Consider the following 72,089-nt stretch of genomic DNA (forward strand, 5'->3'; position numbering starts at 1 on the left):
TTTCATTTCACTTATTTAACTAAGTCATGTTTTGTTTTTAGAAAGTAGCGGCAACTTCATGTATGTTTTTACTGTATGAAAGTGTTTTATAAGCTGAATAAAAATAACTACAAAAATGATTTTGAGTTGCAGCCCTAGACTTTGTCGTACTGTTTCATACAAGATGTTAATGCTGCAATGTAGCAAGCAGTGGACATGCTTTCTGGCAGTTAAAATGAGATGACGTGTCCAGTGGTCTTGCACCGCGGTCTACAGTGCACACATGCCCATGTCGGCATGGTTTCGAATTCGGCCCATGCTCTGCTGACATGCCCTCTCGCCCATCTCCTTATTTCCTGTCTGTTTCCTGTCTGTCTTCACTGTATCTGTCCAATAAAATGAGAAATATATATATTTATACGAGTGGGACTGCCCCACTCAGAAAAATTACTTAAAAGAAAACGTGTTGACCTCTAATACATTTCAAATTCTCCAGACTGACATTCAGCACCTCAGCCAGTCATTGCATGTCTGACATCAAGTTGCTATGTGATGCGCCTCCCTGCATTTCCTTATTCCTTAGGAGTAGTGAGGTCTGGTAAGTGGCTGGAAGATCACCTTTTTCCTCCTTTTTGAAGCCTTTGTTTAGGCAGGGGGCTGAGATCAGTGTTCTTCAGCAGAGCCATACTTTATAGACCTCCAATTCATTAAATACATGTCAATTCACACAATTGAATGACTTAAACCAAAGGCAGATTTAACTAGTTAGTACAAAGTTGTCCCATGCCAGCAGTGACTACTAAATCAAGCTAATATCAAACATTGTTGTGTGCTCAAATAAAAGGTGACAAAAAAGCTTGGCAAATAAATTGAGCCTGGAGTGTGTTTTCAGTATCTTTTTTTCTGTGTCAAAGTTTGCATGTGAATCCTGCTCTTGACGTCTCTGTCTGCCCTGCCATGCATGCCTCAGTTATCTGCTACTATTCACCAGCACCCCCACCCACATGCCTATTTCTGGATCCGAAGCTGGAACTGTTAGAGATAAAGAAGTCAACCAACTAGCACACGGCAGCTTCTCTCTGGGTAGGACCAACCGGACCGTCTCATCCACACAACTCCGTTCACTCATGGACAGGACAACCTAATTGTACCTACTGGGCTTTCTGCAAGCTTTCCTTGATCTACCAGGTAGGTAAGTCTGAACATAATGGGAGAGGAGAGGACAGTTGACCTAGTAGTGTATTATGTTACTTGGGAGGATCTGTAACTATCTGACCAGTTGTGTCTGAGCTTGTCTTGTGGCCTATAGTGACTTTTCTTACATTTCTCTCATCTAGAGGCCAGAAACACTTTGTTGACTGCTTGTCAGCGCCGCCTCTTCCTCCTGTTTGAGAAGGCCTGTTGACTCCCGGTCGTCATTCGTTATGGGTTCAATGAAGTCTCCGCCAGCCACCTCTACTGTAGACCAGCCTGTACTAGAGGCCAAAGTAGATCACCTGGCTCGCACACTGGAGCAGATCTTCTCTCGAAGAAATGATTGTTGCCCCATCTGCTCCACCTGCAGTCTGCACTCCAACCAGCAGGGGGCCACAGAGAGACAACTGGCAAGCCAGTCCAGGCTTCTAGAGAAGTTGGAAAAGGAGGTTGCAAAGATGCAGAGGACCCTAGAGGGACTGTCCAAAGGTCCAGTACTAAGTAGCTTGCTCTGAAACAATCAGGGCCGCTTCCCAGATCCAGATAAGCCTACTTCCTGCCTGTCTGTCTAGGGGCTACTTAAAGGGGTAGTTTACCCACATACCATACCTGCGGTCGATTCTCTCCTCAATTCTTTCTCAAAAAGTGTTGGACAACATCGAAGGTTCCTGCCCTTTGACCTTCTCCTCCATAGAGTTTTGAGAAGGATGCAAGGGGTAAAGGAGAGACAGAGGCTGCGTTCGTAAATTCGCTCTGGAAATCTGATCAGCACTCATGGAATGCCTCTTGTCGAATCAAATTACTTGGTCCCTTTATTTTAGATTAGATTAGATTCAACTTTATTGTCATCGCAGAGTACAAGTACAATACAACGAAATGCAGTTTAGCATCCAACCAGAAGTGCAAATAGTGATATAAGAACATGATATAAATAGAATAAGATGTGGTGATAGGTAACTATGTAATATACAGTATGTGCAGAGGTAGTATTGTAAACATCAGTATAGTTAGAGGTATATACAGTTATGAGCTATGTACAGTTAGGTAGTTTATATATAGTATCTAATGTGCAGAGTATAAAAAAGCTATGCCAGGAGGCAATGTGCAATATACAGTAGTACAAAGGTAGTAATGTAAACATCAGTAGTGCAAAGGTAGAGTGATCACATTAGACAGGGATGAACAGCTGTGTTAGTGTAGTGTGTAGTCCATAGTATCAAGACTATGGGTTATGACATTGAACCCAGTGTGCGCTCCGGCGCTCTCAGAGCGAATCTACTAACGCAGCCAGAGACAGAACACTTAAGAACAGAATTGTGTGAATCGCAACACTTCAATAAGGTTCAGCCATAATTCAGTATTCAATGACTGATATGAGAACGGTGAACTGACTGAACTACCTGAGTAGAGGTTTTTGATGTGTTTGGAACAAGGGCAATGATTGTGAAGTGGACAAATATCAATGATTTTGTCCATAGTGGCTTGACTTTGAATTTGATATCAAGATAAAGAGACTGGAGAAGGAGAACGTTTTCAATATCTGTTGAGGGTAATTCTGTTTTGTCTGGTCACTGTGTAGGTTTGGATGGAAGGGGGCCTTATACACTACAGTCAGCTGCCCCAACCATGGAGACACCAGCCAGTATAACATCTGGCCTTTCCAGGACCCAGCTCCTCACTGGGAAGGTAGGGCAGTGGATTGGAGGGAATCCCCAGGAGATCAGAGGTCCATCAATGGCCAGGTCCCACAGACCAAGTGAGGTAGTGGTAGCGGTAGTGGTCCCATCAACGTCGGCCATTCAAAAGACAACGACCATAACAACCGCAGGGACTGAAAACAAGCCAGCTACGGTAACCGTTCCATTAATACCGGGGCCCCCATCGAAATCTGGAAAAGTGCCCTTTAATTTTGTATTCATCCTTGTGACATAAAGGTTAACATACAGTATATAACACGTTATCTGTTCTATTGACATAATGTATATTCATGTCTAAAGATCTTGGCTTCTGTTATTGGTTGGTCATGACACTGCAGTGACTACTACCTTTTAAGCTCTGTGTGAATGGCTGGATTGGGCCAATTTCGATCTTGCGGAACTCTTGCGGAAGCTAATTGATTGATTGATTGATTGATTGAAAACCTTTATTGTCCCCATTGGGGAAATTTTGTTGTCAAACAGCTCAGTTAGGGCAGAAAACATTCAGTACAGAAAACAGAAAAAACATTCAATAAAAAACATAAAACAGTGCAGGCTCAATAAGTAAAAAGTTCCAAAAGTTCCATCTCCAGGTCTCCCCCACCCTGCAGGGCCTGGTTGTAGAGTCGGAGTGCAGCTGGAATAAAGGACTGTCCAAATCTTTTTGTACTTTGACGGGGGAGAACAAATCTGTGGCTGAACTTGCTCCTCATCCCTGCCAGCTCGCAGTACATCGGGTGGGAGGGATTGGCCAGCATGGCCGCCAGTTTTTTCCCCATCCTCTGTTCTGCCACCACCTCTAGGCTGTCCAGCCCGGTCCCCACCACAGAGCTGGCCTTCTTCACCAGTTTGTTTAGCTTCGCAGCATCCCTGGCACAGATGTTTCCACCCCAGCAGGCCACGGCGAAGAACAGAACGCTGGCAACCACCGACTGGTAAAACATTTGCAGCAGCTTGTTGCAGACACCGAAAGACCTCAGCCTTCTCAGGAAAAACAGTCTGCTCTGCCCTTTCCTGAGAAGAGCCTCGGTGTTGTCAGTCCAGTCCAGTTTGTTATTAATTTGTACTCCCAGGTACCTGTAGGAGTCCACCCTCTCGACTTCCACCCCCTTGATGGTGATGGGGGCTGGGGTCCTTCTCTTCCTCCTAAAATCCACCACCAACTCCTTTGTTTTGCTGGTGTTAAGCAAAAGGTAGTTGGTGTCGCACCACTGCACGAAGCTCTCTAATGCCAGCATTTGAATGTTTAGTATTTTCCTAGTGGTCTGGTATGAAAGTGAGGGTGACATGTCTCTGTCTGGTGCTGTATTCTCTCTCATCCTCAGGATGAGACCTCAAATCAGGTGGAGACAAACAGACACCATGTCACAAAACAACACACTCTTACCACTCTTAAAACTCAGTTACATTAACAGCTGCATCTCACACACTGTGAGATTTCTTATTCTTTAGGTCTCTGGTTGAATTTAAGTGACCTATGTCTTTGAATTCAATTGCCATTTTTTGCTTGTTTGTCTCAAGACATTTCGATCCTCTCGGTATGGTGGAATAAAGACCAGTCATTCAAGACTGCTCTCACAGTTACCAGTATAAGGCACATTTGTTATCGCTAACACCCATGTTAGCTCTTTGGAGAGATGTTTTAAAAATGAACCTCTGAAATCAAATATAGGAAATCAAATTGAAGATAACAGGCAAATGAAGCACCTCGGTGCAGGGCAGGGGAGAGACCGCAGCGAAGGGACCGCTCCACACAAGCTCTCTGGGTTGGCTGTCCCCATGGTAACCATGCAGGGGTCCTCCCTCAGACAGTTGCACAGCTGTCCAGACTCCTTGCAGAGGTAACAAGGCTGCACACTAAGGTTGGGGATCAATTCCATTCACAAAATATCCACAATATAGCCACTCCCCCTCACTCTCCCCCTTTTAAATCCCAACTCAAAACCTACCTGTTCTCCCATACATGCATACAACCTTCCCTACCCCTAACCATCTCCCCTAACCTTGCCACCCCCTCGGTCCGTGTAAATATTGTCAGTTCGATATTCCTTTTGAAAACGAAAACGGATTGACTTATCAGCTCGATATTCCTTTTGAAAACGAAGACGGCGTGAGTATAACAGCAGTTGATTTTCTATTTCCAGAACATAAACAAGAACAGAGATGATCACGTGTATGTTTTGTCATTTCGATTTTCCTTTCGAAAACGAAAACGGATTGACTTGTCAGTGACGTAGGTGGGCGTTGACAAGGAGGGGGTTTGTTCGAGGTGTTAACGTTACTTTGGGTGTTTTGGTGTGGATTAATTTAGCTTTATTTCTGCTATGTAAACTACTTCCTTATGAATAAATACGTTAGATTATACGCTATAGTGTTATATGTATTCATAATAGAGGTGTTAACGTTACTTTGGGTGTTTTGGTGTGGATTAATTTAGCTTTATTTCTGCTATGTAAACTACTTCCTTATGAATAAATACGTTAGATTATACGCTATAGTGTTATATGTATTCATAATAGAGGTGTTAACGTTACTTTGGGTGTTTTGGTGTGGATTAATTTAGCTTTATTTCTGCTATGTAAACTACTTCCTTATGAATAAATACGTTAGATTATACGCTATAGTGTTATATGTATTCATAATAGAGGTGTTAACGTTACTTTGGGTGTTTTGGTGTGGATTAATTTAGCTTTATTTCTGCTATGTAAACTACTTCCTTATGAATAAATACGTTAGATTATACGCTATAGTGTTATATGTATTCATAATAGAGGTGTTAACGTTACTTTGGGTGTTTTGGTGTGGATTAATTTAGCTTTAACAAGCACCATGGCTTGGACGCAATGATTAACAATGATAGCTAGAAACCGTATTAACCTTATGTAGGCTCAATATGCCAAGTCAATAACAATAATAATAATAATAATAATAATAATAATAATAATAATAATGCCAAGTCAATAACATTCCAGCTGAACCTTCTAATGTCTTAACGTCTGCCTCTGTGTGGTCTATATTTTCAGACAACCACCAATCTCTCCTCACTACACTGTCTGAGGCCCCATCTATCATAGGGGTTAGACTCCTAACCCTGTCTGCAAGTGGACTCTGAAGGTCCTGTGTAAAGGTGAGACATGGAGAAAGGCATGGACACACACAGGCAAACACACACACACACACACACTCTCACATGATTGCATACACAATGTTTACATTTGTAAAGCACTAATGTCTATTCCATGAAGATAAGAGTCTGAGGAGGGAATCATCATCAATGCTTCTCTCCTCTGCTTGTCTGACAGCTCCCAATAGCAGGTCATGTGGTGCAGAGGCAGGGCCTGTGAACCACCACACCTTCAGCTGGATTCAGGTGAAGAACAGTCACAAGCAGAGCTGTAGATCATCAGCAGCAGCCAAGGGAGAGCCTTCTTCTTCCTCCATCTCTCGCAGAGCAGAGCAGAATGGCTACTCTTATTCTCAATAAGTCTAACGCCTTTGAAAGTAATCATGAAGTTCACATCCCACAGGGCAAACCATGTAATATTAAGAATTTCCATCGAGCTGTACTTCTCCATGTTATTGTTACTCATAAGGCCAAGCCCTGGGTATGACTGGTAAATACATGTGGCCAACACATCTCACACCAGATTACTTTTATTTGACTATTACTCACCACAAAAGCATTCATACATCGTTTTTCATTTGAACTCAGCATTTACTTGAATATATTTTGTTTGCAATCTTATTTATCCTATCCTTCTATCCTCCTATCCTCCCATCCTCCCATCCTCCTATCCTCCCATCCTCCCATCCTCCTATCCTCCTATCCTCCCATCCTCCTATCCTCCCATCCTCCTATCCTCCTATCCTCCTATCCTCCAACATTCCATTCTGACTTTAATCTCAGAAATTCTGACTTTTTATCTCAGAAATTCTGACTTTAATCTCAGAAATTCAGATTTTTAATCTCAGAAATTCAGACTTTTTAACTCAGAAATTCTGACTTTTTAACTCAGAAATTCTGACTTTTTTCTCAGAAATTCTGACTTTAATCTCAGAAATTCTGACTTTAAACTCAGAATATAACCCCCCCCCCCCCTTTCGGAAAAAAATAAATAACTCGTGTTGGTGGCCCTAATACTCTTCCGTATTTTAGACTGTGGTTAGGCTGGAAAATTGTCAATCTCATCTGGCAACCCTGCATTAACCTGCCGTCCCCTTCCAACCTTCCCATCTGGCAACCCTGCTCACTCCCACTCATTTACATTACATTTTACATTACCAAACACAGTCCGGTAGGTGGCGGTAATGCGCCTCAAGTTGGTCGCAAACCGCCATTCAAATTGAAAAGAAGAAGATGATTGGACATTAGTGTCAGTCACGCGGGCGCTCTCGAAGATAACGGCCGCTACCAAACTACTCCTGTGTCTTTACAACGATCAGCTGCAACTACGGTAACTAAAACTCTTTGACTGCCAGCCATGTTCAGAGCGGAGAGCTCCATACTGCCAGACTTTTGGGGCATTTTCGCTGAACTTTGAAGACCCACCAAATATTGACTACATAAACATTGAACATATCTACCAAGACTTTAGACTCTCTTCTTTCATCAGAAAAAGAAAGTTTGTTTCTAGCCTCTTTGAGTGTTGTAAGGCGATCAACTTCTCCAGAATCGATTTAATTGAGTCGTCACTTACAAGCGAGTTCGTTTAATCTCAACGAGACGTCCTTGATATCACTTCTTAAGATGATATGATCCAATCAAATATTAGGCACCACTACTGAACTGTTCATTAAGATAATATTTATTCAAGCACATCAGCAAGCAATAATAGTTCATTTCCATGGAAAAGTGGTCTCATCTAGTTTCACCTCTGCAGGCCCGTCTCAGCTAGCCGTCAACAAGTTAACTGCAGGAGCTCCACCAAACCAGAGTCCCTCTGCCCTCCGTACATAGTCCTTTATACATTTGATTTAACATTTGGGGCTGGGTGGTGCCTCCCCCCCCCCTATCTAGTAGTTTTCCAATTGTCCGTACAAAATCCGTTGCAGCTGCTCGTTAGCATGGCCTTCAACTTCTCTCTGTGTGGGTGCGCGAGAGTGTACTGTGTGTTATCAGCAGTGTGTCCTGCTGGCCTCCCGTTGTCATGGTGATATCCGTACTTGTATGAGCAGAGCATTGTGTCAGTGTCCTTATCAGAATGTCTTGTTATCAGAATGTCTTGTGAAAACACAACTATTGAAGTTACACAGTAATATTAGGATTTGATTTACAAGTTAGAAGAATAGACTTATCATTAATCATTAGTTATGAAAGTACAGAAAAATCGAATATTATAACAGCAGGTGTAAAATGGTTGTTAGCACATAGGTAAAAATAAGTAATTTACAGGCAATTTGAATCATAAAACGTTCTTTTAGTCAGGAGCTTGTATTTCTTCTTGTCGCTCAAAAACAGAACCTCTCTTTTGGCTTTGCGTGACCTTCCTATTGTTCTCAACTGACCGCATTCACATATTATTTAAATGAGCACATAGTACATGATTTATCACTTCTAGTTATTTTAATACAAATTCCCAACAAATCCCCCCTTTGGTCATTAAACAAAATTATGACCATTACAGAGAATTTGTAGCCAGAAATGGTGAGATGGGTCGTAGACCGCAAATGCCTTTATTTACACCATTCCTTCACAAACCTCCATAATTACAACAGATCTTCAACTCCTGTATCATGATCCATGATCTCCTCACCCTCCAACAGTGACTGCTGCTGTTCAGCAATAAGCATTTGTAATTGTCTCTGTGTACCAACATCAACCTTGGTTAGGGCCGCAGTAATCAGTCGCTGGGTCAGGCCTCTAATGCAAGGGATAGCCAAACAGGATCAAACAGGATCAACAATGTGGCAGAGATGAGGAGGGCAGTGAGCATAGACATAGCCAGATTTTTTCATTTAACAAAACAGTCACCAATAACAGTGCTAACTCAAGCGTTTGCATACACCTCTTGTAAACATCCTCATCACCATCTACCAAATTTCTCATTATCAGCGGCCAAGTGTCTCGCACCGACCCACGAGTGGGACCATGTGCCTCAGCACCCATAACATTCATTAGACCTGCACGGGCCACTATTCTTCCGTCATGCGCTCTCCACAACCCGTAGCCCTTTTCAGAGGACCAGCTTTGCGTCACCCCCCTTGTTACCCACACTGACCTTTCTTGGGGGGAGGCGGCCCCCTGTATGTCATCTATAGTCTGTACAGAGCATTTAGGTTTGTCTAGCTGGATTGAGACCAGCTGATGTTCTCTGGGGACATATCAATGGACTGCGCTTACATACCGCCTTTATCCAAAGCGCTTCAATGGCTTCTCATTCACCAACACACACATTCACACACCAATGGTGGCAAGCTGCCATACAAGGCGCCGGCCCTGGGAGCAATTCGGGGTTCAGTGTCTTGCCCAAAGACACTCTGACATGTGGCCTGCCGGAGCTCGAACCGCCGATCTGCCAACCTTGCGATCATTAGAGGGCGGCTCTACCTCCTGCATCACAGCCACCCCCTCCTGATTTAGCGGCTGCATCTGCAGCATAATTTCCTTTTTCTTCGTCTGTGTCGGCTTTTGAGTGTCCCTTCAGCGGTGCCTCTAATCTAAAAGCAGATATCTATGGGGTGAGCCCCCACCTTTCCAAACATGTCTGCTACAGGTTTACTGAAATTGCCTGGCAGTCACGCATTCTAAGGAAGCAAAACAAATTGCAAGGCATTTGGACAAGAAACTGTAAAGTGATGATTAGGCCCAATGGATCTCCTGAAACCTCCAAAGGGATTATGGTGAGAGAACAAATAATGACTGTGAAATACCTGAACAGACAATTGACTCAAATCTGAGTGGAAATACTTGAACAGACAATGACTGTAAAAATGGGAATGGACAAGGATTATTCATTTCCACTAAACGATATAAATGATGATGAGTTTGGAGAAATGGGATCACTGGACTGTGTGAATTATAATCCAGCTGCACCTAAAAACTATGAAGAGTTGAACTTTGAAAACTTTTGACTTTACAGAGGACAACATGTATGACATTGAGAACAACATCGACCACCTCTACAACAATAATAACATCGAACCACTTCTACAACAATAATAACCGTCTGCAACTGTGACACACTACACAGAGGAACACTTCAAAAGTAATATAATATTGGATGGTATTTTATCAACAATACACTTCAACAGTAGAAGTCTTTATAGAAACTTTAAGAAAACTAAGGACTATTTGAGACAGTTCACCAAGTTCAGCATCATTGCTGTATCGGAGACATGGCTCAGTAAAGAAAAAGAAGCCGATGTGGAACATGAGGACTATGAACTATTTACCTCCAACAGAACAAGCAAGAAAGGAGTAGGAGTTGCCTTGTATGTAAATAATGACTTTGACTGTAAAATAGTAAAAAAAAATATGTCAATAACAATAGAAAACATTATGGATTGTGTCACAGTAGAAATAAAATATGGAGAAATCGAAGACCATAATAATAAGTTGTGTATATAGAACTCCAGGATCCTGTCTTGACACATTCAAAGATATGATGGTTGATATGTATGATAAACTAAATGACAGAAAGACGGTCTTTGTATGAGGGGACTTAAATATAGATTTGTTGAACCCAAATGAACACACAAAAAAATGTTACAGACATCATGGACACAATGAACAGTATATGTATATTTCCTACAATCTTAAAACTGACTAGAATAACAAGTAACAGTGCTACTTTAATAGATAACATTTTTACCAATGAAATTGGGAGTAAAATAGTAAGTAGAATGCTATTACCGTAAATAAACAGAGCTGCCTATCAAGACCCAACTAACAAATTATTCATAAATCCCTATGATCTCAAATTTAAAGAATTGGTGGACTTCAAAATGGCACAAGTAATTCTACAAAGTAAAAAAAATAAATATATAAGATGCTTCCAGACTTTATCCAGAGACTGTTCCAAGTTAGACAGACTAATTACGAACTCAGAGGAATATGTATATTTATGAAAACAAAGATTAAAACAAATGCAAAACAAAGATGTATAACAGTTAAAGGAGCCTACCCATGGAACACCGCCGAAAAGGAAATGAAAATGTGCAGCACACCAAAAGGACTAAAAAAATCACAAAAATAAGATGATTAACAAGTATAAAAACAGAGGCATAAACACAGCCCTTGTTTGGTATCCTTGAACCCCCCCCCGCCAACATGCGCAAGTAAAGTCCTGTTCACAAATGTTTCCCTGTCTTGACCATGCACTCATGAACATATTGCAGAAGTGCGTAGCATTAAGGCGTCCCACGTCGCCCCCCTTTCCCGTCCTGTGAAGGCAGTCGTAGGCTTTTTCTAAGTGTAAAGGGTGATGTCCCTCATATATCATGGGGCCTTTAGTTCTATTCATACCGGGGCAGCATGTTCTCCCCCTCGTCCCATCTCTACTGGAGAATTTGAACAATCATCAGGCTTGTAGGGGGAGGGAAACAGTGTACTCTCTCTAGGTGGTTTCAAGCAGACTAAACATGTCACATTAGAAATGGTGGATATTGTGTAGTTAACCCAGTTAATTTAATAATTAATTAATTAATTGTATAAATAATTGTGGCTATAACCCAGTTGTACCAAACATTTTAATTTGATTTGATTTGCTTCTCCATTTATCTCGAACATTTCAACCACAAAAACACACAAATCTTCAACAACAAAAAACAACAAAAACAAACCCCCAAAAATAAATAAAAAATACAAATAAAATAAGATATAAATTGAAATAAAATATATCTTCCTCGACATGGAAGCAACAGTCGGCAATTGCCCTGTTCGATAAAAGACAGAAAGAAACAAAACCCACCTGGTCCTGCCCCTTCCCCACAATATCATACCATTACGCAATAGATTATCTATCAATATCTATAATAATATGGCTATCCACTATAGCTAACCAGGAACCAAATATCCACAAAAATACCAGTTCACATCATTCTCAAGCTCCTCCAACCTATATCCCTCCAAACCACTCAATAGTATTACTTGTTTTCATTGTTACATCAAGGCCATTCAAAATGGACACCCCACAAACTGAGATGCACCTGCCCCTGAGCGCTGCACGGACAACAGGCTGTTCTACATTCAATTTCCCTCCTAGACTACAACCCCCATCTCTGCTCATGAACAAAACCATTTTTTTAAGTTGCCAGGGACCTTATGTTGTGTTACTTTAAACATGAATCGTGCAGCTCTGAATTTACCCAAATCTCAACATTTCAGAGTTTGACTTTTTATTTTATTTTATAATTGGCATGAAGTACAATTCTTATAGCTCTTTTTTGCAATGTGCATATCTTTTATAGGTTGGTTTCATATGTATTTCCCCAAACTTCAACACAATATGACAGATAGGGTACAATGAGTATACAATATAGAGTGTATAGTGATTTCTGATTTAAGATGTATTTAATTTTACCCAGAACTCCCAAACTTTTCGCAATCTTTGTGCACAGATATTTTCACTTTGTTTCCAGCAGAGTTTGTGGTCTATTTAAGACACCCAAAAACTTGATTTCATATACTCTATTGATTTAGACATTTTCAATTTCCAGATGGAGTTCTGTATTTATATTGCAATTTCCAAATAGCATGAATTTGGTTTTATTCAGATTTAATGATAGCTTGTTTGTCTCAACCCAGCATTTTAATTTGTACAATTCCTTCTTTGCCACCTTTAAAAGCTGCTGCAGATCTTCCCCATAACATAACATATTTCTGTCATCTGCCAAGACAACCTATTCGACCCCTGTGGGACACCACAGGTAATATTTAAGCACCTTGATTTGTTCTGGCCTATTTGAACAAATTGCTGTCTATTACTAATATAGCTTTTAAGCCATTCAAGTGCGACCCCTCTGACACCATACCTGTCAAATTTTTTTTTTCTTTTTTTTTTTTTAAGTAGAATCTCATGATCTATTGTGTCGAATGCTTTTTTAAGGTCAATGAATATGCCCAATGCATATTTCTTTCTCTCTGTACAAGTTGTTATTTGCTTCTACTAGCTCCATTAATGCCATGGCAGTAGATCTAGCTGTTCTAAAACCATACTGACTATCCATTAGTAGTTGATGTTTTTCAATGAAATTGGCCAGTCTTTCATCATATAGTTTCTCTAACCCTAACCCTAATTCTAACTGTTATAATAAGGATACCGGTCTGTAATTGGTGAAGAGGTGTTTATCTGTTGAAGGTTTGTTCATACATTTGTTTACCATATCAGTATATCAGTAAAATATTTTTATTTTTTCCTATAGTTCCCATCGATATTGAGTCAGTGATTCTCTCTCCACAGTCCTCCTCAGCAAATCTCTTTCCAGTGCCGTTTATTTCTTTAACTAGTTTTGGCCCCATATCAACAACATATATATACTTATATATACTGTATATATATATATATATGTTTTTTTTTTTTTTCTTAAATCCATCCACCACCTAATTTATAAGGCTAATTTTCCCGTCATTGTCTGTAAAATTTTCTACTTTGTTTCTTTAACATTATTTTTTATTCTCATCTAATAATCTGGTATAATAATCTTTCTTACATATTCTCATAATACTAATTCGTTTGTTTTTTGTATTTCTTATATTTAACCCCTGCCACGTTGTTTTAGTGCATGGGCCGTTTTTTTTTCTTCATATAGAACTTTAAATGTTTCTAGGAATAACCCATACGCTTTGTCCACATCTGATTCTTCATATATACTCTTCTAATTCCATTTTAATAACTCATTTCTAAAAGCAGATATGGATTCCTCAATTCTTATTCTCTTGTATGTTATTTCCTCCCTCTTCTTTCTATAATTACATTCATAAAATGAAAAGACAGGCAGGTGATCGCTAATATCATGGATTAATACACTTGTTGTGTTACTTTCCACATTATTTGAGGCTAAGTGCATGCTGACAGAGTCGCCAGGAATTTGAAAATGTTATACATGTGGTGGGTCTGCTTTGGTACAGTGTGACAGGAGAGGCCATTCTGTACCCGGTTTACCTTCGACTGTGACAGCGTGTGAGGTGGTCAATATACCTCCCACGGTCTTGTCCACCACGTCGCCTGGGTCTAAAATAGGAGTCTGTTTTGCGCCGTTGTCTGCTCTCTCCGCAGCATTCAGTTCCTGTGAAGAGAAAACTCGATTGAGATTAGTTAGAGTTTTGACATATTCATTTTCATGGAGAGGAGGTCGAAGCCACCTCCCTCTGTCTCTGTATCATGTCGGCAAGCTTTCTTTTAATAGATTAGGGAAACTAAACCGTGTTATGAATTCCTTTAAGAGGCACTTTATTACAGACTGCAGCATCCTCCCGTTTACACGGATATGCTTCAGGCCACCTTGAAAATCTATCAATCACTCCCATGTCCGTGAAGTCAATAATCACTTGGAATGGACAGGGAGGCATCGGATATGTGTACATTTAAGTACTGTTTTAACGGGTTGTGTTTGTTACACACATCACAGTCTGAGATGAAATTCTTAACCATCTCCAAACCATAAGGGGTCCACCAATCTTATTATTGCCCCCAAAATACTACTATTACATACGGCGATCACCGTGCGTCAATAGAGACACTCCTTCTAGCGGAGCCACTTCTCCTTCTCTTGTCCGCGCTCAAATGGTGTGACACACTCGCTCCACAACACTTTTTTTCTTTTTCTTTTTCTCCTCAATCGAGGCATAACATTATTTTACAACGTTTGCAAGTGATATTTGAGCGATATCAAGCCAGGGAGCACTCAGCACCAGGGGAGCACCCCATCAACGCCGCCAAAGGAAAAAACCCGGCCCACCTCCGACAACTCCCGCGAGACCCAGAATATGCCTGGATATTTTTAGGAACTCTCGCGAGACCCGTCAGACCAAACCCGGACTCTCCCCCAGTGACGCCGATGGAACACCCCCCAGTTGCTCCAGGGCGCCTCCCTCAACTATCCCTTTTAATAGTAATAATTACAATAATAATAACAATTCCAACTATGATTTACATACAATATTACGTAACACCTTTGCATGAGTTTAGAATTATAAGGTTCTATCTCCGTTTAGGGTAGTTCAGAGACACTGAGCGTCAACGTTTTTACATTCCATTATGTTTTGTGAGATGGAACCTTTGTATTTTATGAATTACCCACTCAAAATGTCAACATTTTAAAAATACCACCACACATTAATAAACCACTTAATGGATCAGATTATGCAAAAAACTCAATTTTGACTAAAATGATGATAGAACCTTATAATCCTAACGTCACAATTGTTTTAGCGCCCGCTGTGAGAGGAGGCACGCTAATATAGGACCTCTACCGGACTGCAGTCCTGCCGTAGACGCTACCCTACTCGCAATGACCTCACTTCTCACTTGGTTTGCAAGGTATTTCAACCTTCGGGACACCGTCCTTTCTTTAGACCTCGGCGGGTCTATCCTGGGGGCTGGTTACCTCTTAATATCCAGGACTGTCGTGTCTTTCCTTACCTTAGACCTCGGCGGGTCTATCCTGGGGGCTGGTTACCCCTTTTTATTTCCAGGACTTAGCTACTGTCCCTTCTTTAGACCTCGGCGGGTCTATTACACGTTAATACAAGATGTGCTTAAATATCAGACAGTGGTGTTCAATAATGTATAGAATGTCAATTTAATTAATGATTATCCTTACTTTTGACGGATCTTCACAGACACAGATCAGAATGGGTTTGACACACGATTCAGGCCCAGCACTTCCACCTAGAATACTATTGTCTACCTAAGCAGATTTCATTAAATGGCTCTGCTCACCTCTTTTGTCTTGGTACCGTGGAAGTGCTCAGTCCGAACCCAGCCTCGCCCACTCCTCCTTGCATCCCGTTGAAGATCACGTCGGGGTCACCAATTTTGTAAGGCGATCAACTTCTCCAGAATCGATTTAATTGAGTCGTCACTTACAAGCGAGTTCGTTTAATCTCAACGAGACGTCCTTGATATCACTTCTTAAGATGATATGATCCAATCAAATATTAGGCACCACTACTGAACTGTTCATTAAGATAATATTTATTCAAGCACATCAGCAAGCAATAATAGTTCATTTCCATGGAAAAGTGGTCTCATCTAGTTTCACCTCTGCAGGCCCGTCTCAGCTAGCCGTCAACAAGTTAACTGCAGGAGCTCCACCAAACCAGAGTCCCTCTGCCCTCCGTACATAGTCCTTTATACATTTGATTTAACATTTGGGGCTGGGTGGTGCCTCCCCCCCCCCTATCTAGTAGTTTTCCAATTGTCCGTACAAAATCCGTTGCAGCTGCTCGTTAGCATGGCCTTCAACTTCTCTCTGTGTGGGTGCGCGAGAGTGTACTGTGTGTTATCAGCAGTGTGTCCTGCTGGCCTCCCGTTGTCATGGTGATATCCGTACTTGTATGAGCAGAGCATTGTGTCAGTGTCCTTATCAGAATGTCTTGTTATCAGAATGTCTTGTGAAAACACAACTATTGAAGTTACACAGTAATATTAGGATTTGATTTACAAGTTAGAAGAATAGACTTATCATTAATCATTAGTTATGAAAGTACAGAAAAATCGAATATTATAACAGCAGGTGTAAAATGGTTGTTAGCACATAGGTAAAAATAAGTAATTTACAGGCAATTTGAATCATAAAACGTTCTTTTAGTCAGGAGCTTGTATTTCTTCTTGTCGCTCAAAAACAGAACCTCTCTTTTGGCTTTGCGTGACCTTCCTATTGTTCTCAACTGACCGCATTCACATATTATTTAAATGAGCACATAGTACATGATTTATCACTTCTAGTTATTTTAATACAAATTCCCAACAGTGTTTAGAAATCGGCCGTAGAACATAGGGTGGTTTCAGCAAAAACACCTGATTTTGACTAATAAACAGAGAAAACTAGCTTTTTCTGCAGAGAAGCAAATTCAAGCAAAACGGTGACTGACGTCCACATATTTTAGTTTTAGTGACACCTCAAACATCTGAAAAGTTGTTTACTTCTATGAAACAATAAAAACAACACAGGAAAAAAGGTTTTTGATGACAAAATAACTACATTTATTCACAGATTTAGAACATTTAGAATCATCATCACTCAATAATATTTTTTTTCTGTGTGGTAGGCTTTGAAGCACTCTCCTGAGTGCAGGGGTACATGGCAGGACCTGCACCACATTCTGGTCTCTCTCCTTTTACCCCTTCGAATGCAGACCCTACATTTTCTTGCTGGCTGTGTGTTATTGCTGGTGGGCCTTAAGCGTTCCAACTCATGCCTGGCCATCCGGCCATCCAGCCTGCTGTCTGGGTCTCTCTGTCTTGCTGCCCTGGTTTGTCGGACCTCCTCTTCCTCCTCCTCCTCCTCCTCCTCCTCCTCCTCCTCCCCCCCCCCCTCCTCTCTCCCCCTCCTCCCCCTCCTCCTCTCTCCTCCTCTTCCTCCCCCTCCTCCTCCTCTCTCCTCCTCCTCCTCCTCCTCCTCCTCCTCCGCTACATAGGTTTTTTCAGTCCACGACCTCGCCACCCTCCTCATGAACTCCATGTGTGTTTTGCACTTCCCCGGGTTCCTGGCCTTGTACAGCACATAGGCATTGAACACACAAAGCTGAAATAAGTATGCCACAAACTTCTTTGACCAGTTGAGTGTTTTCCGTATGAATGGGTAGTATGCAATGTTCTGGTCAAGTTTGTCCACCCCATTCATGCAGGCATTGTATGCCACAACACACTGCGGTTTGAGCTGACCCACCTTCTCCTTCTTCCCCTTCTGCCACACCTCCACCCTCTGCATGCTGTCATGGTGGCAGGTTGTCACCATCCTCACCAGACGCTTGTCCTGCCATGCCATAACCAGCACCCTGCCATTGTGCCGCACCAGCCTCCCCTCCACACCCAAGTCGGCCTTTGTCGGCTCCCTTATGATCTGCGGTTCCCCCCTGTTTTTTCGCAGTGTTCCGCAGACGTTGGTGTTGGCTTTGATCAACTGCTCACACAGTTGAACAGAGTTGTAGAAGTTGTCCATGTACAGTGTGTATCCGTGTCCTGTGAGACGGTCAAGGAGGGAGAACACTGTGTCTGGGAGTGTGTTATGCTGGCCAACATAAGGCTTCATGTTAAAACAATACCCAGGATAAGAGTCACACAGTATGTAGGATTTAATTCCATACTTCACCGGCTTCTGAGGGTTATACACTTTGAATGATAGGCGGCCACGCCACTGCATCATTCCTTCATCAATGCAGATACTTTCAAAGCGCTGATACAGCTCTTTGAATTTGGCTACAACATGATCTAAAACAGGACGCACTTTATACATTTTATCTGTGGCGTCCTGTGATGCATTATTGTTGTAGTGGAGGAACTTCCAGATGAGCTGGAACCTGTTCCTGGACATGGTTTTATTGAAGTATGGAGTGGCGTCCTGTTGATCCACACTCCAATACATTTCTAGTTTTGGCTTTTTTATGTAACCGGTGATGAAAGTGAGTCCAAAGAATCGTTTCAGTTCTGGGACTGTCACCGGTTTCCATGACCTCCCTCTGGAGTGTCGGGATGTGTCGGGATGTGCCTGTAAAAACTGCTGGGCATACAGGTTGGTTTGATCTGCAATGTGCTGCAGCAGCTCATCAGGAATAAGCAGCTCCAGGAAATCAACCGGCAGGTCAGATTCCAGCTCTGCAGTAGCATTCTGGGGTCCAGGGGTTGCCGTGAATGGAACCTTTGTGGGTTGCCAGTCACCGTGACCCCAACCAGCATCTTTCTCTGAAGACAGCCGTCTCCTTGCAGCACACCCTCTGGTTGAGGCACGTCCTCTGCTCGATTCAGGGACTGTAAAATATTGAAATATATACCATTTTATACAAAATATATATACAAAAGGCATGTTTTATTGCTTTGTAATGATGTAGTGTAATAGTGTAATAGTAATAGTGTAATAGTGTAATAGTGTAGTGTAATAGTGTAGTGTAGTGTAATGATATTTCTATATATGAAATATATAGAAATATATATGTGTATTATATATACATTTACATCCGGTGTAAAGAGGGTCTGTCTGGACGCTGTTACTGGGAGGTTGAGTGGAGTGGGGGGGGGTTGATACAGCAGTCTCATATAAAGACATCAGCAGAGCAGGGTGGGGTACTGACTGTCTATTAGGATTCAATAACAAGTCCTGGGTGTTATACTGCTCTAGTGATGGTTATAGTTTCAGCACAACACACACAGGTAGACATCAACACAGAGAGGTAGACTTCAAACACACAGGTAGACATCAACACACAGAGGTAGACTTCAAACACACAGGTAGACATCAACACACACAGGTCACACACAGGTCATCAACACACACATCAACACACAGAGGTAGACTTCAAACACACAGGTAGACATCAACACAGAGGTAGACATCAACACAGGTAGACATCGCACGCACACACACGCGCACGCACACACGCACGCACACACACGCGACTCCTAGTAAACACAAGTCAGCACAGGTGAAACATAGCCTCTCTGACCTGAGGCAAGGCAAATGTATTTGTGTAGCACATAAATGTAGACCCATAGTGCTTTACATAAAGCACATGAGCAGTCCAAAGCACACACATCTGCATACAACACGGACAACACACACCTCACACACACAGCAACACATGCAACAGTATACCTGTACTGTAGCAATGACAATAAAGACCATTCATTCATTCATTCATTAATTCATTCATTCAACACATTTTTACCTTTGCTTTTCACACTTTTGTCTTGGATCGTGGATCTGCGCTGATCTGGAGAGGATCCCCTGCTGCTAGCCGATCCGGATGGCAACCACTCGTCCGACGAGTCGGGGTCTGGTTCTACGTCGTCCTCCGATTCTGAACTGTTTGAAGAACTGTTTGGCTCCGATGGCCGCGCGTTGCTCCGCGCCACGTTTGGCGCATCTCCTACACCAGATCTGCTTGCAGTTGACCTGATCGGCACCACACTCCTTGCAGATCCACTGCCAGACAAGCTCTGTGCCAGTGTCAACTGCTTATAATGCTTGTCTCCTGAACCTCTCGCTGTCTTCGCTACCCGTTTCGCCATTACTACAACCCACAAAAAGCCAGTTCCGTGTCCAGCGTTTTATAGCTGAGCTAAATCGAACTGCTGCCCCCATCTGGGACAGAAATACATTACACCCAAGTCTGAAATTCACACACCAGGTGTATAAGATGTCAATAAAGCCATCCCCGGAAAAAAAAAATGGCGTCTTTGGCAGTCAACTTTACTATTTTATAAGACGCCAAATGGCGTCTTTGGCAGTCAATGAGTTAATTGTAATTGAATCAAAAACGTTTCTGTGTTCCAACTAGACGTCGTGTAGGTGAGTTGTTCATCGAAAAGAAGCAGAATAAGGTGCGTTTTTCCTTTGCTAGCGTCATTTAAACCTTGTTGTGAAAAAAAATGCCGGCCGGCTCGGCCCAAAACTACCGCGGCCCACCGGTAATGCCCGGCAAATGCCCGGTATGCCAGATGGCCAGTCCAGCCCTGATTGTAGCTAATAAATGTTAAAACGGCTTGCCATAGCTGTGCCATGGTTGCCTAGTCCCGAGGTCGGTGCTGCTCGCTTCTGCTTCGTAGTGAGGCGCGCGCTGAGAACGGCCGTTTAGTCAGTAGCTGAAGCTCGCCCAGGCGCTCCTCTCTCTCAAACCGCCACAAACCACCAACGACAACGACCTATTCTTTACTTTACCTTCGTGGTCGAAACTGAAACATTAGCCTATCTCTTGGTTAGTCATGATTGAGTTTGACATTTGACAAAGTAACTAGCCAGCTGAATCTATCTAACTGTAGTTAACAAACCTAACTCTAGTTAGCAAACATTAACTCGCTAGCACGTTTGCAGGTTACAGTTTATTGTGTGAGAGTTTGGGTCTTTCACATTTATTTGAAACATTGTTTACAGGTTCATCTTTCAACATCGAGGATATCATAAGAACTTCAGGAGGTAGGTAGGTTTGTATTTGTACAAAAATATTATGTTGTAGCTGCAGGCTAGGATAAACTAAATGGAGTAATACTGTATTGACTAGTTACAGGGTTAACTGGTCTTTTGCAGATGGCAACGTCGAACCCAAGTTTGAGCAGTTTAGTGACTGAACTAAAAAAGCTGCATGGTATGGTAACCCAAACCTCTGTTACTCCTTGTCACCCCTGACTGACTCATGTTTGGCTTAATATCTGTTTAGATGCTAAAAGGGCTCCTAACCAGGGCCGGTCCTAGGACTTTTGAGGAAAACAATCTAAAATCGAAGCAAGATTTCTAATGTGCCCCCCCCCCCCCACACACACACACACAAGTTTTCGATAGACGGATGTTTAATCGACCAGGGGGGGGTCGATTAAACATAATAACATTCCTGTGGAAATGCTCATGCTCTGAATGATTTATCTCACTACCGATACTGATACCTGGGCTTCAGGTACTCCTGAATAATAACAAATACTTCCCCAGTAACCAACACAAGTAAAACTGTGTGTGTGTGTGTGTGTGTGTGTGTGTGTGTGTGTTCTCAGGAAAGAGGATGCTGGAGAAGCAGGCCCAGTCGCTCAAAGATTCACTGCAGGGGAAGGTAAATCTCTTGGATTATTTTGACATCTATCATTTGTGCATATCTTTAGAGTATAGGCTATGTAGAGCAGTGGTGCCCAACCAGTCGATCGTGGGGTACGGTCGGTGGGGTGCTAAATGGACTGCACTTATAGAGCGCTTATATCCAAAGCGCTTTACTATGGCCTCTCATTCACACACACATTCACACACCAATGGCAGCAACTGCCATGCAAGGTGCTAGCCTGCTCACTGGGAGCAATTTGGGGTTCAGTGTCTTGCCCAAGGACACTTCAACATGTGGACAGGAGGAGCCGGGATTCGAACCACCGACCCTGCGGTCATTGGACGACCCGCTCTACCTCCTGAGCCACAGCCGCCCCTCACATTTTATTTATTTATTTTAAATTCCGTAGAACAGTAGCTTTATGCAACTTATCATGGGACAGAGACTGGGACTTGGGACTGGTAGATCTTGTGATGTTGAAACATGTAAAAGTAGATCTGAAGTGTAAAAACGTTGGGCACCCCTGATCATAATTCCCTATGGTCTCTTTGCTAACAGTTGCAGTCTGTTGCTGCAATTGCCAAGCAAGACTTATACAATTTTTATCTGATTTTTGGTGATCTGCTCTCACACATTACAGCTGCAAAAATTACAGAGGAGCTAGGTGACAGTAGCGCATGCGAATCATGAAAGCCTATATTATTATATAGTTTGCATCTAATCATATCGGATGAGAAATAGACATTAAATGGCATATATAGGCTACACAACAGCTAATCACCGCGACAAACACCTATATTATATTTGAATATGATGACCGTAATTTCTCCCGTTTGTCCGACACATTGAAATCTTTCCGGACACTTTGACCGGCACCAATTTTTTCTAACGGAAACCCTGATATAGACACTGGAGAACAGAGAGACAGTACAAGGGGGGCAGTAGAGGTCATAGGGGACACAGTAAAGGGGAAAAGCGGGTGTCTCTGACAGACTTGGTAACCCTACCCCCCCCCCCCCCCCCCCCCCACGTCTGTGTTCCCCAGGAGGGAGTGAAGATGAAGAACAACGACCACATCAACCTGAAGGTGGCGGGACAGGACGGGTCTGTGGTCCGTTTCAAGATCAAGAGACACACGCCGCTCAGCAAGCTGATGAAGGCCTACTGTGAAAGACAGGTGAGTCTGTTACTGTGAAAGACAGGTGAGTCTGTTACTGTGAAAGACAGGTGAGTCTGAACCCAGTCTACCGTGAAAGACAGGTGAGTCTGTTACTGTGAAAGACTGATGAGTCTGTTACTGTGAAAGACAGATGAGTCTGAACCTAGTCTACTGTGAAAGACAGATATGTCTGTTACTGTGAAAGACAGGTGAGACTGTTACTGTGAAAGACAGGTGAGTCTGAACCCAGTCTACTATTAGAGACAGGTGAGTTACTGTGAGAGACAGACAGGTGAGTTACTGTGAGAGACAGACAGGTGAGTTACTGTGAGAGACAGACAGGTGAGTTACTGTGAGAGACAGACAGGTGAGTTACTGTGAGAGACAGACAGGTGAGTTACTGTGAGAGACAGACAGGTGAGTTACTGTGAGAGACAGACAGGTGAGTTACTGTGAGAGACAGACAGGTGAGTTACTGTGAGAGACAGACAGGTGAGTTACTGTGAGAGACAGACAGGTGAGTTACTGTGAGAGACAGACAGGTGAGTTACTGTGAGAGACAGACAGGTGAGTTACTGTGAGAGACAGACAGGTGAGTTACTGTGAGAGACAGACAGGTGAATTACTGTGAGAGACAGACAGGTGAGTTACTGTGAGAGACAGACAGGTGAGTTACTGTGAGAGACAGACAGGTGAGTTACTGTGAGAGACAGACAGGTGAGTTACTGTGAGAGACAGACAGGTGAATTACTGTGAGAGACAGACAGGTGAGTTACTGTGAGAGACAGACAGGTGAGTTACTGTGAGAGACAGACAGGTGAGTTACTGTGAGAGACAGACAGGTGAGTTACTGTGAGAGACAGACAGGTGAGTTACTGTGAGAGACAGACAGGTGAATTACTGTGAGAGACAGACAGGTGAGTTACTGTGAGAGACAGACAGGTGAGTTACTGTGAGAGACAGACAGGTGAGTTACTGTGAGAGACAGACAGGTGAGTTACTGTGAGAGACAGACAGGTGAGTTACTGTAAGAGACAGACAGGTGAGTTACTGTGAGAGACAGACAGGTGAGTTACTGTGAGAGACAGACAGGTGAGTTACTGTGAGAGACAGACAGGTGAGTTACTGTAAGAGACAGACAGGTGATGTGAGGGTGTGATGTTATGTTATGTGGTGGGTGTGGTCTAGCCTGGCCTGACTCAGTTAGAACTGGTTTACACAGCAGGTTAGTGTTCTGCAGCACAAAGGGTCTGTTATCTGAGCTTGGCCCCGCCCCTAAACAGACTGACTAATATAGACTGACTTATAGCTCCTTATTCCAAAGCACTTTACAACGGCCTCTCATTCACCCAATCACACACACATTCACACACACATTCACACACCAATGGCGGCAAGCTGCCATGCAAGGCGCCGGCCCGCTCACTGGGAGCAATTTGGGGTTCAGTGTCTTGCCCAACGACACCTCGACATGTGGCCAGCCGGGGCTCGAACTGCCGATCTTGAGATCATTAGACTCCGGCTCTACCTCCTGAGACACAGCTGCCCTGACAAAGCCCCCCCCCCACCCCTGTCAAAGCCCCCACCCCTGTCAAAGCTCCACCCCTGTCAAAGCCTGGTTTGTTCTCTACATTGTTTTATTGGCAGAGTGAACGAGTGTTGAGCTTCCCCCCCCCGCCCCCCCCACACACACACACATCCTGCTGTTGATCTCTTCGATCTGATTGAAAAATGTAAACAATGAGTAGAGTAGAGTAGGGTAGAGTAGAGTAGAGCTATGAGCTATGTACAGTTATGAGCTATGTACAGTTATGAGCTATGTACGTACAGATAAGGTAGCTAGCTGATACCAGTACCATCCATGCTATCTGGACCATTTCGAACCGTTTCAAACAGCCAATCGCGTGTCTGTCTGTGTCCGCAGGGATTGACCATGACACGGATCCGGTTCAGGTTCGACGGACAGCCAATCAAGGAGACGGACACACCTGCACAGGTACGCCTGGAGCCTTTAACGGGAAGGGGGGTATCACATCAACGTCGCTAAAGGAAAATCTAGGCTTATTTTCTTGCTTAAGTCTCACGAAACGGGAGACTTATCAAAAATAAGCCTGGATTTTCCTTTAGCGACGTTTATGAAATACCCCCCAGTTGAATAAATGTTTTCTGGGTTTTTTGCCAGAAAAGTAAGATTGTTGTTGAAATAGAAAACATTCATCATTTTCTCACCGTACTGAGCTGTAAGGAATTATCTGTTGACTGGAATACATTTTTGTAACGCAAGCTTTCCGTTTTTCCATGTATTAGCTACTTTCGGTTAAACGTTTGTCATGAATGTCGATCGGTCGGTTTAAGTTAAGCTAACAGAAGCTAACAGATGTGATATCTCTCCACCCTGTAACTGACAGTTGGAAATGGAGGATGAAGATCAAATCGATGCTTTCCAGCAACAGACCGGAGGCCTATACTAAAAGTGTCATGTACCCCGCCACCCTGTATCTGCGCTTTGTCTCACCGCATCTCGTCCTCACTTGTGCCCAGAATTAGTTTGTATCCTGTGTTTTGCTTTGCTTGAATCCACTTTTACATTTTGATGTAATTTTCATTATTGTTGTGTGATGTTTCTTTCCAGTGTTTTGTTGTGTATTTTTTAAATAACGTTCCACAGGAACTCAGCCAATGGTCAGTCAGCTCATGATGTTCCTGTGGAAAACACTGTTTATAAATTGAATGTTTTTGTTGTAATAACTTACCAGTGAGTGTTCCCCATTTGATAAAAGGTCGGACTGGTATACACTGTTCTCAGAATCTGACTTTGAATCTCCTATGTGAGTAGTCTTTTTAGACAGATTGTATTTCCAATCTTTACTTTTCTAGAACCTTTGACTATGATCGTATGTATTATAAGTTATGTTTACACAGTTGATTGTATGTTTTGATCTTAAAGCTGACATTTTCTAAATAAAGTTTCTATATTTCTAAACCACGTCTCTGACCTACTGAGTGAAACGAACCTGTGTGCCTTTGTTGAATTCCCTGGGTGAAACTCCCAGGGTGGCGTTGTCTGGCAACTTCATTATTTAGTTGAGTAGTCCCACCATAGCCCATCTTGCCCACCATAGCCCATCTGCCCATCTGCGCAGCTTGGCCTCAGTGTGGCTTTAAAGGATTTTACACTCTCTCTCTCTCTCTCTCTCTCTTTTTATATACTTTTATCAATTCACACAAAATTAGTTTGGGCTAAGAATAGGTAGAACTGCAGGTCCCAGAAGGCCTTGGGGCAAGTTGACAGTTTGTGGTTACATGATTAACTAGGGTACTGTCAACCTATAGGATTCATCGACCACGCCTACATAAGAGACTCATTAACTCAGGTTTACAAGAGGCAGCTGCGTCGCCGCTTCCTGCCCTGTGTCTTGTTCTCCTCAGACCTCCGTCCAAGCTTAGTTATTCCGTCCGTCATGAACAACTCAACTTTTCAACAACATTCAGCCTCCAGTAAATAGACTATTATGGGACTACTTGAAAGTTGAGGAGTTTGCAGGTGTGCTGGCAGGTGTGCTGACCGGAGGTACGGCCGCGTTTAGTTGAAGCCAACGGCCGTTTTATTTCTCTGTTTGACTGTTATTGTGTTAGAATGAGAATATTGCAGGGGATTTTGGCAAAAAAATTATTTGGCACATTTTTTGGGCCGCTACCCACACGTTTAGCTGTGTTACTCATTCCACGAAAGCATGACCCTTACAAGTTGTACCTCGTTGTAAAGGTGACTAATCAGGCTTTCCAACGATATAAAATACAATACCAATTGGTATTATTAAAGGGGAGGAAGAATCAACCGAAATAACGTTTCCGAACTTTTTTTTAGGAGTTTAGTTTCATCCAGTAGGCCTATGCTGTTTAAAAAAAAGGCATTTGTTCAAATAGTGTCTAGTTTACAAGATTGAGCGTTAACTTTATTTAGGGCCATATTTATTTAGCCTAATCCTATTTTAACCGTTGTTTAAAGAGGTTTAACTAACCAGGGTTAAAATTAAGATGTACACACAACGTCTCTGATCAATTATAAACCAGTTTAAACCTAGATTTACTAACCGTATTTTAAGTCTAAAACAGCATTCATTTAATCTATGTTGGTGCAACCCAGCCGAAATGTAATAAACCACTACAGTGTTAAGTTGTGTCCTATAGTGTAATGTTGTCTCTTTCCCTCAGGTCTGCAGCATCTCATGGCTCCTGTTCTGGTTCAGAGAATCCCAGTCCTGGTGGAGACCTTTATGGTAGGTGTCAACTTACCACCACACTGGACACATGTTTGTTTTAAAACCCCAAAATGGATACATTTCACAGGTGTTCTAATGGTACACTGAACTGTTTGTCTGTAAACTGCTGTCTTGACTATTTGTCGATAGAATGCAGTAAGAGCAAAACGTTGTAATACATTTTATATATAGCTTCAATTCATGTCACCTTCAAATCATGAGAACAAGAATAGATGGATAAATAAAAAGTAAAACAAAAGCACAGATAGTAAAAAACATCAATACAAATAAACCCCTAAAACAAAGTTTGGAAACGTTATTTCAGTAAATTCTTCCTCCCCTTTAATAATACCAATTGGTATTGTATTTTATAGCGTTGGAAAGCCTGATTAGTCACCTTTACAACGAGGTACAACTTGTAAGGATCATGCATTCGTGGAATGAGTAACACAGCTAAACGTGTGGGTAGCGGCCCAAATGTTTTTGACAAAATCCCCTGCAATATTCTTCTGTTGATATTCACTCTCGTTTTGAGCTTCAAGTGCTGGCAGGTGTATGCCAGTCACAGGTGTGTGAATGGCACCTGAATGGCACCTAATTGACAGGAATGATATTCTGGAGCCAGTGGCGATCCCATATCTCCAGAATCTGGGACCTAACTCCATCCTCCAGTAGGACAACGCTCGCCCCCACAGAGCCAGGATCATCACAGAGCACCTCCAGAATTTGGGAGTGGAGAGGGTGGAATGGCCTGCCGTGAGTCCAGACCTCAACCCAATTGAACACTTGTGGGATCAGCTTGGGTGCTGTACGTGCCAGAGTGACCAACGCAACCATGTTGGCTGACTTGCGGCAAATCCTAGTTGAGAAATGGGATGCCGTCCCACAGCAGTGTGTGACCAGGCTGGTGACCTGCATGAGGAGGTGCCAAGCTGTTGTGACTGCGTATGGATCTTCCACACGCTACTGAGGTCCCTGACAGTGTAAAATTAATAAAGTGTAAAAATGGCCAATATGTGTTTTTTTCCTTATTACTGTGGGAGAGTGCCATCATCCAATCCACCAAGCAACTCAAAACGAGAGTGAATACCAACAGAAGAATATAGGGGATTTTGGCAAATATTTTTGGGCCGCTACCCACACGTTTAGCTGTGTTGCTCATTCCACGAATGCATGATCCTTACAAGTTGTACCTCATTGTAAAGGTGACTAATCAGTCTTTCCAACGATATAAAATACAATACCAATTGGTATTACTAAAGGGGAGGAATAATCAACCAAAATAACGTTTCCGAACTTTTTTTGAGGGGGTTTAGTTAAATATTAAAATCTGGTTTAAAAGGATGCTAAAAAAAGATCAGTGAGAGCTGAGAATTGTAACACATGCCAAAAAATCACCCTGAGATAGTAATTGAACCTGTATTTTGTTTCCAGGTCTTCAAATAATGACATATCGTAGACTGGGAAGCATCACCAGGTAGGACCATTGGTTTCAACCATGCATTCATGGATTGGACCTTTCTACCTAAAGCTGTGAGAGTAGAATGAGTAGGTTTTTTTATTTTTTAAATTATTTTTCTTATTGTGTATTTGGGATTGACAGGGTACATCAAAGAATGCACCAGAATGTTTCATCCATAGTCCTGTAGTTTTGGTTTACTCTCTCTGCATCATTTCAGCACAATTTTTCATCCATAGTTCCATAGTTTCATCCATAGTCCCGTAGTTTTGGTTTACTCTCTCTACATCATTTCAGCAAGAAAGGGTAGTCAGGGTAGGCATTTCAACAAGATGTTAGAGTAGCCATTTCTACAATACGTTAGGATAGTAATTTCAGCAAGACGTTAGGGTAGTTATTTCAGCCAGATGTTAGGGTCGTAATTTCAGAAAGATGTTAGGGTAGTAATTTCAGCAAGGCCTTGGGTAGATAGGCATTTTAGCAAGGCCTTGGGTAGGCATTTCGGCATGGGTTTGGGTAGGCATTTAGCAAGGCCTTGGGTAAGCATTTTAGCAAGGCCTTGGTTAGGCATTTCAGCAAGGCATAACGTTTGCCACTGTGTTTCCAGACTCTTTCACGTCTGTCACATGTGTTCAGTGTGAACCTGTTCTTATCTGTGGTGAGAACGGGGCGCCAATGGCGAACATGCCAATCCTGGTGTTCTCTGGCAAATGACAATCGAGCTGCACGACTGTCCTAGGGGACTTACTGTTCTCCCTCTATGCCAAGTCTCTTGGCTCGGTAATCTCCTCACATGGGTTCTTCTACCACAGCGATGCAGACGACACTCAACTCTTCCTGTCTCCCCTCCCCCCTCTGACCAACATGTGGCAACACGTGTCTCTGCATTTCTTGCTGACATCTCTACATGGATGTCAGCCCACCACCTCAATCTCAACCTTAACAACACTGAGCTACTCTTCCTCCCTGGGAAACCCTGCCCTCTCCAAGACCTCTCCATCACAGTTGAGAACTCTACTGCAACCTCCTCCCAGACAGCCAAGAACCTTGGAGTGATCCTGGACAACCGCCTATCCTGTGCGGACAACATCGCAGCAACAGTGCGCTCCTGCAGATTCATCCTCTACAACATCAGAAGGATACGTCCATTCCTCACCAGAGAAGCAGCTCAACTCTTGGTCCAGTCACTGGTCATCTCTCGCCTTGACTACTGCAACGCACTCCTGGCCGGAGTCTCCACCTCCGTCATCAGACCTCTGCAACTCATCCAGAATGCTTCTGCCCGTCTGGTTTTCAACCTCCTCAAATTCTCTCATATTTCCCACCTCCTTCACACCCTTCACTGGCTCCCGATAGCAGCTCGTTCCTCAGTTGTTGTTTTCTGCCAGTTCTTCCATCTGTCTGTTCTTCATCTTTTTCATTCTTCTGTTTGTTCTCCTGTTCTTTCTTTTGTGTAACCATTCTTTCATTCTTCTGTTAGTTCGTTTTTGTTGTTCTTCCTTGTTCATGTTTGTTCATTCGGCCGGCCCTGGGACTTTTGTGGCTCTAAGCAAGATTGTTTTATAAAAGCAACAAACTTGCACATAACAAGGTCTATAAATAAACACAATGACAAAAGAACACCAATAAAAATATATATTTTTGACAAGTAAATACAAATATTCAAAATAAATAAAGTGAACACATTGTTCTGTTAACTACAAAACAAACACCAGCGATAGACTACTGTAGAAGCTAAATAACAATTTACAACTATTCAAAATAATGAAGTCAAAATGTAAACATTAAAAGCAACAACCTTGCACATATCAAGGTCTATAAGTAAAGACAATGACAAATGTACACCAATAAAAACCCAAATATTTTTGACAAATAAATAGCAATGAACAATCAATTTAAGAGTGCAAAATATTCCAAATAAATAAAGTGAACCCTAGAAAATTGTTCTGTTAACTACAAAACAGCTATAGGCTACTGTAGAAACTAAATAACAATTTACAACTGCAAATTATTCAAAATAATAGTCAACATTTAAACTATAAAAGCAACAATCTTGCACATATCAAGGTCTATAACTAAAGACAATGACAAATGAACACAAATAAACACCAAAATATTTTTTTACATAAATAGCAGTGAACAATCAATTTAAGAGTCTAAAATATTCCAAATAAATAAAGTGAACCATAGTTAACTATGTTAACAACAAAAAAACAGGCTACATGCTTTGGGCTGGCCCTGGTTTGTAACAGGGTTTCTTTTCTTCTTCATTTCTTACATTCTTTCCTCTGTTCATTATTTTGTTCTTCATTTCTTACATTCTTTCCTCTGTTCATTATGTTGTTCTTCCATCCCTCTGTTCGTCCATACTTACTTCAGTGTTTTTGTCCATCTGTCCCTTCATTAGTTATTCCTTTAAACATTTTTCTGTTAATCCATTTCACCTGCTTTGGTGCAAATGAAAGCAACAACAGGTGGACAGGAGAGGCAACAGTAAGACAACCCCCAAAAAGGAAATGGTCATGCAGGTGGTGGCCACAGACAGTTTCTCTCTCCTTATCCTTCCTGACTGAGTTTTCTCTAGTTTTGCATGTTGCTATAGTGCCCTTGTCACTACTGGTAGCATGAGGCGCTACCTCCAGCCCATTCAGCTTGCACAGGTAGTACAGCTCCTCCAGGATGGCACATCCATATGTGCCGGCGCAAGGTTTGCTGTGTGTCCAAGCACAGTCTCAACATCGTAGAGGAGATACCGGGAGACGGGCCATCATGCGAGGAGCACTGCCAGAGCCCTACAGAATGACCTCCAGAGACTTACTTGTGTGCATGTTTCTGACCAAACTGACTCCATGAGGGTGGCATGAGGGCCCAACTCAAGTCCTCTACTGGGACTTGTGTCTTGTTGTCTTAGGTGTAGAATGATTACTGAACTGGTCTCTGTTGTCTCAGGTGTAATGATTATGAACTGGTCTCCATTGTCTCAGGTGTAGAATGATTACTTATGAACTGGTTTCCATTGTCTCAGGTGTAGAATGATTACTTATGAACTGGTCTCCATTGTCTAAAGTGTAGAATGTTTTCTTATGAACTGGTCTCCATTGTCTCAGGTGTAGAATGAACTGGTCTCCATGGTCTCAGGTGTAGAATGATTACTTATGCTGATTTGCTCAGATGGACCCCTCCCCCAGTTCCTGTGCCTCAAAGGTAATTTAAATATTTACAATATTAACTCAATTAAAGCTTAACAATGTGATCCCCCACAGGGATATCCACCATACTCACAGCCCAGCACTACATTAAATGTTTGGCATTTAGCAGACGCCTTATTCCAAAGCAACTTACAATCATACATTTGACTAAGTAAGTGAATCACCTACCCAACAGTCATAGCAGGAAAAGTAGTCTATGCATAGGCTAGGGGCCATAGAAGAACAAAGATTTATAGACATTGGTGAAATGGTACAAGGGGGTAGTAGATGTCTCAGGAGAAACAGTATGGGGGGGGGGGGGGGGGGGGTGCATGTGTCTCAGGAGACACAGTGCTGGGGGGTAGTAGATGTCTCAGGAGACACAGTGCTGGGGGGTAGTAGATGTCTCAGGAGGAGCAGTATTGGGGGGGGGGATGCAGGTGTCTCAGGAGACACAGTACTGGGAGGTAGTAGATGTCTCAGGAGAAACAGTATTGGGGGGGGGGATGCAGGTGTCTCAGGAGACACAGTGCTGGGAGGTAGTAGATGTCTCAGGAGAAACAGTATGGGGGGGGGGATGCAGGTGTCTCAGGAGACACAGTGCTGGGAGGTAGTAGATGTCTCAGGAGAAACAGTATTGGGGGGGGGATGCAGGTATCTCAGGAGACACAGTGCTGGGGGGTAGTAGATGTCTCAGGAGACACAGTGCTGGGGGGTAGTAGATGTCTCAGGAGACACAGTGCTGGGGGGTAGTAGATGTCTCAGGAGAAACAGTATTGGGGGGGGGGGGATGCAGGTATCTCAGGAGACACAGTGCTGGGAGGTAGTAGATGTCTCAGGAGAAACAGTATTGGGGGGGGGGGGATGCAGGTGTCTCAGGAGACACAGTGCTGGGGGGTAGTAGATGTCTCAGGAGGAGCAGTTAAAGAAAAACTAACAGGTCTGTGAGAGCCGGAATTATTACTGGTTGGTAGGTGATCAAATACTTATTTCATACAATAAAATGCAAATTAATTATTTAAAAGTCATACAATGTGATTTTCTGGATTTTTGTTTTAGATTCCGTCTCTCACAGTTGAAGTGTACCTATGATAAACATTACAGACCTCTACATTCTTTCTAAGTGGGAAAACCTGCAAAATCAGCAGTGTATCAAATACTTGTTCTCCCCACTAATATGTGGGTTATATGTTATATATATATATATATATATATATATATATATATATATACTGCCACGGGAAGCAGTTCACACAACACGCTGAAGTGCTCGAACCTGAGACACACACGTCACACAACACGCTGTAGAGATGAACCTGAGACACACACGTCACACAACACGCTGTAGAGATGAACCTGAGACACACACGTCACACAACACGCTGTAGAGATGAACCTGAGACACACACGTCACACAACACGCTGTAGAGATGAACCTGAGACACACACGTCACACAACACGCTGTAGAGATGTAACTGAGACACACACGTCACACAACACACTGTAGAGATGAACCTGAGACACACACGTCACACAACACGCTGTAGAGATGAACCTGAGACACACACGTCACACAACACGCTGTAGAGATGAACCTGAGACACACACGTCACACAACACACTGTAGAGATGAACCTGAGACACACACGTCACACAACACGCTGTAGAGATGAACCTGAGACACACGTCACACAACACACTGTAGAGATGTACCTGAGACACACACGTCACACAACACGCTGTAGAGATGAACCTGAGACACACACGTCACACAACACGCTGTAGAGATGTACCTGAGACACACACGTCACACATAGCAAGGAGTCTGGCTAAATAGATGGTAGACTCGCCAGCCAATGAGGGGGCTCATCACGAGTGCTTCGCCAACCAATAAGGTAGCGGTATTGCCCTGCCTTCCCCTACCATCCGGGTGATGCGCGTGTAGGATGCAGCTGGATATACTTGAATAACAACAACAACAACAGCAGGAGGACAGTTGAACACAGAGAAGTTAGTCTGGGCATTGGTTCACATTGTTGTTTATGGTGTTTTAGTCACATCTTTTACTCCGCTATTTCAGCATCATGCAGGTAAGAATTGTATTTGATTAGATACACATTTTGCAGCATTTAGTGATCTCCGGTAAAGTGCCATTTGTGTAGTTAACTTAGCTAGCAGAGAATGAATGGCTGGCTACGCTGGAGAATCATCCTGTATTTGGACTGATCTGATCTCCTCGGGCTATGAAGGTTTTTTTTTAATTAATTTGTCTTTTTCTTTTCGCAGAATAAAGAGAATAACGAGCCTGAAGTGCTCCTAAGACCGGTAAGGGTTTCACCTCCACCGATATGTGTCAACAACTATAACAACTGACATAATGTAGCTTAGCTACTTCTTATTCCATTTCACATTTTAATGACTATCCAACATGAATTACTGGGCTTGCTTTCTCCTACTTCAGCATTGGCACCATTGGTTTCCTATGATACTTTTTGAAACGCACCGTCTCTTTCATGTTATAAGCTTTGACACCTCAGTTCAGCTTTAACATGTGTAAACTGAGTCTGACTCCATTAAAATAACTTTCTTTCAGATGTTTACTGTATTTACACTGTGTTGCCCAGTCAATAAACATGTTTCCTTATGACTTCTAACTTCTTATAGCAAGGAGTCTGGCTAATTAGATGGTAGACTCGCCAGCCAATGAGGGGGCTCATCACGAGTGCTTCGCCAACCAATCAGGTAGCGGTATTGCCCTGCCTTCCCCTACCATCCTAGGTTTCGCAAATTCGCCACCCGGACGCATGGACACCATATTTGGTTCGACACCATAAGTGGTCAAATGCAGTGGCGGGCGGTGCATTTCACACCTAGGCCTTCAGTGATGTCCGACACATTCCTACCTGAATTATTCTACCTCTTAATACCATCGTTATGACGCCATGGCTCTAGAAACTAGACAGAAACACAGTATAACCGGGCGTTGCATCACCTTAACATAGTCAGACAAGTACAACAGAGTTATATTAATATTTCCGAAGCATTTTTAATCAATAAATCCGCATTTACAATGAAGAGTGTTAAACTAACATCTTTAAGATCGCTACATTACCCACGTCTGTCGTCTCGTCCACCATAATAGCGACAAAGGGTGCCTTTTTAATCTCCATTTTGATCTCTTCTCCCATCACTTAAGCAATAGCAAAAATCAGGTCGTTTTGTATTTTGCCTGACGTCCCAGTAAACACTTTGTTTGTGGACAGGTGGTAATGTAAATCTGGGTTGTTTTCAGCCAGAAAAGAAATAAGCTCAACGTAGTTTCCTCTGTTTGTGGACTCGGTGCTTTCATCGTGTCCCCTAAATGATAGTTATTGTTTACCCAAAAACAGGACACAATCGATCAGTATTATCGATCAGTCAACGAAAGCTTTCGTTGTGATGCTCCGTTTCCCTGCGCACTTTCAAAAGTTTCACATCTACCGGCATATACGCATCTCAATAGTGAATATCAATAGTGCGTATCAATAGTGCGTATCAATAGTGCGTATCCAATCAAAAGACGTGCTGGGTGCTGACATCATTGAGCCTTCCAGCAGGCGCCGTTGTTGCTTTTGCTCGCATCTACGTAGGTTTACTAGGAACGCCACAGGTTTTCTCGTTCCAACGTTAAGTTACAGGTCGAATCCGCGGCACCGCTTAACGTGCAGGCAGGCAGATTTTGGAGCCCCCTAGCAACACATTTTGATTGGATAAAAGCTCTAACATAAAGGCCAGCCCTCCAAATCTCAATCGGAGACTGGAAGCAGCGCAACCAAGAGGAAAGCTATGAAATGAAGAGAATAGACTATGGGGAATCATTAATACATATTTGTGGAAAAAATATATTAAAATAAAATGTATATTCTGATGATGTTTAGGCCAGCAGAGAAGGCCTTGCTGGCCCTGACGGCACACCACTGGTCAAATGTAATGTGTATACTCAACATGCACTTTTCGTTTTTAACATGAACGTTGTTTTATATTTGTTTTGTTTTTTAAATCATGCTTTATTAAAATATTATTTTTTGTTTTAGCATGTGCTCATCTTACATTTGTAAATGGAATGTTGACAGAAAAATCTGAATAAAAATTCACACAATAACACGACCCGGGGACGAAGGCAGGGTGCTTGTCTTTAGGGTTTCTTGGCAGTGCAGACTGGGGGTAGGACCCGCCGTGAGTTGGCTCGCACCCATGGGTGGTCAATCACACTCTGCAGGGGCAGACGCATGGCCGGGCTGTAGCAGAGGAGCTTTGAGATCAGGTCCCGCGCCCCATCAGACACCACCTTGGGGAACTGCAAGTCCACCTACAACCCAGGGAATCAGTAATCAGTCAGTCTCACTATCTACAACAGCCTTGGTTGCATATCTATATCCATTGCAAGGGAGATGTAAAATAATGATTTCATTCTCAACTTGTCAGCAAATGTTTCTAAATGACAAAAAGACATTCTTTTCAATCCGTCTCCCTCCAAAATATGCGAACCTTTGTGATCCTCTTGTACGTGTCAGAGTGGCTGGCAGTTTCAAACGGGGGTTTTCCAACCAAACACTCGTAGCAGAGTACCCCTATGCACCACAGGTCCACCTTTTCGTCATGGGTGCGCCCCTCAATCATCTCTGGGGGAAGGTAGTCCAGTGTTCCACACATCGTATGGCGTCTAGAGGGGGGGGGGTAACATACGGTTGTCTACAAAGCACCACTGTCTCCACATAATAGAAATACACCTTAACTCAAAACATTAAGGGGGGGGGGGGTGTTAGATTTGCAGTGAGTGACTGAGAGCGTAAGCTAGCCAGCCGTGGCCAAGACCTTGACTGCACAGCACACATCGACTCAGTCCAGTTTGCGGCTGGAATGGGTTTCAGTGACCTCTCACCTCAGGGACGGTGCGTGGACGGACCAACCGAAGTCAGCGATTTTCAGCTCTCCGCGGAAGCCGAGCAGGAGGTTCTCTGGTTTGATGTCACGGTGGATCACCTTCCTCTCATGGCAGTACATCATCGCATCCGCCAACTCCTCCATGTACTGAAAAAAAAAGGCCATTTGCAGATGTTAGATCACTTCTGGTCAGCTTTGAACAATACATTTTTAATCAAATTAAAGACATGTCAAACCTCATGTGCCGTGCCTCGTTCCCAAAACTGGCCCAAACTTACTGAGGCCATAATCAGGCCATAATGCCAGCCATGGTAACTCAACTGCGTATACAACATCCTGTTACAAACGTTACAATTCGAGTGATTGGATAGAGAAGAAAACCAATAGATTACTCAGAATTTAGATTTTTTGGGGGGGTGAAATCTGCACTTATTTACGACTTATTTTCCAGACTCACATTGCAAAATTATCTAAAATCTGTGATTGGGTTTTTCCAGAGCAAATTAAACACATGGCTATTTAGGAATGAATAAACATGTATTAGTGGAGTGCCTAATGAAGTGGCTGAATTTAGCAAAATGGTGTTAGCTTGGCTAACATGTGTTGTTACAGTGAGGGAATTAGCAATAGGGAGATAGCACGATCATTTTAGTTTCATCATCTTATACGGTTTAGATCAGTGCAGTTTCGAAACTAGGCAGTTTCATCTCAGCTGTTGCATCGTCTTGGCTTAAGAAATGACAGGGCTGTCCCAAATCCCAAATCCTCTCACCTTCTCCAACATCATCATAGAAGATCAGAGGTTCCTCCACTGGGACCATCTTATATATAACATTTTTGGAGGAGGCATGGTGTTGAGGAAAGACATTTCGTGAGCTCAGAATGATAAGGTTCTATCTCCGTTTAGGGTAGTTCAGAGATATTGAGCGTCAAAGTTTTTACATTCCATTATGTTTTGTGAGATGGAACCTTTGTAATTACTAACTAAAAAATGTAAACATTTTAAAAATAACACCACACAGGCATTAATAAACACCTAATGGATCAGATTATGTAAAAAACAAAATTTTGACCAAATAAGGAGATAGAACCTTATAATTCTAACGTCACGATTTGCGATTCACACATGGACACTGCTTTTACCGTGGCAGTGCGCTGGTCATCAAAGCGCCCAGCTCGCTGCAGCTCTTTATACATCTCCCCTCGGGGAGCGTACTCCAGGATCAGGAACACCCGCGTGCGGTCATAGAAGTAGTTGTAGAAGCGCAAGATGTTGGGATGTCTTGAGAAAGGGGAAAGAAAGATTAATTCACTGACCTTCGTAAATACATAAACATGTGGTTATGTTAAGCAAGAATTGTGTTCACAACAAAAGCTGGCTGAAAGCCACTTGCTAGCATTTAGTTAAAAAATTAGTTTACATAGTCTCTAGACATGAATGCATCCTAGCTAAAAATATATATAAAACGAGTTATTTAACTGACATAGGACAAATATAGATGTGAATGGCTATCAAGGCAACACAAATGCTGAGGAGATTTAACAGACAGGATTCCATCACAAGGTTGTGAATTAAACTCAAAGCCCGGGTACCGACCTAAGATGGGACTGGATCTCGATCTCCCTTCGCAGCTGGTGCTCGACACCCTCTTTTTCCATCTGTGACTTGAACAGAACTTTCAGCGCCACAATAACCTTGGTCTGTTTTTCCCGCGCCAGGTACACGTTCCCAAACTTGCCCTTCCCCAGGGGCCGTCCGAAGTCAAAGTCTTTGATGGTGAATTTACTGTTTAAATAAAAAGCACATTTGTTGGAAACCTAAACACAACACCAGGGAGATTCAACCTTTACAGAATAGGCCTACGGTTCTATTTAAGACAAACATCTTCCACAAACAAACAAACAAACCATCACCCAGTCATCTCCCTAAGTGTCAGTGATGTAAACAATGACAGAAGACATGAAATGCACAGAGCAAAATACCTCACATTAGAATATTCTTAAATCCTTGTTATCCGAGTCATTTTTAAGCCTTTAACAAGACATGAGTGTTGTGGGAAAGCATGCTTACTGGGGAGGTGAACTAGAAGAGGAACTGACAGGCTCCCTCCCAGGACCTGTGGGGAAATGGGGATACACAGACAATGAATTACACAAAGAAAGTCTGCTGTGCCATCTGAAAAATATCAAAAGACTGCACATGTAGAATGGTTTATGATGGCAGTGCCTACCTGTGATGGCATTTTTGTCTGCAGCCTCTGGCCGAGGGTTCGCTAGAACTTGCTGTGGACCCTGACCCAGTGGAGTTGTAAGCTATCATCAAAACATACACCCAGCGTTAGACATAACATGGTAGGACAGCATTATAGAAATGGATGTTACATTTACATTTTTGGCATTTAGCAGACACCTTATTCCAAAGCGACTTACAAACGGTACATTCAACTAAGCAAGTGAATCATCAATTCACCAGTTGTTGAAGAAACAATGAAAATTCAACGTTAAACGTGTAGATTCAGAAATGCCAATACTATGTAAAGAAATGAATTAAGTGGGGTAAGTCTCCACATGTTAAAGTCGGATTGAGGTTTCAAGCTTAACATATGATGTGAATTGTAAACGTGCATCATAGGAAACCAATGACATCTCATAGAAATCTGTTAATTATTACACCTAATAGACCTCAAATGCTTAGAGTTTAAAATGTCTGAACACTATAAAAACATCTGAAAGAAAGTTATTTTAATGGAGTCAGACTCAGTTTACACATGTTAAAGCTGAACTGAGGTGTCAAAGCTTATAACATGAAAGAGACGGTGCGTTTCAAAAAGTAGCATAGGAAACCAATGGTGCCAATGCTGAAGTACGAGAAAGCAAGCCCAGTAATTAATGTTGGATAGTCATTAAAATGTGAAATGGAATAAGAAGTAGCTAAGCTACATTATGTCAGTTGTTATAGTTGTTGACACATATCAGTGGAGGTGAAACCCTTACCGGTCTTAGGAGCACTTCAGGATCGCTATTCTCTTTATTCTGCGAAAAGAAAAAGACAAATTAATTTAAAAAAAACCTTCATAGCCCGAGGAGATCAGATCAGTCCAAATACAGGATGATTCTCCAGCGTAGCCAGCCATTCATTCTCTGCTAGCTAAGTTAACTACACGAATGGCACTTTACCGGAGATCACTAAATGCTGCAAAATGTGTATCTAATCAAATAAAATTCTTACCTGCATGATGCTGAAATAGCGGAGTAAAAGATGTGACTAAAACACCATAAACAACAATGTGAACCAATGGCCAGACTAACTTCTCTGTGTTCAACTGTCCTCCTGCTGTTGTTGTTGTTCAAGTATATCCAGCTGCATCCTACACGCGCATCACCCGGACGCATGGACACCATATTTGGTTCGACACCATAAGTGGTCAAATGTAATGTGTATTAACATAAAATCTTCAAATCTTTCCACATTCTTAATAGCATCGTAGGTCTAGGTCTATTAGTACTAGGCCTATAATACTTTATGCATGAAATGTAGGCTACCAAGACTGATTTTCTTATTTACTTCATAGACGCATTGTCGTTTGTAATTCTTCCGTTTAAGATATCAATCCATTAGATCATGATCATCTCTTTTGTTTGTACAAGTTTCAAGAGTACGTGACTCACTGAGAAGAATGGACCCTGATGGAACGGCGAGGGGAACGATAGGCTGTTAAGGGGGGGGCAAGAAGGTGCGAAGACCTAAACGGTTCCAAAGTTGACTGAACCTTAAAATTCTTTAAAGTTGCAATGAACTCGCCAGGTGAAGACAACACTTTACCTCTACTAGTACAGCCGTCTCCTGCATCTCCATGTTAACCTCTTGGGTTGGGTTTAGTTTGGTAACTTTGTTGTCCTTTGTTGTCCATCATCTGGTACTTGACCTGGATTGGTTGTTGCTTCTGCTGCTGCCTGCAATGTTGACAAAGGCCCAAACCCTCAAAATAATTAAATCAAAGCGAAATAAATCAAAATCTTCATGTTTTGCAGCAGTTATGATTAAACACAAACACTCCTATCAATGTCTTTAATCCATTAGCTATTAACTATTGTCTTATTGAACGTGTTATGTAATTTTCTTCTTATATTTGCTTTTATTCATTGTCATTTTTATTTTCTTACTATGCTCTTCTTGCTGTATTTTTAAAAGAATGAATGTAAAGCACTCTGTATGTAAAGCACTGAATTATGTAAAGCACTGAATTGCCCCCTGTTGTATGAAATGTGCTATACAAACACACTTGCCTTGCCTAACTAATGTAAACCTCTGTAAACCGTATGAATCTTAGCTGGCTAACTAACTAACTAACTAACTAACTAACTAACTAACTGACTAACTACCTAACTAACTAACTAACTAACTAACTAACTGACTAACTAACTACCTAACTAACTAACTAACTAACTAACTGACTGACTAACTAACTAACTAACTAACTACCTTACTAACTAACTAACTAACTAACTAACTGACTAACTACCTACCTAACTAACTGACTGACTAACTAACTAACTAACTAACTAACTAACTACCTAACTAACTAACTAACTGACTAACTACCTAACTAACTAACTAACTAACTAACTAGTTAGCAGCTAGCTTGCTAACTAACCGTTATCTGTCGTTAGGTGAGTAGGGTTGCTATGCTACCATTGGTTGCCACGGTAACGTTGGTTGTAGTTTAGCATTTATCACATAATATGATAATAACACATAATAACAGACATATTATTCACTGTTTATCAACCAGATATATACACATATATATACACGGCCACTTACATAAACGAGTGTGGCCTAGCCTAGCTGCTCGTTGCTGATGTTATTTCAGAAATGCAGGTTTGTATTGGGACAGAAAAACAAAAACGAACGAAAACGTTCAAAGTTCTTGTGGTTGCGTTCGTAAACTCGCTCTGACATTTGATCAGAACTCATGGAATGCCTCTTGTCCAATCAAATGACTTGGTTCCTTGGCCTAAGGTTCCTTGGCCTAAGTTTTCAAGGACCCCAATTGAAATAAGCCAGTGGCTTTCTTGGGTTTTTATCCTTTTAGTTGGGTTTTTATCCTTTTAGTTGACCTTGTATGTAATATGTACTTTCATGTACCTACTTCTGCAAACATTCTAATAAAGTTTTCAATCAATCAATCAATCAGTCACGTTGAACCCAGTGTGCGCTCCGGCACTCTCAGAGTGATTTTACGAACGCAACCTCAGTGAGTTGTTTCTTCTATGGTTGTTACTTGTTACCGGTTACCTGCCTAATGAGCGTATTCTTGTTTGGGATTGTCAATGTCTCCATGTAGAAGAAGAGCAGTATTATGTATGCATCAATGCAATCACGATTCCCAGTTGTTAACTGACCACTAAAACCCATTAAAACCCATTGAAACCATTAAAACCCATTTAAATCATTAAAACCCATCTTTTTAATATTGCCTTTAAATTACTAAATGGTTAAATGATGATTACATAAAGATTAAAGCATTTGAGCTGCAACGTTTGCAGGAAAAGTGCTATACAAATAATGGTTATTATTATTATTATACAGTTTCTCCTCCTGTCTTTTTAAAAGATTCCGACGTCATCAACTGGAGCCGAAAATAACACATTTCAGTCGTTTGATCGCATCTACGAAGCGCAGCGTTTGCGCCGATTCACAGATCTGCACCGCATCTAGACCGCCTCGTACTTCAGATGTCAATGTAACTGAAGCAAACACGATGTGATAGTCTGTAAACCTGCGCCTCCTCCGCCCAGTTACAACACTCACTAACCAGGACACGCGGAGACTGACGTGAGAGCTCCTGGATCGCCATACTCCTTTGGAAAACACCGTGATATCAACAGCGACCTTTTATTTGATGTTTTAATCCAGCTGTTTTTCAGAAGGTGGGTCAAGAAGCTGATGAACGGTGTGAGAGGTGAAAGCGTAGCTACTATAGCTAGCATCGTTGAGACCAGTTCAGTTGTGCACAGGGACCTTGCCGGATAATAACACTAGCTGGCTAGTTTGCTTGTCTGTGTAGATTAAAGATGTGTACAGTTACTCATACAGGTTGTTTATTATTAGGCTATGCTTGCACCCTTGGCTAGCTAGCCACCGCTGCTCATGTAGCTAACTGCTCCTGATTCTGGTTAGACAATAATGAACCTCCTCTGTCTCAACCTTCAGGGCTTCAGTACAAACTGACACGTTAAACAATGAACGTCCCCCGTTTCTTATGGAAGCATATAGTGGACTCAGTTCAAATGCTAATGCAATATGCAGACGGTAGAGACAGGAGACAGACTCCGGATGCGACTGTAGAGGTGTTGGAGTCTGAGATAAGTAAGTATGCCAACATACTAGTCTTTACATGCAGAGTTGATGTGTGATGTAACCTTTTGATGGATGCCCCATTGATTGCAGTTGATTTGACCTGTGAGAATTCATTTGTGGACCTCACCAATGATGACTCTGGACCTGTTGTGGTGAGTATGATTCAGCAGTTCATTAAATAATTATTAAACGTTTTACATCCTATAGTATAAACCTCAGCAATTTAACACGTGTTATTTGATTGACACTTTGTATTGCCTCTGATTTTCATTTTCTTAATTCCTGTTGGCCTAATTTTCCTGGGCTTGTCGTCCCGTTACAGATCGTAGATGAAAGTTATGTGCTGAGCAGTGATGAAGAACGGGAGTCTGTTGCCAGGTGAGACCAACCACCTGGCTAACATAACCATAACTTGGGCAAATAGTAGCATTATTTCCTCTGCATGAAACTATGGTTTAAAAGATACATGGATTATGTTGCTCACAGATCAACCGCAGGAACCATCAGTTGTCCCATCTGTCTGGACAGCTATGAGAAAGTGAGTGAAATCCTCTCCACTTTTCCATTAAAGTGAAGTGTCTGTAGAAGTGTATGGAGAAATGGGTGTACTGTACTGTATCATAATAGTAGGGGATGTGAGGTTCCGAATCATCAGAAAACACGAGTGCTTCTGTTTTGTCTCCCCTCAGATCGTCGAGAGTGGGAGAATTGTTGTTTCCTCCCAGTGTGGTCACCTGTTCTGCCAAACATGCATTAGTGAGAGCCTTGCCATATCACAGACTTGTCCAACCTGCAGGATGAAACTCAATCACAAGAAATGCCATCCGATCTACATCTGACCTGTACATCTTTTGCACTATATTCCTGCTGTTTTATACATTTTGCTATTATTGTAACTTATATTACACTTTACTGTTCATGATGTTGATGTTGAAGAGCTGTTCTGCACCAAGCATTTTGTTGCATTTTATACTTTCAATATTTCTTTCAATATAATGATAAATAAACTTGAACTTGAACTTGAACTTGAGTCACAGGAGGGCTACTCACTGAGGTTTAGACCTGGGACTACTATAGATTATAGTTACAGTGAGTATAGCTGTGTGTTACAATGTAAAATAACTACAAAGTTAGAGAGGGTAAAATAACAGTATGATTGAAATCAAACTCTGCCGGAACTGAAACCTTTCTATGCACGTGTCATTGTCACGCAGAGCCAAGCTTCCTGCATGAAGACGACTGGCACTTCCTCTGAAAGTCCCCCGATAGCTAACGTCTGTCCAGCTGAGTACAGATTCACGCCAGACTATATACAGTGGGGGAAATAAGTATTCAACACATCAACAAGCCGCCTGCTGCAGCTGCTGCCTGCCTCATACCATGTGTACACCATGACACATCTCAGACACGGCTTCGCTGGCCGTGTGTGTGTGTGTGTGTGTGTGTGTGTGTGTATTTGTTTATTATTAGGATCCCCATTAGCTGCCACCATGGTGACAGTTAGTCTTCCTGGGGTCCACAAAAATAACAATACAAATGAAATCAATAACAACACAAATACAAACAAATGATTACAAAGAACAGACAACAGAGAACAGAGTGTAATTAAAAGAAAATTAAAAGAAAATGGAAGAAAATAACTAAAACTAAACTAAAGTCAAACTAACCTAAACTCAACTAAAACTAAACTTAAAACTAAACTAAAAACAAACATTTTCATTTACATACACCTTTAATATACATTAGGGAATGTCAATTTCTCTATTTGCCAAGTGTTGTTTTACTAAGATTTTGAAACGTGTGTGTGTGTGTGTGTGTGTGTGTGTGTGTGTGTGTGTGTGTGTGTGTGTGTGTGTGTGTGTGTGTGTGTGTGTGGATGTGTGGATGTGGATGGGTGGGGAAAGGAAATATAAAAGAGGAGGTAGTAATGACAAGACTAAGAATAGGGCATAGTAACTTGAACGGAACTCTACATTATAGGATAGCATCCATCTGGACTATGACTTATTGTCAGGTAAAAGAAACAGTTTAACATGCACTTGTTAACTGCAGGAAATATACGTCAGAAAGAAAGGAAATGATGGAGGGACTGAAAAGATAGGGACTGACGAGAAGGTTTGGAGTGTGGTGGAGGTGGACAGGGCAGGAAGGGTCAGGTCAGCTTTCTCAAGAGAACAGGACTGATATGGAAAAGTTGACAAATCGGACAATGTAGGAGTTAGCTAAATCCAGAAGATAGCAGTAGTGCAACGTTAAGAATGCAAGCTGCCATGCCCTGCGGTGGCGTAGCGGTCTAAGCACTAGCCACTAGTGCAAGCTGCCCACCGGGGACTGGGATCGAATCCCGGTCTCGCCAGACCCGGATATGGCCGAGGCACACAGGGAGCGGCATATTGAGCGGCCGCTCCCGAGGGCGGTATAGGACTATTTCCGGACAAGGATCCGTCGCGCAACAGCGCCCCCGGGGTGCCGGAATAACGGTTTCGGGCTCGAGGAGCCAGTCAGCTAGTCTGCCTGGCGATCTCCTCTGGGGCTGCCGGCCACGGGGTCGTGCGGCGGATCCTACGCAATAGGCAGGGGATAATTGGATGCTAGGTTGGGTTCAATTGGATACCAAATTGGGTGAAAAAGGGATAAAATCTGAAAAACAAATTAAAAGAAAAAAAAAGAATGCAAGCTGCCATTAAATCCAACAGAAGAAGAATAAGAAACAAATTATATTAACCTGTATGTAGTCTACCCGTAAAAAGGTTAATATGTATGTATGTATGTAGGAGACAGACTCCTGATTAGACCATAGAGGTGTTGGAGTCTGAGATAAGTAAGTAAATGCCAACATACTAGTCTTTACATGCAGAGTTGATGTGTGATGTAACCTTTTGATGAACTTTTTTTTTTTTTATGAACCTTTTGAACCTTTTGTAACCCCATTGATTGCAGTAGCGGAAATTGTTGATTTGGCCTGTGAGAATTCTTCTGTGGATGTCACCAATTATGAGTCATATATTTTGGAGTTAAACTAATGTGTAACTATAGGCTAATGTGTTACTATCACAAATATTTGTCCCTAAAATTAATAAGAGAGCAGGAAAGATCATCGGTGATCCTTCCCACCCTGGTCACCACCTCTTTCAAAGACCTCCATCCGGAAAAAGGTCCCCCCCATCACACACACACACACACACACACTAGAAAAAAAATATTTGATGTGTGAATCCGTTCCCTCGATTTAGTAAATCTGTTCCCTCGGTTTAGTAATTCGTTAGGGTTAGGGTTAGGCCCTACGAGCCAGAACGATCGCAAGGATTCTAACCCTAACCCTAATCCTTGCGATCATTCTGGCTCGTAGGGCCTAATCCTAACCCTAACTTTAACCCTAACGAATTACTAAACCGAGGGAACGAATTACTAAACAGAGGGAACGGATTACTAAACCGAGGGAACGAATTCACACATCAAAAAAAAAAATCTACCATGTGACACCAGGGGGGCTCCGTACTGTCTCTCCAGTATATATATATATATATATATATATATATATATATATATACATGTATATATATATATTTTTTTTTTTATTATTAATTAATACGTTTGCTACGACTGGTGGATTGATGACTCACTTGCTTACTCAAATGTACTGATTGTAAGTCACTTTGGAATAAGGCGTCTGCTAAATGCCAAAAATGTAAAGTGGTTACACTCACAGGAACAGGGTTGTCCTTCGCCGTGGCCTCCCAGTCGTCCTGCCTCGGAGTCTTCCTGTTCGCCGCTACAATATGAAAAACAAGGAAGCGAATGTGAAATGACGTATATTCATATATTCTTATTATATAACGACTTGTCCCCCTATGAGTTCACGGATTACTGTGAGGCTGTTTCAGCTGCGAAAGTGACTGGTATTGAGATTGCGGGAAATACTTTTTTACTAGACAAGGAAAAATTCTAACGCGCAAATCTCTAACTCAAGACTCTCCGGTAATTTACGCACCAGTCGTCCAGGCCTGGTCGTAGCTCCAGGGGGCGATTTTGTCCCTGGGGGCAGCCGGGATGGGGGCGGCCGTGCCCACACAGGAGACCTGCAGGACAGAACAGGGGAGGTGTGGCATCATTCATGGCTGCATGGTTACAAAACACTGGTATAACTGCAGGGACGTGTGTGCTAATAGTGATGGTTACACTTACAGTAGGGCTGTCCTCCGTCAGCCGCTTAGCAGCCTGTAACCGGTCAGATGTCTGCATAAGGTTGGCAATCCCCTTATTCTTACTTCTCCTCGATTTGCCACTAATATTATATATATTATCATCCATGTCTACAATATGAAAAACAAGGAAGAGAATGTGAGATTATGTATATATATATATATATATATATAATTATAATATAATTACTATGAGTTCACGGGTGACTGTGAGGCTGTTTCAGCTGCACAAGTGACTGGTGTTGACATCACGTTGTGATTGAAGAAGCATCAGTTATCATGACGACAGGTGCAACGTGCCAAAAAGCTGTATCCTATTAATACAGGCGGGCCGTCAAGCCCATAGACTTTCACAGGGGTCAAGCCCATAGACTTTCGCAAGGGTCAAGCCCATAGACTTTCACAGGGGTCAAGCCCAGACTTTCACACACTATATAAAATACATAAATACACACACACACACACACACCAGGCACGTGCCGTGAGCTTTTAGATTGGGTAAGCATAAGATATAGAAATACACATAATTACACATACACGCTATCAGTGAATGCAGTTTCAAGGAAATGCAATTTTGATGCCCTAGAACCCGCTAATAAACTGTAGGGTCACTTTGTGATCAGATTACCAAAAACAAAAAAAACAGTTGCCAGTTTCGACTATATCAGGGGTGCTCATTGTTCAATCTTTTTTGAACCAAGATCTTTTCAAGTAGCCAACCTGCTGAAATCTACAAGTCCAGTTTCAACATCGCAAACGTACACACGCACAACACAGACACACACCGTTTCCATCCTCCATAGTAAACTCACAACACACTTTCTTTTCACACTTTTGTCACACAGGCACTTGACATCACATCACAAACCCTCCCTCTCTATCTCTCTCAAACACTTTTGGTCCAGAACCACTGGCACGGACAGCGACATTAGGCCTATCTCAGCGATTGATTAAGCAGCTCTCTCTCCAAACACAACGGCACAGGCCTACATTCAAAGGTAAAAGCAGAGGAAGTCTTAAATAAGGAGCCATAGCCAGCAGTACAGCAGTACTCAAACCATATAAACAAGCACAGATCGCCACCAGCCTCGCGAATCATATAAACCGCTCATACGATACCAGGCTTGCTGTAACCCCTAGCGACTCTCCCTTTCTGGGTGTGAAGATCGGTGAGTGGTGGCTTCGGGCGGCCTTTAGCCAGTAGTTGTGTTTTTCCAGTCCAGTCCAGTCTACGAAATCCCTTTAGGTCGCTGACAGTAATGTCCATATTCACAAAATCAAGCAAGTTATCCTTATTGATTATTATTATTTAGATCGTTTGAGATAGCTGGCATAAGCTATTCTGCCGGGCGAGAGAAAGTAAGGTGAAATGTTAAGTGAACTTGAAAGTGATAAGAGCCAATCAGTAGCTCTTATCGGAATGAACGAACTACTGATTGGCTGGTAAGCATGCTTACCCTGGCCACATTAAACAGCGGGCTGAGGCATCGGAAAATAAAAAATAAAAAATCACGCATTCGAATGTACGCGAGGGAAAGCAGAGAGAGAAGTGCTTATAATGCAACGCAATGCAAGCAAGCAGAATAGCGAGTGCTTACTCCTGCAGGTGGCGCCAAAATGAATGACTCCTGCTGCCCTGGGACCTAAAATACGACTCTTTTAATGAAAACAAACAAACGGTTACATGCACTTTTATTTTAATATTTTCACTGTCCTTTTTTATTTTTTCGTTGGGTAAGCACTGCTTACTATGCTTATATGGACGACACGTCCTTGGTATGTTTTAAATAACTCTTTGACTTCAATAAATGGAATGATCATTTAAAAACTGCATTTTCTATTTACTCAGGTTATCTTTGTGTAGTATTAAAAATGGTTTGATGATCTGAAACATATAAGTGTGACAAACATGCAAAAACACACGAAATTGGGAAGGGGGCAAATACTTTTTCACAGCACTGTATAACACCACTGTCCAGATCTCTGTGTCCTCATGTTGCATGTAGACATCCTAACGGACCGCACGCATATACAGTGTATAGGGCGTCCCAGGGATCCCACCTACCACTGGGCTAGGGAGGGGGGGGGGTTTGGGACTCAGTAAGGATCCCAATTAGCATCTACCAAGGGGCGACCTGCAGACACAGTCTGAGCAGCAGGGGAGACAGGGAGCACAGCCGGCGTAGTGCTGTTCTGCTCCAGCAGGGGGAGCTGTTGTACAGCAGTGGATGAGACCTCCTGGTACCTCCCTCTGGTCAACACCACACCTGGGGCAGCTGGAGGAACACACACACACACACACTGTGACACAATTGGATTAAAATAAATGATCCATTCCTGATGATTATGTAAATCACAGGTAGCCTGGCCAGGTGAAATATGAATTATCTACTGAACATATAGAATTTAAAATACAACACACACACACACACTCTCACACACACACACACACACACACACATACACACACACACACTCATGCACGCACGCAAACACACACAAACACGCACGCACACACACAAACACACACGCAAGCACACACACGCACACACACACACACACACACTCGCATGCACACACACACGCACGCATGCACGCACACACACACACAAACACACACACGATTCATTCATTCATTCATTCATTCAAGCACACACACACAGACTCACACACACACACACAGACACAGACACACAGACACATGCAGACACACAAACATATCCAGGAAGTAGTCCCGCCCACGAACAATTCTAGAGAAACAAAACTTATCTCTGACACTCAGACACCTTGTCAATCTGGCCCTAGTGTCGTCTAAATGACTCTCACACACACACCTCAGTGTGGTCTGCTCCAATCACAACCTCTCTCCTCCTGGCCTCTGTCCAACACCACACCTCCTACAGGTACAGAGTACACACACACACACACTTGCATGCACACACATACGCACGCACGCACACACACACACACACACACGCAAGCACGCACACACATACACACACACACACACATAGATACACAGACACACACACACACACACACACACAGACACAGACACACACACACACACTGACACACATGCAGACACAAACATTTCCAGGAAGTAGTCCCGCCCACGAAACTTATCTCTGACACTCAGACGCCTTGTCAATCTGGCCCTAGTGTCGTCTAAATGACTCTCACACACCCACCTCAGTGTGGTCAGCTCCAATCACAACCTCTCTCCTCCTGGCCTCTGTCCCACACCACACCCCCTACAGGTACAGGACCAGGAAGTGTTCCCGCCCACAGACACAAACACAGAAATAAAAACGGACTCACTGCTCAGTCTGGTTAGTGCGTGCAGCAGAATGGCAGAGAGTTCGGACTCCTTCAGTTGTCCGATCTGTCTGGATCTACTGAAGGATCCGGTGACTATTCCCTGTGGACACAGCTACTGTATGGGCTGTATTAAGGGCTGCTGGGACCAGGATGACCAGAAGGGGATCTACAGCTGCCCCCTGTGCAAGGAAAGCTATGTCTCTAGGCCTGTTCTGAGGAAAAACACACTGTTGGCTGAATTGGTGGAAAAGAAAGAAAAGAAGACACGTTCCCAAAGAAAGAAACAACGAAAGAAGTCAGGACTCCAAGCTGCTCCTCCTGCTCACTGTGATGCTGGACCTGGAGATGTGGTGTGTGATGTCTGCACTGGGAGAAAGCAGAAATCCCTCATGTCCTGTCTGGTTTGTCTGGCCTCTTACTATGAGACTCACCTCCAGCCTCACTATGAATCTCCTGCCTTTAAGAAGCACAAGCTGGTCAAAGCCTCCACACAACTGCAGGAGAAGATCTGCTCTCGTCATGAAGAAGTGTTGAAGGTTTTCTGCCGTACTGATCAGCAGTGTATCTGTGTGCTGTGTTCCATGGATGAACATAAAGGCCATGATACCGTCTCAGCTGCAGCAGAAAGGACTGAGAAGCAGGTAAGAACCTGAGCTTCTCACTGGTGACTCTGATACATGTAGAACTGAAGTTAGTAAAGCTATTCAATCTTGTTTAAATTTAAAAACATAGAATGATAACTGATTTGATCTGATATGGGACCATATTATAAACTTGCATGACAAAAGATCCATAGTCTCTTCCACACTACTATGTTGGTGTATTGGAATGGAGAGGGTAAAGGTTGATGGTGTTATTGTTTTACAATCTAGTTCTTATCACAGGTTGTCACAGGTAGAATGATTAACTAAAGACACCCTGCATGTCCTGTCTAGACTCCTATTCTCTCTGTCTATAACATTTTTAATGGAAACAAAATGTCTTCCTTCAATATGATGATGACTATCATCACTGTTATCAACATGGCTTATATTTATTTGAAGCAATTGACTGTTCAGGTGTTCTTTGGATTTGTGTGATATCAGCCACACACCACGTGCAATAGCCTGCTGTAATAAAGTGTGTTTGTCTACAGAAGCAGCTGGGGATGAGTCAGCAGAAAGTCCAGCAGAGAGTCCAGGAGAGAGAGAAGGACCTGAGGGAGCTCCAACAGGCTGTGGAGTCTCTCACTGTGAGTATTGACCAGAGGAGACGCACCATTTCACTGCTCTCTTCTAGTCAGCAGGTCACACTCCAATCACACACTCTCTCTGTGTGTGTGTGTGTGTGTGTGTGTGTGTGTGTGTGTGTGTGTGTGTGTGTGTGTGTGGGTGTGTGTGGGTGTATGTGTGTGTCTGTGTGTCTGTCTGTCTCTCTCTCTCTCTCTCTCTCTCTCTCTCTCTCTCTCTCTCTCTCTCTCTTTCTCTGTGTGTGTCCTAACAGCGCTCTGCACAAGCAGCAGTGGAGGACAGTGAGAGGATCTTTACTGAGCTGATCCGCTCCATTGAGAGAAGGCTCTCTGAGGTGAAGCAGCTGATCATAGCCCAGCAGGAGGCAGCAGTGAGTCAGGCTCATGTACTCGTGGAGCGACTGGAGCAGGAGATCGCTGAGCTTTTTGATTGATTGATTGAAAACTTTATTAGAAGATTTGCAGAAGTAGGTACATGGAAGTACATATTACATATAAGGTCATCTAAAAGGATAAAGCTGAGGAGGAGAGACGCTGAGCTGGAGCAGCTTTCACACACAGAGGATCACATCCATTTCCTCCAGGTAACTACACTGCAACTACCACTCCATGTATCCTCCAGGTCACTACACTGCAACTACCTCTCCATGTATCCTCCAGGTCACTACACTGCAACTACCTCTCCATGTATCCTCCAGGTCACTACACTGCAATTACCACTCCATCTGGAATACTGAAACTGCTTCCAATTCATGTAATTGGGGCGGCTGTGGCGCAGGATGTAGAGCCGCCGTCTAATGATCGCAAGGTTGGCAGATAGGCGGTTCGAGCCCCGGCTGGCCACATGTCGAAGTGTCCTTGGGCAAGACACTGAACCCAAAATTGCTCCCAGTGAGCGCGCCTTGCATGGTAGCTTGCCGCCATTGGTGTGTGAATGTGTGTGTGAATGGGTGAATGAGAGGCCATTTTAAAGCGCTTTGGATAATGGCGCTATGTAAGTGCAGTCCATTTACTATTTACGATGTAATTAATCCTCTTATTTTCTCTGCCGGCTGTCTTTCTGCCTCTCATTTTCCATCTATACCCTGACCCCCCACTTCTCTGTCTCTCTCTCTCTCTGTCTCTGTCTCTCTCTCTCTCTCTCTCTCTCTCTCTCTCTCTCTCTCTCTCCAGAGTTATCAGTCTCTCTCCAGTCCCAGTGTATCTTCAGACTTATCCATCATCATTGTCCGTCCTCTTCAGTACTTTGGAGATGTGAGTGAAGCTGTGTCTGAGCTGAGAGAGAAACTAGACCACATCCTAAAAAAGGGATGGCCCAAGATCTCAACTACAGGTGGGATAAAAACTCTACCCTTCATATAATTAACATTAGAGAAATCCAAGGTCCCAGTCATCACTTCACAGTACATACATGTGTAATATGGTATGATCTGAATTCTGTCTCTCTCTCTCTGAATGTTTTGTTGTGTCTGTAGTGAATGCAGTGGGTGTTTTGCTACCAGAAAAAACATGCACCAGAGCCCAAGACCAGAGCCCAGTTCTTACATTGTGAGTATTTGTTTGGTAATTTCATAATCTTAAAAAAAAAAAAAAACTAACCACTCCCCCAGGACAACCACTCCCCCATTACACATCTGTCAGTGGGGTTGTCAGCTAACCCTCAGGAAACAAACTTGACATAATGTGGGATGCACGATATTATCGGCACCGATATTTATCGGCCCGATAATGGGAAATTAATGTTTATCGGTTTTTATCGGTTTTATAACATTTTAGCCGATATAGAGCCGATAATATGAAGCCGGAAATATTTCTGCTTCCGGTTTCCGCGCTCATGCTGCTGCGCCTGCGTACAGACGAGAGCGAAACATGAGAGCTTCCCCGGTGTGTCTGACATTCTGCAGAGTTTCTGAGGCAGATAGTGCGTTTGCAATTTGCAACACATGTTCGACAAAAGTTCGGAGAGGAGGGCAAAGGTCTACGAGTTACAACACAACGACACATCTTGTAGCGGGTAGATAGTAATATCCCTCCCCTGGCCCCTCTGTTTTCCCTTGATAGCTGACAAGCTAACGGGTGAAGTAGCGAGGCCTGCTAGCAGCTAGCCTACAACCCCTAGCCAGCAATGGCTAACGTTGAGGCTAGCGGACCTAGCACAGCCGAGACTAGCCGGAAGACCTGCTCGTGCAGCAAGTCAATGGCTAGCTGGGACACTTACTCTAAGTGCGCAGCGTGTCTGGGATTAACCCGCGCCCAGGCCGCTGTTATCTCTACCGATGAGTGTATCCACTGTGCAGTGTTCCCCAAGAAACTTCTCCGCTGACGGCTAAGTCGCATGGCTAGCCTGTCGGGAGAAGATCCGCTTCTGTGTAAGGCAGCCGAAACGCTGCCATCACAGTCTAACGCGGACATGTCTCCAGGTTTACCGACACCATGCTGGGCGGACTTAGTGCCACATAGCCCTGACATCGGTTTCCCTGTACTGGGTGACAAGGGAATTGACAGCTTTACCGCTGCTTGCTATGAGAGAGACTCGGACAATGATGAGGGAGGGTCGCACAACGCATCTAATTACTCTTAAGGCCAATGCACACAGCGTGCAATTTCTGTTGCGCGACAACATTCCATTGCAACGCACACGGCGTGCGATGCGATTTTTGTTGCGCCGCAAAATTCCATTTTCAACTCACACCATTGAAGTCTATGAGAAAATCATAAAAAATCGCATCCCAATGCACACGGCGTGCGATGCAATTTCTGTTGCACCTCAACATTCCATTCTCAATTGTTACGTAGTCGGACCAGGCAGGCTGATTACAATAGGCTCTACCAATATTGCTTGCCTTGCTTCCACAATTTCTACAAGATACAACTGGACATATTGTGATAAAATATGTGGGTCCCCTGATTTAGGGGTATTGGTAAAATGTCAGGAGAGGGAGCGCACAAAACACACAGCCAAATCGTTAGACAGGAACGGAAGACTTTAGTGGACGGAACGGAAGTAGTGTCGGTACGTCGTTGTTATCATTCCCCTTCTTTGGGTGATTCTTCCAGCAGACTTGTCTTATGTTGACATTTTTGAGTTAGTAATTCATAAAAAACAAAGGTTCCATCTCACAAAACATAATGGAATGTAAAAACTTTGACGCTCGATATCTCTGAACTGCCCTAAACGGAGATATAACCTTATCATTCTAAACGGAGATAGAACCCTATCATTCTAAACGGAGATAGAACCTTATCATTCTAAACGGAGATAGAACCTTATCATTCTAAACTCACGACTTCGAGCTGTAACCGTTGACATCAGTGACACTTTTAACGTAACAGTTTTAGTTTGCAATAGACTAGACCACTGTCATACAACACAATTTCCGGTTCATCTTTGTTTTTTAATAAAACTAATACATTCACGAACTTTTACTAAACCCTTCATGTACCGTAGGTGTATGTACTGTATCAGACCTTTTGGGTCAGACCTTCAGCCTTTAACTTCTTTCAAAAAAGGAGACAGTCAAAAATGTATGCTCCAGTCTCTCTCCCCGTTATGAGTGACTCAATTAATTTAGATAGACCAGTTGAAGTTTTCCCAATTGTCCCATTGTGATGCAATAATCCGTCGCACCACAAACTTTTACAACATTTGCAAAATTTGACAGTGCGACAAAACTCGCACGCCGTGTGCTTTGTCCCATTCAAAATGAATGGAATCGAATTTTCGCCGTGCGATTAAAATCGGGGCCGTGTGTGTTGAGATGCGATGTTCTCATAGACTTCCATTCAAACTTCAAAATGGAATGTTGACGCGCAACAGAAATCGCACGCTGTGTGCAGAGCCCTTAAGGTGAGCCTTTTTTGTTTTCATAAAAGGAGGCCAGATCTTGGCTAAAAAAAGCATTGTGCACTGTCTATAACAGATTCTGTTTGTTAGAGGAAATAATAAATGAACATTTGAAGAGTCAGAAGTGTTCCCTTTGTTGTGTTAACAATAGTGATGTAAGTTAGATTTAGTGAGATCACTATTAAATAATCAATCTTTGCTCACTACATAGCCTTTCTTACCTTCAGGTGTGCATGAACTACAGATTATCAGCTGTGAAATTATATCTGTTCTCATATCGGTTATCATATCGGTTATCGGCCACGAGAAGCGGGTAAACATCGGTATCGGTTGGAAAAAATGCATATCGTGCATCCCTAAAAGTTAATTACATCCCATTATACAAGTACATTCACTCTTATGGCTTCAGTTCCAGTCAACATTGCAGCAGCAAGAGAAAACAAAATGGTAATATTTTGTATGGAAACAATAAGGTACAATAATAGAATAGTAAAAAAGAATAATGTTGTGTCCATGTGTATGCATTTATCATTGTAGTCCATAATGCATCTAGTGGGACTTTGGTGGAGGGCTGTGCCATCCTCCAGTCCTACATAGTAGGGTCCAAAACCAAAATTCCGTGACCACTCTCTGGCTAACATGTTTTGATGATTTATTTGACTTCTAGGGACCTTTTATGAAAAATGTAGCCTCCAGGTCCCTCCCAAAAATCCCGTTTTTTTTGCCAGAGGGCCAAATCCAAAATACCTGTAACCTTTAAGGCAGGTGAATAGGGTAAAATTTAGTTTAGTTTAGTTTAGTTTAGTTTAGTTAGGGTTAGTTTACTCCACTGGGATATATTCTATATCTATATAGGATAATATTCAAATAGGATATATTCTATATCTATATTCTATATACTTACAGTTTCTCCATATGTTCTGCCGTGGTTGTGGCTGTTTCAGGTGAAGCCGTCAGGTGAAAATAAACTGCCAGTTAATCAGAGTTATGATGATAAACTGTCACTTTTAAATGATACAATGTTTGAATCTAAACAAGGCGCGTGGCGTGTGTGGCGCGTGTCCGCATGCATTTGATGATTAACAACATTTTGTAGAATGTTTATTTTTGAGAGAGGAGATTTCTGCCTGCAGGTCAAGGGTTAGAATTGAGTGTCATCATTTCTAGGTTGTTGTTGTTGTTTTCTATCTATCTATCTATCTATCTATCTATCTATCTATCTATCTATCTATCGTCACATTGGTGCTGTCTCCTCACATGTTAGCTTCATGCATGTTTGTTCCAATGTAAGTAGTCACCTACAACTCTTCCCTATGTTCCCCCCCATACAGACCCCTGTGGTAGGAGTGTCTCCCACCCCCCCATACAGACACCTGTGGTAGGAGTGTCTCCCACCCCCCCATACAGACCCCTGTGGTAGGAGTGTCTCCCACCCCCCCATACAGACACCTGTGGTAGGAGTGTCTCCCACCCCCCCATACAGACACCTGTGGTAGGAGTGTCTCCCACCCCCCCATACAGACACCTGTGGTAGGAGTGTCTCCCACCCCCCCATACAGACACCTGTGGTAGGAGTGTCTCCCACCCCCCCATACAGACCCCTGTGGTAGGAGTGTCTCCCACCCCCCCATACAGACCCCTGTGGTAGGAGTGTCTCTCACCCTCCCATACAGACACCTGTGGTAGGAGTGTCTCTCACCCCCCCATACAGACCCCTGTGGTAGGAGTGTCTCCCACCCCCCCATACAGACACCTGTGGTAGGAGTGTCTCCCACCCCCCCATACAGACCCCTGTGGTAGGAGTGTCTCCCACCCTCCCATACAGACCCCTGTGGTAGGAGTGTCTCCCACCCCCCCATACAGACACCTGTGGTAGGAGTGTCTCCCACCCCCCCCCCCATACAGACCCCTGTGGTAGGAGTGTCTCCCACCCCCCCATACAGACACCTGTGGTAGGAGTGTCTCCCACCCCCCCATACAGACACCTGTGGTAGGAGTGTCTCCCACCCCCCTCATACAGACCCCTGTGGTAGGAGTGTCTCCCACCCTCCCATACAGACACCTGTGGTAGGAGTGTCTCCCACCCCCCCATACAGACACCTGTGGTAGGAGTGTCTCCCACCCCCCCATACAGACCCCTGTGGTAGGAGTGTCTCCCACCCTCCCATACCGACACCTGTGGTAGGAGTGTCTCCCACCCTCCCATACAGACACCTGTGGTAGGAGTGTCTCCCACCCCCCCATACAGACACCTGTGGTAGGAGTGTCTCCCACCCCCCCATACAGACACCTGTGGTAGGAGTGTCTCCCACCCCCCCCATACAGACACCTGTGGTAGGAGTGTCTCTCACCCCCCCATACAGACCCCTGTGGTAGGAGTGTCTCCCACCCCCCCATACAGACACCTGTGGTAGGAGTGTCTCCCACCCCCCCATACAGACCCCTGTGGTAGGAGTGTCTCCCACCCCCCCATACAGACACCTGTGGTAGGAGTGTCTCCCACCCCCCCATACAGACACCTGTGGTAGGAGTGTCTCTCACCCTCCCATACAGACACCTGTGGTAGGAGTGTCTCCCACCCCCCCATACAGACACCTGTGGTAGGAGTGTCTCCCACCCCCCCCATACAGACACCTGTGGTAGGAGTGTCTCCCCCCCCCATACAGACACCTGTGGTAGGAGTGTCTCTCACCCCCCCATACAGACACCTGTGGTAGGAGTGTCTCTCACCCTCCCATACAGACCCCTGTGGTAGGAGTGGACCTGTCTCTCTCCCACCCCCCCATACAGACACCTGTGGTAGGAGTGTCTCCCACCCCCCCATACAGACACCTGTGGTAGGAGTGTCTCTCACCCCCCTCACACAGACACCTGTGGTAGGAGTGTCCCCCCCTCTCCCCCATACACACCCCTGTGGTAGGAGTGTCCCCCTCTCTCCCCCATACACACCTCTGTGGTAGGACTGTTCCACCCCTCTCCCCCATACACACCCCTGTGGTAGGACTGGACCCCCCCCCATACAGACCCCCCCAGGACTGCACCTGTCATCATGAGTTTCGTGGAGTACTCAGAGTTCATCCGGGAGGGTGACACGGCCATCATCTTCCTGGGTCATGACTCCATGATGCCGGTCACGGTGCAGAAGGGCGCCCAGACCCAGACCCGGTTCGGGGTGATCCGCCACTCCACGGACCTGGTCGGCCAGCGCTTCGGCACCAAGGTGACCTGCAGCAAGGGCGGCTGGGTGTACGTGCTGCACCCCACCCCGGAGCTGTGGACCCTGAACCTGCCCCACCGCACACAGATCCTCTACACCACCAACATCGCCACCATCACCATGATGCTGGAGCTGAAGCCCGGCTCGGTCGTCTGCGAATCAGGTGAGATAGAAAGATAGATAGATACATAGATAGATGAATGAATGAATGGCCTTTATTGTCATTAATATAGTACAGGTACCATACAACGAAATTTGGGAGGGGGGGCTCCCCTGGTGCTAGAAAAAAATACTAAAAACAAGAAGGGAAAAGAGCTGGTTTACATAAATAAAGGCTATATACACTATCCACTATACTATACTATACAAATAAAACACTGTGCTGTACTCTATGCTATGCTATAAATATCCTAACATTTCCTATCTCTGAACCTTATGTGCACGAGGGTTGTCATATTGCACAGATACATAGATACATAGATAGATAGATAGATAGGCCTAGGTAGATAGGCCTAGGTAGATAGGCCTAGATAGATAGATAGAATTGGAATTTGTTCTCTGTACAGAATATTAATCTCTGCAGCACAAAACCCAATGTTTTCAATAACTTGAGGTAAATCGTTGAAGTATTGTGGCCTGGGGTGGTCCAGTGGTCCAGCACCGCGGTCTACAGTGCACACATATTATGCCCATGTCGGCATGCGTTCGAGTCCGACCCATGCCCTGTTGACATTAGGGCTGCAACTAACGATTATTTTGGTAGTCGACTAATCTGTCGATTATTTTTCCGATTAGTCGTGTGGCCGCGGGCTCCAGTGCATGTTGTACCTCACCTTCTCAAGTCTGCACACCTGTGAATGTCACCTTGTTGTCCAGTCTCTCTGGCTTAACATACGTTCCCATTGCAAATTCAAATAATGACTCATGAAATATTTGAATTTGGACCTTCCAAAACATTTAATACATACAATAATCAATCTTTGTTTCAATGAAACAAAATAAATAATAAACGGATTTATGCTTCTGCGTCACACCGACGACGCGCACCTTCCCCAGAATCTCAAAAAGGGGCTAGTGCTACGCAGAACAACGCAGACCGCACTGCACGTGATTGGTCCGCTTGGTAGCACGTGACTCTGACATGTTTCTGACTGCCTCGTCGGCCTGAATGCGCAAGCGATGATAGAAATGTTGTTTACGTTTTCTGTAATGAGCAGGTTTGAAAAATTAAGATAACCGTCGCATTATCTTAGTTTAATATAACTTCATGTTTCATGTTAATGTTACCTTTTTTTATAACAAGCTTAAACAAATAAAAAAATAAAAAGCCTTTTTAAAAATAAAAAAAAAATACGATTAGTCGACACTAAAATTCCACGTCGACGACTTTTTATGATCGACGTCGTCGATTATGTCGACTAATCGTTGCAGCCCTAGTTGACATGCCCTCTCTCCCTTCTTCTCCTTACTTTCCTGTCTGTCTTCACTGTATCTGTCCAATATAAATGAATGTATAGTATGAATGGGACTGCCCCACTCAGAAATCATTTCCAAGTATTTCCAAGAATAATCCTGTATATGACATTATCATATAGTGGATTATTGATTTATCTATTTTAACCACTTAGCAGACGCTTTTATCCATACCGACTTACAGTTAGACATTACAGGGACAGTTTCCCTGGAGTAACTCAGGGCTACTCAAGGGCTCACTAGTGGAGGTGTTCCCAGAACTCATGACCTTCTGATCACCGGTCCAACTCAACTCACTACCCACTAGACCACCACTACCACACTATTGCATGTAGCTGTGTATTGCATGTAGCTTTGCAGAATTGCATGTAGCATTGCAGGATTGCTTGTAGTCTTGCATGATAGCATGTAGCGTTGCAGGACTGCATGTAGTGTTGCAGGACTGCATGTAGTGTTGCAGGACTGCATGTAGCGTTGCAGGACTGCATGTAGTGTTGCAGGACTGCATGTAGCGTTGCAGGGTTGCAGGATTCCATGTAGTGTTGCAGGATAGCATACAGCATTGCAGGGTTGCATGTAGCGTTGCAGGGTTGCATGTAGCGTTGCAGGACTGCATGTAGCATTGCAGGGTTGCATGTAGCGTTGCAGGGTTGCATGTAGCATTGCAGGGTTGCATGTAGCGTTGCAGGGTTGCATGTAGCATTGCAGGGTTGCATGTAGCGTTGCATAGTGTTTCCTCCAGGAATTTTTACATTAGTGGCGGAGAGCCCTGTCCGTGCGCACAGCGCACGCGCACTCAAAACAACGACCTAATTTCAACCAAAACTAGAGGGAGGATGGCAAAAAAAAAAATATATATATACAGAATATAAACTTGTGATACCGGTTTCCATCCATCAGCTCTGAAGGTTTACGTTACTCACGGATCCAATGTCCTTCCGAACGAGCAATAATTTAATTTAATTAATTTTGCCATTTAGCAGACGCTTTTATCCAAAGCGACTTACAATTACGAATTACAGGGACATTCCCCCTGGAGTAACTGAGGGCTAAGTGCCTTACCCAAGGGCACACTAGTAGTGGTGTGGCTTCAGGCGGGATTTGAACTCACAACCTTCCGATCACAAGTCCAACTCACTATCCACTAGACCACCACTACCCCTCGCAGTCTTGGCTCCGTCTCAAACACAACAGGAAAAGTGTGTCCAACTTGGCGAAAGTTTCAGAGCATTTCCAACTTGCGCGAGTTCTTCAACTTGCGACAGTTTTTCAACTAGATGTGATGGCTATCATGTCTATCATGTCTATCATGTCTGTCAAAATTATCAAATGAGCCATCGTCCTGTCATGCTTGGGTGTTGGTTTCAACGCACCTGTTGTTTGTCCTTCCTCCGTTTGCAACAAGAAACTCTGGACCTTTTCATGAATGAAAGTGGTCTTAAAATCCAAAGTCCAAATAAAAGTAACAAACGAAAGTAATATATGTTGGTGTACATACCACAGCGGCACAGTATGCATGGTATGTATGGTATGTATGTAAGTATGTATGGTGTACATAACACTGCTTGTTCTCCCGCTGTAGTTGTAGCTGGTGGTGGTGGTACCCCGCCATAAACGTTGTTAGCTGATCCACCACCTAGCTCCTTTGCTCCTGCCAGCCATGCAGTTTCAGATCGCTCATAGCCACTGCTAGCTTCAGCAATGTTTGAAGTGTCTGGGACATCTTTTTTCTTGAAAAATCCATCCATCTGTCGCTGTTTTCGTTTAATTTATTTAACGTGATATCTTATTTGTGCACCTAGCTAGCTAGATCAGCTTTTTGTATCTTTTAGATGGTTCACATTTAGACCAATCAGGAGTAGCCCTTGTGTCACGTCGTCAACTGAATGTTTAATGTAATTAATCTGATTTTGGATCAGCGGTTAGAGAGAGATGGGCGTGGATTTAGGTGCACTTTTAGTCAACATCCATTATAGCGCTGATCTAGGATCAGATATATTTTAATCAGCTAAAATGTTCAGAGGTGGATTTTTGTTTGTTTTTTTGTTTGTGGACTGAATCAATTAGTGGCGGAGGAAATTCATTCGTGGCGGCCCGCCACCAATAAATGCATATAGAGGAAACACTGACTATCTTAATTCAACTTTGATATAACTTAAAGTAGTCAGTGTGCTGCTTGAATAACAGTATAGATTTATTGTCCATTGAAAATTACTCAGTACACAGCTGTTAATGTCTAAACAGCTGGCAACAAAAGTGAGTACACCCCATAGGGATGCTCCGATCTGGATTTTTGGGGCCGATACCGATCACCAATTTTTTTCCTCAAGATCAACCGATACCGATACCGATACCGATAAAAAAAAAAAAACATAACTGTAGGCCTACTGACTGGATAGCCTACATATTTTTTGCTTTTTAGACAAAAGTTTTTATCCATTAGGCACCAAGCAAACGCAGACCCATTTTTATGGCATAGTAAAGGTCTTGCCTATCACCCAGTTAGGGCCTGAAGCCCAAGTCAGTCGATATGGCTGTATAAAAGACATCATAAACGTGGCCTTCATGGTTTACATACTGTTACGTCCTCCTATGTTTTCTGTTCAGTTATCTGTCTTCCCCAGGGAAAAAAATAATAATAAAAAAATCGGTTTTTGCGATCGGCCATTTTTGCCGATCACCGATCGAGTCATTTGGAGTGAAATCGGCCGATTTAAATCGGTGGCCGATAAATCGGAGCATCCCTAACACCCCATAGTGAACATGTCTAAATTGTGCCCAAAGTGTCAATATTTTGTGTGACCACCATTGTTATCTAGCACTGCTTTAACCCTCCTGGGCATGGAATTCACCAGAGCTGCACAGGTTGCTTCTGGAATCTTCTTCCACTCCTCCATGACGACATCACGGAGCGCACGGATGTTGGACACCTTGCACTCCTCCACCTTCCTCTTGAGGATGCCCCACATGTGCTCAATTGGGTTTAGGTCTGGAGACATACTTGGCCAGTCCATCACCTTAACCTTCAGCTTCTTCAGCAAGGCCGTTGTCATCTTGGAGGTGTGTTTAGGGTCATTATCATGTTGGAAAACTGCCCTACGGCCCAGTGTCCGAAGAGAGGGGATCATGCTCTGCTGCAGGATGTCACAGTATATATTGGAATTCATGTGTCCCTCAATGAAATGCAGCTCCCCAGTGCCGGCAGCACTCATGCAGCCCCAGACCATGATGCTGCCACCACCATGCTTGACTGTAGGCAAAACACATTTGTCTTGGAACTCCTCACCAGGGTGCCGCCACACACGCCGGACACCATCTGACCCAAACAGGTTTATTTTGGTCTCATCAGACCACAGGACATGGTTCCAGTAACTCATGTTCTTGGATTCATTGTCTTCAGCAAACTGTTTGCGGGCTTTCTTATGCATCGGTTTCAGAAGAGGCTTCTGTCTGGGGCGACGGCCATACAAACCGATTTGATGCAGTGTGCGGCGTATGGTCTGGGCACTGACAGGCTGACATCCCACTTCTGCAACCTCTGCAGCAATGCTGGAAGCACTCGCACGTCTATTTTTGGAAACCAACCTCTGGATATGACGCTGAGCACGTGGACTCAACTTATTTGGTCGACCCTGGCGAGGCCTGTTCCGAGTGGAACCTGTCCTGGAAAACCGCTGTATGATCTTAGCCACTGTGCTGCAACTAATTTTCAGGGTGTTGGCAATCTTCTTATAGCCAAGGCCATCTTTGTGAAGCGCAATAATCCTTTTTTTCAGCCGCTCAGAGAGTTCCTTGCCATGAGGTGCCATGTTGTCCAGCATTCAGAGAGAATTGTGCCCAAAACACCAAATTTAACAGCCCTGCTTATCATTTACACCTGAATCCTTGTAACACTAACGAGTCACATGACACCAGGGCGGGAAAACAACATCATTGGGCACAATTAGGACATGTTCACTATGGGGTGTACTCACTTTTGTTGCCAGCTGTTTAGACATTAACAGCTGTGTACTGAGTAATTTTCAATGGACAATAAATCTATACTGTTATTCAAGCAGCACACTGACTACTTTAAGTTATATCAAAGTTTCAGTAGGATAATGTTATCCCCTGAAAGGATATAACAGAATATTTGCAAAAATCTAAAGGGTGTACTCACTTTTGAGATATACTGTATAAGCACATCTAATAGATGAATGTCATGTATGATAACGCAGCAAGCTTGCTTGAAAGGGAGCTGCCAGTCAATCATGCGAAGTCCATGCCCATACAGCCCTCTGTCTGACCAGGAAGTTGAGCCTGGGACACAAAATACAATTGGAACCGTTTAATGTCTATTTTCCAGACCCTTTAATTACAAAGAAATGCAATCAGTAATCCATAGATTATTGCATTTGCAGGACATGTCCTGTCAGTCTAGATGGGCTTTCAGTGAACTGGTTGGCTGTCATTTATAATTGACTCTGCACTGTTTGTGCCTCCATTGTTTCTAGCTGCAGGTCCTCTTCAGCTCATGTAACCATGTATGAACCAGAGTCCACAGAGTCCCCCGGGTGTGACTGTGGTTTTCCAGCCCTGAAAATCACATGGTGGGGTCCCGAGATGGTGGCAGTGAAGCTGGAGGAAGAAGATGCAGAGGAGAATGGTGTGATGGTGAAAGAAGAAGTGGAGGAGAAGAGAGTGATGGTGAAAGAAGAAGTGGAGGAGAAGAGAGTGATGGTGAAAGAAGAAGATGGAGGTGCAGCTGTAATGCAGAAGGGTGTGATGGTGAAAGAAGAAGATGGAGGAGAAGAAATGAGGGAGGAGGGAGGGATGGTGAAAGAAGAGGGCGAAGTAGAAGTGGAGATTGAAGACACGGATGGTAAGTCTTTGTTGTATAGTGGTGAGGGTCATTGCACTGCTGTAAAATCAATGCTGCCAGTGGCAAGGCAAGTTTATTTGTATGGCACATTTCATACAGGGGGCAATTCAAATTCAAAGTTTACACTTTACATGCATTATTTAAAATACAGCAAGAGGAGCATAGCAAGAAAATAAAAACGACTGAATAAAAGCAAATATAAGAGGTAAATAGATAAAACATTTAATAAGACAATAGTTCATGGATAAAAGACATTGATAGAAGTGTTTAATCATAACTGCTGCAAAACATGAAGGTTTTCAGCTTAGATTTAAATATGTTTAGGGTTTGCGCCTGTTGATTTCTTCAGGGAGTTTGTTCCAGGAGCATGCAGCAGCAACTGAAAGCTGCTGCACCGTGTTTTGTTTTTACTTTTGGAATTATTAGCTGATTAGTCTCAGCTGACCTTAGGGGTCTTGCGGGAATATAGGGTGGGAGGAGATCTGATATGTATTTTGGTCCAAGACCATTTTTTGTGAGAGACTGGTAGCCAGTGTAGGGATCTCAGGATTTGTGTAATGTGTTCAAACGTATTCATTTTTGTTAGGACTAGGGCTGCCACGATTAGTCGACTAGTCGCGACGACGTCGATTACCAAAATCGTCGCCGACATATTTGGTAATCGACGTCGTCGCATGTTTTTTTGTAGCTGAAATAAGCGATAAGCATTCGTTTTTCTTCCCTGAAGCTGCCACTGGCTAGCGTCTCCCAGTGTCTTTGATGTACATGCGCAGTGTCGGTCATCCGGGGCACACGTGACATCCCCGGAAAAACAAACAGAGAAATGTCTTCCCGTCCTCTTACGTCTAATGTGTGGGGGCATTTCAACCACAACGTTGAAAAAAAGAATGTGAAATGTAAAATTTGCAAAGCTGAACTCGCTTATCATGGCAGCACGTCTATGATACGCGAGCATCTCAAAAGGAAGCACGTTGTGGCAGATGACGAGGAAGACGATGGTTCGTCTCGGTAAGCTAGTGAGCTTGTTATTGGCTAACGATGTCGTTACGTTAAAAGCCTTCTTACATTCTTTTACATTTAGTTTAGTTTAGTTTAGTTTATTAGTTTATGATGTCGTGGACAGTCCTCATTAATTAACTGTAACAACAGTAAATGGAGCAGCTTTAGCCTACATGGCTAATTTCCAGCTGTAGTCCCCGGGCCAGTTGACAATAGGCTCCCTAAAATAAAATACATTAGTTTAAAAAATTACAATTGCAGCAAACACAAATAAATGGAGCAGGACATACAAACATATCAAGCATAATTGGAGCAAGCACAAACATGCCGGGGAGACAAGACATTCAAGCACACGTTATGTGCTGTAACGTTGTCATCAAAGCGATACTTATCAAATAGCTAAAAATGTTGTCTTAACGTTACAGTGCTAAGAAGGCGCGTTCTACTATGGATAGTTATCTTGTCAAGATGCCAACGTGCACACCCCAGCAAGCCACCGTCCTGACCGGATCAATCCTGAACATGCTGGTTAAGGATATGAGACCCTTGTCCATGGTTGCTGACGAACCTTTTCTCTACAAACATTTCTTTTTGTGGATAATTGCTCTTTTTTAGTTGCCTTAGTGCTTAGTGCCTACCTCATTTTATTTTGCAGCACTATTCAATACATTTAAAATGTATGTTTGATGCCAGAGATGAGTGAAGCAAAACAAAACTTTTGTACTCTGTACAAGTATTTATTTTTGTTTTTGTATTCTTTTGGTTGCCTAGTGCCTAGCCTACCTCATTTTACTCAGCAGTTTGCACTCTCTACTACTCTTTACATTACATTACATGCAAGTGATGCCAGAAATAAATCTGCAAAGTTCATTAAAATATCTATTTTTGAGTGAACAATCATTTTAATTGTCTTTATTTTTAGTTAGCACATGCCTACAACAACAACTAATGAATGAATGAATGGTCTTTATTGTCATTGCTACAGTACAGTTACCAAACAACGAAATTTAGGAGGGGTGGCTCCCCTGGTGTTAGGAAAGAAAGAAAAAAAAAACTTTTAAAAACATCACAAGAAGGGAAGGAGCTGGTTTACATAAATAAAGGCTATGTACACTATCCACTATACTATACTGTACAGATAGACGACTAGGGTTGTCATATTGCACAATAGTGTTATTTCACATTTATTTAAAGTGTCGCAGTTTGCAGGCTTGAAATGTACATATTTGTGCCTCAGCACTACACCTGATTTTTTCAGTCCAGCAGCTGCCATCAATCCGTCCAGACTGTCCAGGGCCCAGAACCTAGGTCTTTGCTGTGTTCAGGGCCTGGACGGCCCTGTGGTAGAAGCTGTTCTTCAGTCTGTTTGTCCTTGCGGCCAAGGTCCTGAACCGCCTTTTCGAGGGCAGCCTGGTAAAGTGTTCGTACCCAGGGTGGGTAGGGTCCCTGGAGATCTTGGAGGCCTTCCTGAGACAGCGTGTGTTGTACAGCTCTTCCAGAGAGGGGAGGGGGGCGCCGGTGATCTTCTGTGCTGTTCTCACGACTCTCTGTAGCGCATTTCTCTCCGCTGTTGTGCAGCTGGAGAACCAGTTGCAGATGCCGTAGGTGAGGATGCTCTCCACTGCGCCGCGGTAGAAGGTCACCAGTATCTCCTGCTTGCTGTGTTCCTTCCTGAGGACTCTCAGGGTGTATAGCCGCTGTTGTGCCTTCTTGATGGTGGGGAACCCCACATGTCATTTTAATTTGGTCAGATACAAAGTTGCCAATGGAGACATAGTAGCTTCTGTCCTGTAGGTAGGATCTAAACCAGTTTAGGGCAGTGCCCGAAAGTCCTACCCAGGTTTTTAGTCTATCTATTAGAATGTCATGGTCTACAGTGTCAAAGGCAGCACTAAGATCTAGTAGGACCAAAACTGAGATTTTTCCGGAGTCTGTGTTTACGCGAATGTCATTAAGGACCTTAATAAGGGCCGTTTCAGTGCTATGTAGGGGGCGAAAGCCTGATTGAAAGTAATCAAAGAGATCATTTAGGGTCAAATAATTGCTAAGTTGTTCGTGGGCAACCATTTCAAAGTTGTTCGTGGGCAACCATTTCAAATTTCATTTTCCTGTACAGGGAAGGTTTGATATGGGTCTGTAGTTGTTTAGTACAAATGGGTCTAGGCCGTTCTTTTTTAGTAGAGGCTTAATAACTGCAGTTTTCAGGGCTTCAGGGAAGATTCCTGATGAAAGGGATGTGTTAATTATTTGTATTAGTTCGCCTGCCATGCAGCTAAATATGTTTTTTAAAAAGCTTGTTGGCAGGACATCAAGGGCACAGGTGGATGGTTTAAGATGTGACATGATTTTATCTAGGGTCTTGTAATCAATGGTGTTAAATTGTGACATGGTTGTTATGTCCGCCCTATTTGGGGTTGTTAATGGGGACATGTTTTTCATGCCTGACACAGAAGACCTAATGCCTTGTCTAATGGTTTCTATTTTATTGTTAAAAAAGGATGCAAGCTCATTGCATTTACTAGTTGAGTGAAATTCCTGAGCAATGGGTGTTGGGGGATTTGTTACGGCCAAGCTCCACCATGGCCATCGAGCGTTGCGTCTAATGTGCGTTGCGTCCGAAATTGGGATCAAATGCATTGTAATCAATGAAAGGTGCTCCACCTGCTGCGTTACGTCGCGTCAGCGTTGCGTCCGATGGCTGCGTCCAAAGTAGACTTTCAAAAAAGTTTGATTTTTGACGGTGGATGGACGCAGACGTCACAATGAGACGCCCCACGTGGGGCGTCAATCACCGCACCTGTGGTGAACTCTCCAAGTACGACATTCAGCTCTATGTCAATACAACCCAACTTGTGTCCTCAATAAGTGTATTAAAACCGCTAGCAGATGTGGATAAATTAAGCTATACGTACCCATAATTGATGAAAGAGATGTAAGAGAATGTAGGTGCTCTCCTGATCCAGAAATTCCCACTATGAACGTCTTTGTTAATAACCTCGCGCTCTGAGCTCTCCTCGCGCTCGGTGGAGCATATGACAGTATGACATTTCCTACTTGACTGCGGTCACACTTTATTCCCTTATAGATGATCCACAGCTGCTCAAACTATCAACTGCAACTCTGTTGATATGTAACTAGATTTATGGTTAAGGATAGGGTTAGATTTAAGGTTAGGGCAAGGTTTAGGATTAGTGGTTAGTTAGTTGAAATGTTGTTGACAGTTAGTTGAACATCTACTGAACTAGCAACTATCTATTTGGGAATATGTAGATAAAATATTACCCTGATTGGAAAATGTTCTGTATGATGTTGTTATTGTTGTGGACATAATTGCACTCAAGGGTGAAATTACTCCCGTATACAAAAAATGCCAGTGGAGCTAGAGTAGAAGTAGTTGACGCGACGCAGCAGGTGGAGCTTGGACAACGGGAAGTTGACGCAACGTCGATGGCGAGTTGACGCGACGCAGCAGGTGGAGCTTGGCCGTTAGTCTGTCAACAGTTCTGAAAAGGATGCGGGCATTATTGATGTTATTGTTTATGATCTTAGAGAAAAATGATTGCCTGGCACTTCTTATTTCTAAGTTATAGTTCTGAAGATTCTCTTTATAGATATCATAGTGGACTTGAAGGTTTGTTTTTCTCCATCTGCGCTCTGCTTTACGACATTCTCTTTTTTGGGTCTTTACGGATGGGGCAGTTCTCCAGGGAGCTTTTTGCTTACCAGAGATGCATTTGGATCTAATGGGTGCAATATCATCAATGGTTTTTGTGATTTTTAAGTTGAAATCGTGTCAGGCAATGTCAGTTACAACAACATTTGAAATATCTTGGCCTTTGGTGATGATGAGGTCCAGAGTGTGACCTCGATTATGAGTAGGGAGGTTCACATGTTGTTGAAGTTCAAAAACATCTAACAGAACAGAGAGTTCTTTGGCTTTGTTGTCCTCTGAGTTATCTACATGAATATTTAAATCACCAGCAATGATCAGACCATTAAATTCAGTAGTAATGATGGAGAGAAGCTCTGTAAGTTCATTAAAGAAGCTAGTAGAGTATTGGGGTGGTCTGTATAAAATTATAAAAAGAATTCGAGTGGAACATTTAAAAACAACTGAAAGATATTCAAATGATAAAAATTCCCCGAAGGATTTCTGTTTGCAGTTAAAACTGTCAATGCAGGTTAGATGACGAACTGCATTTCCTTATGACAACCTTGGTACTTGTCAATGACAATAAGATTGAATCTAATCTAATCTAAAATAAAAAAACATGATTTAACATAATAAATACAAAGGGAGATATCTGTTTTTGCAAAACAACCCCTCAAATATGTTGTACAGTTTAATCGGGAATCATATTTAATCAGTGGTGTAGTCTAGTTTTTTCTAGTGGGTATACTGTGATTTTTCCCTCCCAGCCTCATATCGTTCATTTCGGAACGCCATAAAAAATACATCTGCGTTCCCTGCCTGACGTTATATATCTAACATTACATGTTATAAGGCTGATCTGTGCATGGTATAGTGCTGCATTTTGACATATTTCATGTCGCATCTCCCCCCGTTGATGGTATATGACGCTATAGTCAGTCCCAATGCTCCAAAAGTCATGTGCTTCGTGACACAGACGGGGTGAATTTGAATGAAAGTGTGAAAGTTCTGTCACAAAACGCTGTTACGTATCCTCGCACATTTTTAAGTGGGTATACGGAAATCCTTGGCCTTTCTTAGTGGGTATACGGCGTAGCCCTGCGTATCACGTAGACTACACCACTGTATTTAATTGAATCTGTAATTATTAAACAATACTTGAATGTTATGAAATGTATTATCATAAATAATAAGGTGAACACGTTGTCGATACAGTCTGGAACAAAGATATTATACGAGAGTTTCATATTGTTATGTGTTCGTTAAGCGGAACTAATGCGCAGAAATTGACTGGGTGAATTTTTTTTTGTGTACGGCTTATCTCCTGTGTGTATTCTCTCATGGACCTTCAGGTTGAAGGACGTAGTGAAACTCTTCCCACACTGGGAGCAGGTGTACAGCTTCTCTCCTGTGTGTATTCTTTCATGGTCCTTAAAGTGTCCTGACTGAGTGAAACCCTTCCCACACAGGGAGCAGGTGTATGGCTTTTCTCCTGTGTGTATTCTCTCATGGACCTTCAAGTGTCTTGACCGAGAGAAACCCTTCCCACAGTGGGAGCAGGTGTACAGCTTCTCTACTGTGTGTACTCTCTCATGGACCTTCAGCTTGTCTTGCCTATTGAAACTCTTCCCACAGTGGGCGCACACGTATGGCTTCTCTCCTGTGTGTATTCTCTGATTGACCTTCAGAGTGTCTTGCCTATTGAAACTCTTCCCACAGTGGGAGCAGGTGTACAGCTTCTCTACTGTGTGTATTCTCTCATGGACCTTCAGAGTGTCTTGCCTATTGAAACTCTTCCCACAGTGGGCGCACACGTATGGCTTCTCTCCTGTGTGTGTTCTCTCATGGACCTTCAGTTTGATGGACGTAGTGAAACCCTTCCCACAGTGGGAGCAGGTATACGGCTTCTCTCCTGTGTGTATTCTCTGATGGTCCTTTAAGCTTCCTGACTGAGTGAAACCCTTCCCACAGTGGGAGCAGGTGTACGGCTTCTCTCCTGTTTGTATTCTCTCATGGACCTTCAGTTTGATGGACGTAGTGAAACTCTTCCCACAGTGGGAGCAGGTGTACGGCTTCTCTCCTGTGTGTATTCTCTCATGGACCTTCAGGTTCATGGATGTAGTGAAACTCTTCCCACAGTGGGAGCAGGTATACGGCTTCTCTCCTGTGTGTATTCTCTGATGGTCCTTTAAGCTTCCTGACTGAGTGAAACCCTTCCCACAGTGGGAGCAGGTGTACGGCTTCTCTCCTGTGTGTATTCTCTCATGGACCTTCAGTTTGATGGACGTAGTGAGACTCTTCCCACAGTGGGAGCAGGTGTACGGCTTCTCTCCTGTGTGTATTCTCTCATGGACCTTCAGGTTCATGGATGCAGTGAAACTCTT

The 72,089-nt window shown here is 43.2% G+C and overlaps 2 protein-coding genes across 2 annotated transcripts; one reads left to right on the forward strand and one right to left on the reverse strand.

The window, feature by feature from the left end:
- Window positions 1-35,795: 35,795 nt before the first annotated feature.
- Window positions 35,796-47,150, reverse strand: LOC308164004 (aurora kinase B-like; the record flags this gene model as incomplete). The annotated part of the gene is made up of 8 exons (XM_080538171.1): window positions 35,796-35,969; window positions 36,149-36,323; window positions 36,543-36,691; window positions 37,688-37,826; window positions 38,142-38,330; window positions 38,616-38,661; window positions 46,900-46,987; window positions 47,094-47,150. The coding sequence occupies 8 exons, from the start codon at window positions 47,148-47,150 to the stop codon at window positions 35,796-35,798; spliced, it is 1,017 nt and encodes a 338-aa protein (XP_080394297.1).
- A 3,310-nt stretch (window positions 47,151-50,460) lies between these two features.
- On the forward strand, window positions 50,461-52,093 carry LOC308164005 (tripartite motif-containing protein 29-like; the record flags this gene model as incomplete). The annotated part of the gene is made up of 3 exons (XM_080538172.1): window positions 50,461-51,072; window positions 51,567-51,662; window positions 51,914-52,093. 3 exons carry the CDS (start codon window positions 50,461-50,463, stop codon window positions 52,091-52,093), a joined length of 888 nt encoding a protein of 295 aa, XP_080394298.1.
- Between the last annotated feature and the right edge of the window lie 19,996 nt (window positions 52,094-72,089).

This window comes from Nansenia antarctica, assembly GCF_963989245.1.
Source record: "Nansenia antarctica genome assembly, chromosome: 8".
Taxonomy (NCBI): domain Eukaryota; kingdom Metazoa; phylum Chordata; class Actinopteri; order Argentiniformes; family Microstomatidae; genus Nansenia; species Nansenia antarctica.